Genomic DNA, 72,089 nt, shown 5'->3' with positions numbered 1-72,089 from the left:
CATCTCGAATACGACCTCCTTATTTTTCCTAAGAGGAAATTATCTCATTAAAATCACCTATAATCATCCACAATAAACTTTAATCCTACCCTAGTTATTGAAGGAAATCCCAAGATTCAGCTCTTTGTTTTCCTTCGGGTACTCATAAAAGCCTGTAAATCTCTAGTTAATACTATAAGATATAAGATATAAGATATAAGATATGGGGTTGATAATTCTTTTCTTTTTTGAATTGACATTTCTTTTCTCATTTAATTGTTATATTGTATTTATTTATTTTTAACTATATCAATGTTCAATTATTTGTCTAATTTAATAAATGTAATTCATATAAGGTAGTTATTTGAAAAAAAAATCAGATAACTATTTAATAATAAAATCACATTAGTTTGTTTAAATTTAATGTAACACCCCAAACCCGTGATCGTCACCGGATTTGACCACGAGGTGTTACCGGGCTTACTTCCCTTATTTCTCTCTTGGAAATTATGAATTTCTGTTCCAGGCAGGCTAGCTAACTGCGTCACTGTTACCTTAAAAATCATATCTCGAGTTCCCGAACTCGAAAACCAGTTCCGTAAATTTTCCCTGAAACTAGACTCATAATTCCATCTACACATTTTTTTCTAGAATTTTTGGTTGGGCCAATTGGTACAGTTTATTAGTTAAGGTCACCCCTGTTTCAGGGTTCGACTACACTGACCTTTGCGCATTACGACCTGGATATCATCTCGTACAGAGCTCCAATGCTCATACCGTTTATTTCTAATGAAACTAGACTCAAAGGGGAATCTATGCATATAAGGCATGACTTCTAATTGTTTCTGGATAATTTATGGTAAATTTTCAAAGTCGGAGCAGGGGATCCAGAAACTGTTCTGGCCCTGTTTCACGAAAACTTGAATATCTCTTAAAATCTGACTCATATGACCGTTTCGTTTCTTCCATATGAAAGTAGATTCATCAAGGTTCAATTTCATAATTTATTCACTATTTAATTCTACTTCTACTATTTTTAGTGATTTTTCAATCTCACCTCACTGCTGCTGGCAGCATCTGTTACTAAAGCAAACAATGACTATTTCATAATTCTTCCATGGCCAACTATAATTCATCATACATAATACAAGCTATGGCCACCTTATCAAAATTAAGGTTTCTAAGACTTGTGACTATAGGTTTTAGAATCACACTCAACCGACCACATAGGCCATTTTCGCATGGCTTAAAGTTTACAACCCAAAATTCAACAAAACAAAATAGCCTATACATGCCAAATGTTCTCCTAGATCGACTAAGGAGACAATACCAAAAGATTGTTCACGGTGTGATGACTTCAACGACGGTTCCGAGTACACAAGAGACGAGTCCAAGAGACCTAAAATGGGTGACAAGAAAACACCAAGTGAGTTTATAACTCAGTAAGCCATAAGCATTCCACAACCATCCATTAACAAAATTATTACAACATGAAATAATGAACGAGGCTAAGTACTCCATCCATATCGAACTATATCATAGTTCCTTGGACCTTTCGGTTCAATCTCATACCAAGTCATACATCCACATTTCATATTCTATACAATAAGATATTTGAGGCATTTTACACACCAACTCATTTTCACCACAATCATACAATTGCAATCATCACATAGATTTAAAGCTTACCAAGCTCAACCCGAAAGCATGAACATATTGCCTATTCGTCATGAGCTCAAGGTACTTACCCGATCCGCTGTCCGGATTAACTCGATAATGTCGCACACTCAGTGCCAATTGTAATGCAAGAGCATATAGTGAATCCGCACACTTAGTGCTATATATTCAGCTTGCACACTTAGTGCTATATAATCAAACTCGCACACTTAGTCTTTGTACAATTTTAAACCCGCACACTTAGTACCAATCTTGTCACCGTGTCCATTTATACCCGCACACTTAGTGCCGAGACCAATACCTTATGCATTTTGCTGCCTTTATACATTCAACAATGGCATCATTCCATACACATACATTTCCATTTACACATCAACTCATTTAAATCAACACCAAATATATGCTTAATGACTTACCTTGTGTTGGGCAAATAATTCTAAGTCGGCTACTCGTTGACCTTCGATTTCCCTTGTTGGGCGCCTCTCCTTTAGGATCTTGAGCTTAAACAAACAAATTAACTCATTCAATCGCTTTGGTACATATGTTGGTATCCACATTCTAATGATCATATAACATACGAACGACATGGTAAAATTTTTATCTTGCTACCTTATGTTCTTGGCTATTCTACCAATAGCCTTATGCAATTTACTATTCTATCAATAATCCAATCACACATACACATATACATATTCGTATATTAAATAGCCACCCTCACTAACCACCCATTTTAGTTGATTTTATACAATCAAAGGCAATATCATGATTGGGTATACCTAAATAGCCGAATGTGCTAAAATTGATCTAACATCACCTATACCCTTGATTGAATGGCCGAATACTTATACTATCAATTATAGTATCGATTTTATTCTTTCAAACACATAGTCCCCATTCGGCCCTAACCATTTATTTAACGTATGTGTACAAATTCCATCTCAAAATTAGGAGTTGCAACTACAACTAGGTTACCACAATGCTCATCAATGACCGAATGCCTAAGCACAACTCTACTAAAAATTTATCCAACATCATTAACTTTGCCCTTCACTATTTTTCTTTTCTAAACATCATATACAAAGTAACTTACATGTATATATAAAACCAACCTTGCTAGCACAATATCCCTTAACCGAATATCATAAACCCAAGCCACATATATAGTTTATCAAGGCCTTTCATTGGCCACATTCGCACCCTCCCTTATGAACAAACCAATTTCAACTTTCATGAAAAATATATGTACCAAGAGCTTCAACTACTTGGCCAAATACCAAACCTCCAAACAACCAAATTTAATCCATGGAATGAATAGAACTTGAACTAATCATCTCATTTACATCTAAATTTCCAAGGGTTTCAAAGTGCTTACCTCTTCCTAAGCATCAACCAAGCCAAATCATGCACAAAAGAATTCCTTCTTCTTCCTCCTTCAAGCCACGGCAATGGAGAATAGAATGAGCATTTTCCTTCTTTTTTTTTTGTTTTTTCTCTCTAGTTACGGCACAATGGGGGCATCCATGCTCATTTTTTGTTCATTTCTTTAATGCTAGCTATTATTTTATGGCTTCCTACATACACCACTAGCATAACATGTTGGAAACATGTTCCTTGCCCATAATTTTGTCATGGCGGCCACTAACCTTGTCAAATGGGTTATTTGACATGCAACTCCATTTATTTTACTTCATTCCTTTATTAACCTCTTAGAATTAGCCACATATAATTAAATCCTTCCACATGAGTCCTTTTTCTTTCAATTCACCTTCAAATTAACTAAATCAAAGAATTAAAAAAATTCACACATGCATTTTCACATATTTAGACAGTAACTATCATACTCAAATAATTTAGTGACTCGGTTTAGCGGTCCCAAAACCGCTTTCCGACTAGGGTCACTTTAGGGATGTCACAACTCTCCCCCACTTAAGAAATTTTCGTCCCCGTAAATCTTACCGGTAAATAGGTGTGGGTATCGCTCTTTCATAGAGTTTTCGGGTTCCCAAGTGGCTTCTTCAATTTCGTGTTTATGCCACAACACCTTCACTAGTGGGATTTTCTTATTTCGCAACTCTTTTACTTCATGTATCAGAATGCGAACTGGCTCCTCTTCATAGCTCAAATTAGGCTGAATCTCAATCTCAGATGGAGCGACTACGTGCGACGGGTCGGATCTATATCATCGAAGCATCGAGACATGGAAAACGTTGTGAATCTTTTCGAGCTCGAGGCGGATTAATCGGTATCGACTGGTCCGACTCGTTCGGATACTTCATACTACCGATGAACCTTGGACCCAATTTGCCCTTACGACCAAATCTAAACACCTTCTTCCAGGGTGAGACTTTGAGAAATACCTTGTCTCCCACCTAATATTCAATGTCTTTTCTTCTCAAATCCGCATACGACTTTTGGCGATCCGAAGTAGCTTTCAAACTTTCACAGATTACTCGAACTTTCTGCTCGGCATCCTTAATCAAATCAACCCCGAAGATTTTACTTTCACTAAGTTCATTCCAAAATAATGGGGTACGGCATTTACGACAGTATAAAGCCTCGTAAGGCGCCATCTTAATGCTTGATTGAAAACTATTATTGTAGGCGAATTCAATCAAGGGTAAATACTGTTCCCATGACCCACTAAACACAAGGATGCAACATCTCAACATATCCTCGAGTATTTGAATTATCCGTTCGGATTGACCATCGGTTTGGGGATGAAAAGCAGTGCTAAAATGCAGTTTGGTACCTAAAGCCTCTTGCAATTTCTTCCAAAATCGAGATGTAAATCTTGGGTCTCTATCCGACACGATAGAAATAGGTACCCCATGCAATCGAACAATTTGGGAGACGTATAATTCGCCAATTTGTCAGCGAAAAATCCGTGCGGACGAGGATAAAATGAGCAGACTTGGTCGATCTATCAACAATGACCCATCGACCGAGTCTTTCTTATTCTGAGTCAATGGTAACCCAGATACAAAGTCCACTGTTACTCGATCCCATTTCCATTCGGGTATCATGATTGGCTGAAGTAATCCCAATGGCACTTGATGTTGCGCTTTCACTTGTTGACATATTAACCATTTTGAAACAAATTCTGAAATGTCTCGTTTCATACCGGGCCACCAAAATTGGCGTTTCAGATCATTGTACATTTTAGTACTACCCGGGTGGACTGACATTCGACTACTGTGAGCCTCGTTCAAAATCATTGAAACAAGTCCCGAATTCCTTGGAATACATAATCGAACCTTAAACGTCAAGCAATCATGGTCGTCAATCTGAAATTCCGATTCCTCATTCGAAACACATTCGGCTCGCTTAGCGACCAATTCGGCGTCGACCTTCTGAGATTCAAGTACTTGATGAATCAATAACGGTTTGGCCTCTAATTCGACTACTAGCACATCATCGGGTGAAATGGATAGGTGAGCATCCATCACTCTCAAAGCAAACAGTGCTTTACGACTTAAAGCATCGGCCACCACGTTGGCCTTTCCCGGGTGATAGTCAATGATGAGTTCATAGTCTTTCAACAACTCAAGCCAACGTCTTTGTCGCAGGTTTAAATCTCTCTGAGTCATCAAATATTTTAGACTCTTGTGGTCCGAATAAATATGACACCTTTCTCCAAACAAGTAATGTCGCCATATCTTCAAGGCGAACACTATGGCTGCTAGTTCAAGGTCATGGGTCGGATAGTTTCTCTCATGCGGCTTTAGTTGTCTCGACGCGTAAGCCACAACTCGACCTTCTTGCATCAACACACAACCTAACCCAAGCAAGGATGCGTCACTATAAATGACAAACTCTTTTGGGACTCAATTGTACTAGCTTTGGGGCCTCGGTTAAATAGGTTTTTTGTCGATCGAAACTTTCTTGACACGTTCGACCACTCGAACTTAACATCTTTTTAGAGTAGTTTCGTCATCGGTGCAACTATCATCGAAAAACCTTTCACAAATCGTCGATAGTATCCGCAAGCCCCAAAAAGCTCCTAACCCGGTAACATTCCTTGAGGTTTCCAATCGACTATGGTCGAAATTTTGTTCGGGTCCACCCGACACCGATCACGGACACCACGTGCCCCAAAAGCTAACCTCTCTCAACCAAAATTCACATTTCTTGAACTTTGCATATAACTGCTTATCTCGTAAGATTTGCAACACTAGCCTCAACTACTCCTTTCCGTCTCTTTACTTTCAAGCACACGCGCAAGGTATGTTTCACACCCCTTTTTCACATATCTCCGAGCGGTCATAGAAGATATTATCGCCGGCACTCCTTTTAAATCGAGAGACTCGACTCGGACTACCTCGTTATTTGCACTCCTCAAATCAATGGTTTTCCTTTTGTAGTCCACCAACTTGCATCATGTACGGTCACCAATCCATACCAAGAATAACATTGAATTCATCAAATGGTAGAAGCATCGGATCGGTAGGAAAGCAGATTCTCGAATTATTAGGGGCATCTCTTGCACACTTTATCAACGAGCACGTATTGACCCAAACGGTTTGACACTCGAATTACGAACTCGAGAGACTCAACGGTAGAGTCTTCTTGGATGCTAAGGTTTCACATACATATGAATGAGTAGAGCGGGGTCAATCAATGCAATCACACTAGTATCAAAAGAGTAAAAGTACCGGTGATAACGTCAGGGGAGGATGCCTCCTCTCGTGCGCGGATGGCATATGCTCTAGCAGGAGCACGGGTCTCGGATCGAACAGCCGTATCAGAGGCTCCTCTCTAATTACCACCCCTACCTCCAGAAATTCTCGGGGGCCTACCTCTAGCCGTCGTTCCACTAGGTCTTGCACCTTGCATCTTATTCTTCTCATCTAGCTCCGTGCAATCTCTAATGAAGTGGTCCTTGAACCGCATTCATATGAGCCCTATTAATGACTTACCCCAACATTCACCTAGGTGTCATCTTCCACATTGGGGGCATTCGGGTTTCTCTTGACGATTATTGCCCACACTAGTTACGAAGTAGCTCGAGTCCGTCAATAGTCGGGCTCGATGGAAATTCCATGATCACCCTCGACTTATTAGTGTCCTCCCGAACTTCTTTACACCGAGAACGGAGCTTTACTCACGATCTTTTACGATAATCTCTTGCTTCAAATTCAGCCTTCTTCTTCTCCTTTCCAAGTTTTTCCGCCTTGCAGGCTCGTTCGACCAGTGTTACGAACTCTTTTATCTCAAAAATACCCACTAGTAGCTTTAAATCTTCATTCAATCCTTCTTCAAATCTTTTGCACATAGCAACCTCATCAGCCACACACTCCCGAGCATACCGACTAAGTCTTACGAACTCATGTTCATATTCAGATACTGTCATACGGCCTTGCTTGAGCTCCAAGAATTCCTTACGCTTTTGATCGATGAACCGTTGACTAATATATTTCTTCTGAAATTCCGTTTGGAAGAAATCCTAAGTAACTTGTTCCTTTGGGACTATGGAAATTAAGGTCCTCCACCAATAGTAGGCTGAGTCTCGCAACAAGGATATAGCACACTTAAGACATTCATCGGGTGTGCATGACAGTTCATCAAACACTCTAATGGTGTTATCAAGCCAGAACTCGGCCTTTTCGGCATCATCAGTAACTATGGCCTTGAACTCCTCAGCCCCGCGCTTCCTAATCAGGTCTACAGGTGGTTTGCTTAGCCTCACAAGATCAGTAACTGGAGGCATTGTGGGCTCTTGGGGCAGAGTATTTAAATTCGGGAATGGTTGGACAGCCGGATTGGTTCGGGCATATTGCGCGACCCACTCATTCATCATGGTGAAGAAGGCTTGTTTCGCCCCTCCATTTTGATTATTCGTGGATGACTGAGGCTCAACAGGCGGTGTCCCTTGCGCGGGAGCAGCCGCTACACTTTCAACGTCATCCGCGAAGGGTCTCTCTACCCCAGGTTCCATTTGCTAATCAAAACAAAAATTTCGACCGTCAGAAGTCATCACATTTTTTTAGCACTAACAATTTGGCATGTATAGCTAAACTTACACGCGCTATGATAGTCCTAGAACCGACTAAACCATAGCTCTGATACCAATAAAATGTAACACCCCAAACCCGTGACCGTCACCGGATTTGACCACGAGGTGTTACCGAGCTTACTTCCCTTATTTCTCTCTTGGAAATTATGAATTTACATTCGAGCAGGCTAGCTAACTGCGTCACTGTTACCTTAAAAATCATATCTTGAGTTCCCGAACTCGAAAACCAGTTCTGTAAATTTTCCCTGAAACTAGACTCATAATTCCATCTACACATTTTTTTCTAGAATTTTTGGTTGGGCCAATTGGTACAGTTTATTAGTTAAGGTCACCCCTGTTTCAGGGTTCGACTACACTGACCTTTACGCATTACAACCTAGATATCATCTCGTACAGAGCTCCAATGCTCATACCGTTTGTTTCTAATGAAACTAGACTCAAAGGGGAATCTATGCATATAAGGCATGACTTCTAATTGTTTCTGGATAATTTATGGTAAATTTTCAAAGTCGGAGCAAGGGATCCAGAAACCGTTCTGGCCCTGTTTCACGAAAACCTGAATATCTCTTAAAATATGACTCATATGACCGTTTCGTTTCTTCCATATGAAAGTAGATTCATCAAGGTTCAATTTCATAATTTATTCACTATTTAATTCTACTTATACTATTTTTAGTGATTTTTCAATCTCACCTCACTGCTGCTGGCAGCATCTGTTACTAAAGCAAACAATGACTATTTCATAATTCTTCCATGGCCAACTATAATTCATCATACATAATACAAGCTATGGCCACCTTATCAAAATTAAGGTTTCTAAGACTTGTGACTATAGGTTTTAGAATTACACTCAACCGACCACATAGGCCATTTTCGCATGGCTTAAAGTTTACAACCCAAAATTCAACAAAACAAAATAGCCTACACATGCCAAATGTTCTCTTAGATCGACTAAGGAGACAATACCAAAAGATTGTTCGCCGGTGTGATGACTTCGACGACGGTTCCGAGTACACAAGAGACGAGTCCAAGAGACCTAAAATGGGTGACAAGAAAACACCAAGTGAGTTTATAACTCAGTAAGCCATAAGCATTCCACAACCATCTATTAACAAAATTATTACAACATGAAATAATGAACGAGGCTAAGTACTCCATCCATATCGAACTATATCATAGTTCCTTGGACCTTTCGGTTCAATCTCATACCAAGTCATACATCCACATTTCATATTCTATACAATAAGATATTTGAGGCATTTTTACACACCAACTCATTTTCACCACAATCATACAATTGCAATCATCACATAGATTTAAAGCTTACCAAGCTCAACCCCGAGCATGAACATATTGCCTATTCGTCATGAGCTCAAGGTACTTACCCGATCCGCTGTCCGGGATTAACTCGATAATGTCGCACACTCAGTGGCAATTGTAATGCAAGAGCATATAGTGAATCCGCACACTTAGTGCTATATATATTCAGCTCGCACACTTAGTGCTATATAATCAAACTCGCACACTTAGTCTTTGTACAATTTTAAACCCGCACACTTAGTGCCAATCTTGTCACCGTGTCCATTTATACCCGCACACTTAGTGCCGAGACCAATACCTTATGCATTTTGCTGCCTTTATACATTCAACAATGGCATCATTCCATACACATACATTTCCATTTACACATCAACTCATTTAAATCAACACCAAATATATGCTTAATGACTTACCTTGTGTTGGGCAAATAATTCTAAATCGGCTACTCGTTGACCTTGATTTCCCTTGTTGGACGCCTCACCTTTAGGATCTTGAGCTTAAACAAACAAATTAACTCATTCAATCACTTTGGTACATATGTTGGTATCCACATTCTAATGATCATATAACATACTGAACGACATGGTAAAATTTTTATCTTGCTACCTTATGTTCTTGGCTATTCTACCAATAGCCTTATGCAATTTACTATTCTATCAATAATCCAATCACACATACACATATACATATTCGTATATTAAATAGCCACCCTCACTAACCACCCATTTTAGTTGATTTTATACAATCAAAGGCAATATCATGATTGGGTATACCTAAATAGCGAATGTGCTAAAATTGATCTAACATCACCTATACCCTTGATTGAATGGCGAATACTTATACTATCAATTATAGTATCGATTTTATTCTTTCAAACACATAGTCCCCATTCGCCCTAACCATTTACTTAACGTATGTGTACAAATTCCATCTCAAAATTAGGAGTTGCAACTACAACTAGGTTACCACAATGCTCATCAATGACCGAATGCCTAAGCACAACTCTACTAAAAATTTATCCAACATCATTAACTTTGCCCTTCACTATTTTTTTTCTAAACATCATATACAAAGTAACTTACATGTATATATAAAACCAACCTTGCTAGCACAATATCCCTTAACCGAATATCATAAACCCAAGCCACATATATAGTTCATCAAGGCCTTTCATTGGCCACATTCGACACCCTCCCTTATGAACAAACCAATTTCAACTTTCATGAAAATATATGTACCAAGAGCTTCAACTACTTGGCCAAATACCAAACCTCCAAACAGCCAAATTTAATCCATGGAATGAATAGAACTTGAACTAATCACCTCATTTACATCTAAATTTCCAAGGGTTTCAAAGTGCTTACCTCTTCTTAAGCATCAACCAAGCCAAATCATGCACAAAAGAATTCCTTCTTCTTCCTCCTTCAAGCCACGGCAATGGAGAATAGAATGAGCATTTTCCTTCTTTTTTTTTGTTTTTTCTCTCTAGTTACGGCACAATGGGGGCATCCATGCTCTTTTTTGTTCATTTCTTTAATGCTAGCTATTATTTTATGGCTTCCTACATACACCACTAGTATAACATGTTGGAAACATGTTCCCTTATAATTTTGTCATGGTAGGCCACTAACCTTGTCAAATGGGTTATTTGACATGCAACTCCATTTATTTTACTTCATTCCTTTATTAACCTCTTAAAATTAGCCACATATAATTAAATCCTTTCACATGAGTCCTTTTCTTTCAATTCACCTTCAAATTAACTAAATCAAAGAATTAAAAAATTCACACATGCATTTTCACATATTTAGACAATAACTATCATACTCAAATAATTTAGTGATTTCGGTTTAGCGGTCCCGAAACCGCTTTCCGACTAGGGTCACTTTAGGGATGTCACATTTAATATATACTATTAATAAAATATCTTATTGAGTTGGTATTACGGTCAACTCGACACTAACTTGGTTGAAAAATTACAAAATGACCATCCATATTTAAAGTAAGTTATATTATTCGAGGGCACTTTAATCTTTTTAATTTTAAAAAATACATAAAGTGGGATTTAAATCCATACTAATTACATTAAAAACTTTAAATTGACCACTCAAACAAAACTTTAATTTTGATTTATTTATACATTTTAATTTTATTATACACACCTTATTACCTCAATGAATTGTATATATATATATATATATATATACTTACTTCTATACTATTTATTAAATGTTTTCCTAAGTTGGTGTCACCTTCAACTGAGTCATCAACTCAGTTAGAGAAATTACAAAAATACTCTTTCATAGTTAAAATAAGTCATATTATTCAAGTGTTTTAAAAACCAATAAAAATATGAATATGATGAGATTTGAATTTGAACCAATTGCATTAGTAAAATCTTTAACTTACCACTTAGCTAAAACTTTATTTTGATATTTTTATTTTAATTTTTATCATGCACACTTTATTACATATATCAATTGTGTATCTATGTTAATGTATTTCATTAAATTGGTGTAACAAGTTAACTCGACACTCAAGATTGATGACAACACCATAATGAACAATTTTAATCTAAAATATTTTCATTTTAACATCATACATATTTAATGTGTTATTATTAAGGGTAAACTACCAAAATAATCACTTTTGTTTGCCTTATGTTACATTTTAGTTACTTATGTTTGAAATGTTATGTTTTAGTCACTTACGTTATCGCATTGTAACATTTTAGTCACTGAGCCGTTAACGGTGTAACGACAAGCTAACATGACGCGTTAAATTATCATATGAAACAAAAATTTTAGGTTAAATTCTACAATTGGTCCATATATTGTTTTCATTTTGAGCAATTTAATTTTTTCTTTCATGTTCTTTTAACTTTTTTTTTGTTCTCTTCTGCTTCTCCCTCTGTTTTCCTCCCTTCTCCATTTCTTTTAATGTAATTTTTCTATGTTTTTCATTTGTTAAAACTAGTCCACAATCTCACCTCACTTGAAAAAATTAAATTGTTTAAAAAAATAAAAGTATAAAGACTAATTTTAATAAATGAAAAACATAGACAAACTAGTTAAAAGAAATAGATAAGGAAGGGAAATAGAGGGAAAATCAGAAAGGAATGGAAAATAAAGAAAATAAAAAGTTAAAAGAATATAAAAGAAAAAATTTGCTCAAAACTAAAAAATATGGGACCGATCGTATAAATTAACCTAAAAATTTTGTTTGAACTAATGATTTAATATGTCATGTCAGTTTATCGTTACACCGTTAATGATAATGGTTAAGTAACTAAAATATTATAACGCGATAACGTAAGTGACTAAAATATAATATTTCAAATATAAATAACTAAAATGTAATATAAAATAAATAAAAGTGATTATTATAATAATTTATCTTATTATTAATTAGTTTCTAACTCGTATATTTTATTATCTATTAGTACTTTCTATTTGTATATCGATGTGATTTAGGAATAGAATACACTAACTCGATCCTACCTTGTGGTAAGATATGGAAAAAATTAAATTTTTTATTTTCTGGCAGGAGGCAGGTACGCATCACTTGGAAATGGATAAAATATTAAAGGACCAAAAAAAAGGACGGTGCCTGTACGCTTGCTCCTCTTTCCTTTTTCACATAATTTTCTAACTTCAGCATTTATTATTTTGTCACATTTTCTTTTTCCTATTTTGTCCATCGCATACCATTTCTATTTCCCTAATTCTTTCATATTTTCATGAAAATAGTTCAAACAGAAACAGTTACACCGAAAAAGGAGTAAATGGCTCCACTACTCCTTACTTCCTCTCCAATCCACTCCTTTCCGGCCACTCCTAAACTTAGCTTCCGTTCAAAACCACGCCCCATCATACGCGCCGCTGCGGGACTTGAAGTTGATTCTTTCACGAAGAAGTCAGGTTACCTTTTCCAGCTCAGTGCCTTTGAGGCTGAGTCCTTACTCGATTACAGCCCTTCACGAATCGCCGCTATTTATAGAAGAAAACCCCTGATTTTGTTGCGTCGGCTTATTCAAATCAGTACTACTTTTGGAAAATGGTTCGGAATTCGATATATTGATAATCTCATGGAACGATCCGATCAAATGTTCAAGGTTTAATTTTAATTACTCCTTACGTTTAAAGTAGACTCACTTTCTGAGAAAATTGATGCTGACGTCGAATTTATTTGATTCCGTTTTCTAAATTTTTACGCCGGTAGAATTATGTGTTGTTACTCCCAAAAGTTAAAAATTCAATTTTTTATTATTCCAAAATTTTAATTTCAGCCGAAGGAAGCCTTACATATTTTGAAGTTTTCTTGGAATTTTGATTTTTCCTCTTGCTGATTTGCAGGTTCGAGCTGCCGAGCTTCGAAAAATTCTGGTGGAACTTGGGCCGGTATATTATTTCAGTATTGTGCATAAGATTCAGTTATAAAGCGTTTGTCTTGCATGTTAAGCTCGGGGAGATTTAAATTTCTGTTAGTTCATCTATTAACTGATTCCTTTTATAATCTAACCGGTCATCATTTGGCTGATATCTTTACATTTTCACCTGTCCCCTATTTAAATTTTACTGTTAAATTATGAATTTTTTCTACCGAACATTACGCTTTTTTGTACCTTTGTTTTTCTCAAAATTCAGTTCATCAGTACTTAAAAAAGTTAAATGGTACAGAAAATTCAGTCAATGTTTAAAATATTTGTGGAAAATAGTGGAAAAAGGTTCACAATGTTTTAGAGAATGCAAAGTGCAGCTGAACAAATGATTCGATCATCATAGAGATAAAGGGAAAAAGGGGGCAGGGGCAGCAGGAAGTAAAAGCTTGTTCACTTTAAATGTCACCTAAAAATTCTAGAAAATCATGATATAGATATTAATGTGATGTTTACTTTATCATTCATGTTTTAGCCACAAGAGCGGTTTATGCTGTCATTTCATTTTTCTGCAGAGCAGCTATACTTCGCATTATTCCATTAAGATACACTGTTACTCAAATTCAAATTCTTTCTGGGTCTGTCTTAAATGTATCTTTGAAAAGTTGTCTGAAAAAAATTGTTAAAGAGAATTTCTTCTATGGAGTTTTCTGCCATATAAACTTTTCTTTTGGCCAGAAGGTATACTGTCTCTTAATGTTTAGCTTCTTTTTACTAACACACAAACAATTTTATACTATTGTGCTTGAATTTAGATTGCTAATAACTTGGAATCACCTTTGATTTGATTTCATTTTTAAAGAAATTTAGTTTTCTTTCTTCTTTGTAGGCATACATTAAAATTGCTCAAGCTGTTTCATCACGACCTGTAAGTTCTTATAGCATCTAGGATAAGTTTCATGTGCTTCACAAATTTACGTGCTTTCTAATTTTCCTTTAAACTTGTGATGCATGTTGGGTCCTTTGTCTGCTTTGGTTTGTTGAACTTGGTTTTTACAATGGGTCTTCTTGTTATATGCATTCAAATTATAGGAAAGGGCTTTTCTACTATAATGAAAAGCTACATTTTTTTATTATTGATAAACTCATCCTTTTGGCTTTTGAAGTTCATATGAATATTACAGGAACTAATCTCTTGTATTGTCCGAGTTCTTTTTCCTTTCTTTTTTATGGGTTGGAGATACACTTTTTTTTAAACAAAGTGGAGACAAAAAATGACAGCTGAAACTAGATTTTTATTTCTATTGAAACTGCCTTGGTTAATGAAATTTCTACATTCCTGTTTGGTTCCTTTAGGGGCAAAGTTGCATGGTCTCAGAATTTAGGAACAGCTAATAGTTCTATTTGGTTAGTTCAGGATCCATGTTTCGAAGGAATCTGTGCACTATGTTAAAGACATAGTTTAATGTGCTAATATAGATTTCGAACAAGAAGTTTCCATGTATGTGTGTGTATATATATATATATATGAAAGATAGTTGATTGGATCCTAACCACATATCATTGTACTTGAAGGTTGTCTCTGCAATCTTTCAAACTTGATTAATTTCATCCCAGAAGTTATTTGTTGAGAACAAGTCACTGGAAAGCAAATCACAAAAAGAAAATTTTGATGAATGGTTATTTGGAACTGTATTTTCATCTCCTCAATCACTTTAAATATCACTTAGCATGATGATGGATATGTCATTAACTGCACCCTTGGTTCTTCAAATGTAGTTTTACCTATAAAGCTCACATTTACTTTCCTCGAACATCAGTTTAGCTTTAAGTTTGGCCTCCTATAAAACAACTAGCAGTACATGTAATGTAAATTGATGGGTTGGTATTTTAACATGGAGGCTGATTTATTGACTTATTTTCTTGTTGCAATATGTTTTACTGCCATTCTGTACTCTCTAACTCTGGTTTTCCTTGATCTTCTTTTTATTTGTGTCACTATCAATTTAGGTATGTCTAGGATAGGGTAATGGAAGGCATTCCCAAAGTTTGTGGCCTTGGCCATTCCAAACAAAGATCATTCTACACAAACATCAAGTTTCAGAATCAGTATTGCTGGTATCTGGCTTAGACATTGTGCTTGAAAATTAGATCACACATTCCTGTAGCTCTACGTGTAGGATTTGATGTTGATGGGTCGGTAATCACTTACGATCTGTTTTAAGCCTTTGCAGCAACATTCTGAAGTCAACTGTGTGCTTCATATAGGGCTTCCTTAATGCTCATACTGCTCTGCATCATATAATACATAATGTGCTGTATTCATTTCCAATATAAGAACCTTTCAAGATGCTTTTATGTAGGATCTGATACCACCATCATATTTAGATGAACTCTCATTGTTGCAAGATCGAATAACTCCATTTTCTACTGAAGTTGCACTTGATACTATAGAAAAAGAACTTGGTTTACAAATAGATGAGCTTTTCTCTGAGATTTCGCCAGAGCCAGTTGCTGCTGCATCCCTTGGACAGGTTGTATCCAGTTATATTCTCAGCTTACCTATCCATGAGTGCTTTCTTTCCTAGTGTTTTTGGAATTTTCTTAGAAAACTAAACCCAACATTCAGTACTCTCTCTCAAGTAGGTATATCAAGCTAGGCTTCGCCGTAGTGGACAGGTTGTTGCTGTCAAAGTTCAGAGGCCTGGTGTTCAAGCTGCAATTTCCTTGGACATATTAATCCTGCGCTTTCTAGCTGGGGTGGTTAAGAAAGCTGGTAAATTTAATACTGATCTTCAGGTAATTTTGGGTTTGCATTGCTCTTCACTTGAGTAGAGTTTATTTCCCTGCAAATATGTTTCTGGATCTAGCCCATCTAGTTTAACTATATATTTCTGCTTATTATTCATTGACTGGTATTAACCAAGAAATATGCCCCATATTTAGGCAGTCATTGATGAGTGGGCTTCGAGTCTTTTTCGGGTATGTACTCATTTCCTTCTCCCCTTACGTGCTTTAACTCTATCTATTAAAATGCGGAAACAGCTTCTAAACTTCTTTTATGTAGTTGCAAACGATGTCTATTGATGTCTTCTAATGCAAGGGCATCTTGCTTTGAATAGGGACCTGTTAAAACGTTATAGACCATTAGATGTTTAAGTTTAGCCTAGGTGTTAATGCTTTAAGGCCTGAGCTTGCTCGAATGATTGAAATCAAAGCTGTTTCAAAGGGTAAGATCAAGTGATTTTCAACTATGCTTTTTGAATTTGCTCTCAATTTATTAATCCATCCGAGAGGAACGCATACAAAGATTTTAGGAAAAATTATCAAGGACTTGATCACTCTAGAATTATTTGAGTTTCTCAGTTTACAAGTAAGTGGATGAATAGATGTTTAATTTGTCTAATTTTCATCTTTGAATATTCCATGTTATAACATGATTTTCCTTCTTGATGAATTTGAATGTTTCCTTTTAACTTATCAAAAAGCTATGATAAATATACTAGAAAAAATTGATTTATCTTACATCAGGTTTTTGGATTCAAAGTAGGTCTTTTCTCCTTTTACACTGTTACCATTTGTTTTAGGTTGGAGGCCCTGACATGTTATCTTATTGGCGCCAACATTGTTCATCAATCGTTTTTTTTTTTTTTTTGTGTGTGTGTGTCCATTTCTGTTAGTTGTTCATTTGAGGAGGGTTGTTAAGTTGTGTTATCATCCGACAATTTTAATTTGAGGGTATATTTTGGGCTTATGCATATGGTGTGCCTTTCCACCTATTTTGAGTTGGTTTTAACTTGGATGAATTGATAAAGAGAAGCTAAAAGAGTTCTACAGTTCTTTAACCAGTGCATCTTGGATTGTGAAAATATGTCTTACTAATCGTCATTCTTCAGAGGCTTAATGATAGTAGAACCTGATATAAAAATATTATGCAAGTGCATGAAATGGAAGTCTTTGGTGAAAACAGTTAATTGTGATGATAAATTCTCATCTTTATAACTGTACAATGGAATATTTGTATCTCAACCCATGAAATCTTTTCAAAATTGATCTTAAGTAGCTAGCTCAAAATCTTTCTTACGTCTTTTTCTTCGTGAGCATTCTTTTATCTTCCTTTATCATGTTCATTATAATAGATTGCCCTTTTATTTATAAAACGTATAGTAAAATATCTTTTGTGGTAGACAAAAATTTTAAATTGTTATAAAATTTGTCTATCTAAGTCTTTATCCCAAACTATCTGAAATGTTATTTTGCTTCTTCCAGAATATGCTTAGAACTTCATATTGAATACGGGCGAATCACATTGTATGCAGGAGATGGACTATAGGAAAGAGGCTGACAATGGACTCAAGTTTAGGTAAGAGCGTTGTAAAAGGTGTGCCTTATCTCATGACCTGGAAATTTTGACTGGCTAAATGTATGACAATTGAGCTCTCATTATGCTATGTTTTCTGCATTCTTAGTTGAGCGTGTCATATTATATCCATTGAACTTTGTTGGCTGTAATGATCTATATAATTATATATATTATATAATTACATTAGTCACATGGTTATGGTTCATCCGCTTTATTAACCTTTACATCAGTAAATGCAGATCAAAAGTCATTTTTGTTTAGTCAACTGCCCTTTCTTCCCTTTTCCTATATTTATTTGGGGACTAAAACTTAATTGACTAGAAGGACTGCAAGAACTTAACAGGACAGGAAAAATCTTTAGCCCAAAACCTTGCCTATTGATAAAAAATGCATGTTTTTGCTTATGCCCTCTGTCCTTGTGGTACATAAATCTTTACTTTATTTCAGATGGATGATCGAAATATGTAAGATGGTGGTTCATAAGCATGATCAATGATACAGCATGTACCTTTATTTCTGGAGCTTAATTCCTTGATATGATGCTTTCCAATTTTTTTCTTCTTTGATGCCATCTCTCCCTCCCTCCCTGCCTCCCTCCTCGTGGTACATGATCTACATAAATCATTACTTTATTCCAGCTGGACGATCCAAATATAAAAAAAGGTGGTATGCATGATCAATGATACATCATTTACCTTTATTTCTGGAGCTTAATTCCTTGATCTGATGCTTTTTCTAGAGATAAGAAGAAATCTTATGTAATCTTTGACCTTATGTAATCAATATCCCTTGAGATTAGGATCCCTTTAATTTAGGAGACAAACCCCTTAAGTTTAATATTTAGTTTCTATTCTTTTGTATAATCTTTTCTATAAGTACTATGTGCAACATACTGCTGGATATATAGAAAATAATTTCTTCCACTCAATTCTTCATGGCATTAGAGCTGGAATAAGATTCCCCACTGTTTATGGTTGAATCAGTCATTTTTGGAAGTAGCAGACCAACAGCAACAACAGAGAGCACTGTGAGTCTTGGTGGAGATTTGTTTCATGATTCATTGCAGCTGACCCCTCATAAGCTAAAAGGAAAAAAAAAGTACTTGGAGCGGGCGCAATTTGTGAAGTTGGCCATTGATGGAAGGGGTAAGCTTGGGTGTCTGACAGGGGATATGAAGAAACCAGAAGAAGATGACAAACGGCTAGGCATATGGTAGTTCGAGAATTTTATGATCATTGCTGGCTTATTGAACTCTATCGAACCTTCAATTGGTAAACCTTATCTTTTTCTTCCTATTACAAAAGATGTATGGGAAGCTGAGAGAGAAACCTATTCAGATGTTGACAATTTTTCTCAAATATATGAATTAAAAACCAAGTTATGGAGGGCTAGATGAGGAGACAGAGAAGTTACAGAATATTTCAATGAAATGGTGTCACTATGGCAAGAGCTAGACCATTATTATAATGATGAATAACATTGTTCTTCAGATAGTGTAAGATTCATGAAAGAAGAAGAAATGATAGAGTGTATCGTTTTTTAGCTGGGTTAAATCGAGATTTTGATGAAGTGAGAGCTAGAATCCTTGGAAAAAAGCTGTTACCTTCTATTAGAGAAGCCTTGTCTGAAATTAGAAGAGAAGAATTTAGGAGAAAAGTCATGTTAAAACTTGACCCTGATCGCAAATCTGCCATTGAAAATTCTGCACTGGCTACAATGAGAAATGACTTTGAAAATGATAGGAAAAAATGGCCATTGTGTGACCATTGTAAAGAACCATGGCATACATGTGAAACCTGCTGGAACATGCTGAAGACGGATCTGCTCCAGGCATTGACAGTTGAGCCTTCCGAGCAGCAGGTGCAGAACAGGAGCAACAATCTACTCAGGAGGCACCTCCCTTTACAAAGGAGAGTTAGAACACCTGTATAGACTTCTCCAATCTCCGCAATTTCAAGTTGTGAATCTCCAAAACAAACCAACTTTCTCTGGCTCTTTTGCTCAATTAGGTAACGTTGCTTCGGTTTTCCTCAGCGAATATAAGCCTGATTGCTCTTGGATCATCAATTCTGGTGCAACTGATCACATGACAAGTTGCTCCCAATTTTTTTCAACTTACACACCTTGTGCAAGAACCAGAAAGATCCGTATTGCTGATGGTTCATTCTCGACAGTTCCTGGAATAGGAACCATTAAACTCTCCCCTTCCTTCATTTTATGTGATGTTCGTATTGTTCCCAAATGTTCTTGTAATCTTTTTTCTATCAGCAAGATCATAAGCACCTTACATCGTCGTGTTATATTTAACTTGTCTTATTGTAAGTTTCAGGAAATAGTCTCTGGGAAGATGATTCTCATTGCTAGAGAAAGCGAAGGTCTTTATTTCCTAGAAGATGGAACCAAATCTGAACAACTAGTTTCAAGTGTTTGTTTGAACACTAGTTTGATTTTCAATAATGTTATGATATTGCACTATAGGTTAGGACATCTAAGTTTTTATTATTTAAAACATTTGGTTCCAAGTTTATTTTTGAATAAAATTACATCTTCTTTCAAGTGTGAATTTTGTGAATTAGCTAAGCACCATCTCTCTTCTTTTCCATCTAGGCCTTACCAAGCATCAAAACCTTTTTTAATGATTCATAGCGATATTTGGGGACCATATAGCACATCAGCCTTGTTTGGAAATGGTTTGAGAGTTTTATTGATGATCACACACGGGTTAGTTGGGTTTATCTATTAAGGGAAAAATTTGAGGTGGAGGAAGTGTTTAGAACCTTTTATGAAATGGTTGAGACACAATTTTAAGGAAAAAAAATCAGATTTTTCGAAGTGATAATGGTAGAGAGTATTTCGATGAAATACTAGGAGATATTTTCAATGAAAAAGGTATCATCCACTAAAGCACATGTCCCAACACTCCTCAGCAAAATGAGATAGCTGAGAGAAAAAAAGTAAACATATTTTAGAGGTTACTAGGGCATTACTTGTTACTTCTAATGCACCAAAATACCTCTGGGGAGAGGCTCTTTTGACAGAAACTTACCTTATCATACCCTATGTTTAGGATAAAAAGTGGTTTACCTTTGAGGGTGTGTAGTGCCTTTGTTCATATTCGTGATCAAAACTATGTGAAGCTAGACCTTGGGGCTCAAAAATATGTTTTTGTATATGATCCACAAACAAAAAGAATGCTTGTTTAACGGATGTTACCTTCTTTGAATCCCAACTTTTTTTTAGATCTCATCTTCAAGGGGGGACTTATAATGAAGATTCAAAATTCTTGGTGGAAGATTCTAATTCTCTTGAAAAGCTTATTGAGACAAAAATTCAAATAAATATGTGATCAAATGATTTAAATGGTTCAAGCTTAGATAAAGATCTTTTAGATACATCTCATAACATTAATAAGAATGAGAGCAATGTTCAAACAAACACCAAGGAATTACTTGTTTATTCATGGAGGAATCGAAGTCAAAGAAATGAGACTGACCTTACTCAACACTGCCAAGACTCTACATCCCAGATTATTCATAATCAAGTGTCAGATAATTCTTATAATGACCCACTAGTTACTGTGTCAAATATTCCTGAATCTAATTTTGAATCTGATCTTGATTTCCTTATTTCCAAAAGGAAAGGAGTGAGGAGTTGTGTTAAATATCCTTCGTCTAATTTTGTTTCTTACAAAAATTTGTCACCTGTTTTTCTGCTTTTATCTCACAATTAACTATTGTTGAGATCTTGATTTCCTTATTTCCAAAAGGAAAGGAGTGAGGAGTTGTGTTAAATATCCTTCGTCTAATTTTGTTTCTTACAAAAATTTGTCACCTGTTTTTTTGCTTTTATCTCACAATTAACTATTGTTGAGATCTCTAAGGATATACAAGATGCTCCAAAGGTTCCGGAATGGAGAGAGGCTATTCGAGAAGAGATTAAAGCTCGTGTAAATTATAACACATGGAAAATTGTAGAGTTATCAAAGGGGAAAAAGATGGTTGGATGCAAATGGGTATTTACAATCAAGTTCAAATCAGATGGGTCGATTGAAAGATACAAAGCGAGGTTGGTCACTAAAGGTTTGACACAAACCTTTGGGATTGACTACCAAGAGGCTTTTGTACCAGTAGCCAAGTTGAATACTGTCAGAGTTCTTTCAATTGCAGTGAATCTTAACTGGCCTCTTCAGCAGCTAGACTTGAAAAATGCATTCCTTAATGGGGTTCTAAATGAGGAAGTTTATATGGATTCATCGTCAGGGTTTGAAAAAGAATTCTGAGCAAAGGTGTGCAAATTAAAGGGGTCTTTGTATGGTTTAAAATAGTCACCTAGAGCATGGTTCAAGAGATTTTCCCTGCTCATTAGAAAACAGGGGTATTCTCAAGGGCAAGCTGATCATACTATGTTTATAAAGCACTCGAGTGAGGAGAAGATTGCTATTCTGATTGTATATGTTGATGATATCATCCTCACACGAGATGACGAAGCATAATTGAAACTGTTGAAGCAAAAAATTGGCATCTGAATTTGAGATTAAGGACTTAGGAAACTTGAGATATTTTTTTGGGCATGAAGATAGCTCGTTCAAAAAGAGGTTTGATGGTTTCATAGAAAAAATATGTGGATGACATGCTTAAAGAAACTGGAATGAGTCAATGCAAACCAGCATAACACCAATCGATGGTAATCTAAAGTTTGGAATATCAATTATTAGTAGGAAAACTCATTTACTTATCTCATACTTGGCCAGACATTGCATTCACTGTAAGTTTAGTGAGTCAATTAATGCACTCACCACACGAAGAGCCCCTTGAGGCAGTTTATCGTATATTGAGATATCTAAAAAGTTCTCTTGGAAAAGGGTTATTTTTTTGGGAAAAATGAGCAGCGAGGCATTGAATTTTACACAGACGCAGACTGGGTAGGTTCAATTTCAGATAGAAGGTCCACCTCAGGCTACTGTACATTTTGTTTGGGGAATTTTAGTGACTTGTAGAAGCAAAAAACAAAATTTTGTAGCTCGTAGTAGTGTTGAAGCAGAATATTGATCTATGGCTCATGGTATTTGTGAAATAATGTGGCTAAAGAAGATATTGGAAGAATTGAAGAAATATACAGCCATGCCTATAAAGCTCTATTGTGATAACAAGGCTGCGATTAGTATTGCCCATAATCTAGTTCAACATGACAGAACAAAGCATGTTGAGATTGACTAACACTTTATCCAAGAAAAGATTGAAGCTGGGATGATTTGCTTACCTTTTTATTCCAACTTGACAAGAAGTTGTGGATATCCTTACCAAAGGATTATTGAAGCCTTCTTTTGAGTCTTTAATTAGCAAGTTAAGCATGATAGATATCTATGCTCCAACTTGAGAGGAAGGGTAGAGATTAGAAGAGATCTTTTATAATCTATAATCGTAGGTAATTAATATCACTTGAGATTAGGATCCCTTTAATTTAGGAGATAAACCCCTTAAGTTTAGGTTTTAGTTTCTAGTCTTTTGTATAATCTTTTCTTACAAGTATTATGGTGTAACACACTGCTGGATATATAGAAAATAGAAAGAAAAAAGAGAAGAAAAAATTTCTTCCACTCAATTCTTCACTTTCTATTTTTTTTCTTCTTTGATGTCATCTCTCTCTCCCTCCTTCCCTTTCTCTCAGCAATCCGCAACCTTTGTTCATGTTTGCTGGTTCAACAATGTCTTCAATACTTAAGCATGCAATCTAGTGGCTTCTTACTGCTCTCACCTTGGTAAACTTTTATTGGAAAACTATCATTTTGGTCAACTCAGGTGTTTCTTTTACATATGGGTTTGCTTCATTATGTTAGTACTTTCTTTCCACTAGGCACACCTGTCATCTACTGTAGTGAGCTTCATGTACTTGTGGTTCTCTTGAAGCTGATAGGCAGTGGGTGAGTTCATAATGTCCTTAAACAAACAATACTGATACGTTAGAGTTTTAAAAGACTCATTATTATATATTTTTCATGACTTGTCATTTGGTTTCACTGTATCTTTCAATTGGGAGTTCTTACTGTATGTCTTTTATCTCGTTAAGAATGTTAATCTTCAATCTATTTCTTCGTCATTACTTTATTGAACTAATTTTTCCTTTTTTATTTTTTTAAAGGTTACTTAATGCTCTAAGCTGCTAACCACTATTGTGTTTTTCTTAAGCAGACATCTATATGGTGGTATAAAAGATGTTTTTGTTCCAAACATAAACATGGAGCACACAACTCGCAGAGTCCTTGTTATGGAATGGGTGGAGGTATTGTCTGTATAGTCTGTTTTTGAACTAAAGAAGTGAGAATCACAAATTTATTACTGAAAAATGAAAAGAATGCTTTGAATTATTCTTTTGCTGCATGAATAGTAGTATCTTATGTTTTGTATATGATAAACAAAAGTTATTTGCAATGTTAGTAAACAACTTTTTCGCCTATTTCTTCCTCCTCAACATGAAAAAGGACATGGACATGCCACCCATTTTAAGTGTTCTATATTGTTTTTGGTCACCTTTTATGGAGAATCTAGAGCAGGATTCTATTAAGCCTTGCATCTTGTTTGAGATATTTCTTCCACATTAATCAATTAATAAATGCATATTCATTCTGCTTATACTTTATTGAAATGAGCCTAAATCTCCCTCCCTGTCTCTTATTCTTTCTATTTGGATTGGCAAAATTAGTGTTCCTTGAATAAGAAAAGTTTCATTGTGCATGACTCCCATTCTTTTCTTTGTCCAACTATGAGTAACTACATCATATTTCAGGCATACTTTTTTCTGGATTCATAGAATAACATGCTCTACCTCATTAAAGTGACCATTATATCTCTTAGAAGTGCGATAACACTTCTTGTGTATTTACTTGATGTTGTGCTGACTGTCTTTTATTTTAATTTTAGGGGCAAAAGTTGTCTGAAGTAAAGGATCTATACCTAGTTGAGGTCATTTTTAAAGCTATTTGCTATTGTTTTATTATTTAGCAATTAATGTCAATAATTCTGTTGTTTGTGTTGTGGCTTAATGACTTTTGAATATCTTTTCCGTGATGCTGCTTAGGTAGGAGTTTACTGCTCATTCAATCAACTTTTAGAGAATGGGTTCTATCATGCTGATCCTCACCCAGGAAACCTTTTTCGTACATATGATGGGAAATTGGCATATATTGGTATTCCTCTTGAATATGGATAAATTTTTGGTTAATTATAGTCAGTTTAAGGATTCTGTTTTTAGTTTTAATTACTTTTGCTTCACATTTAGATTAACATTCTTTTTGTTATCTTTTAAAATTTTCCTAATTTTAAAGTTAGGATGATTTCATTATATATTGATCATGTTGTCGTTTTATAAATGCTTTTCACTCTCTATGTAGAAATAGAGATGGGTAACTTTTGAAGGTTGATAGTTTGTTGGGATGGCTGTCCATTAAATTAGTTATTTAAAATTTGTTTATTCCATATATTCTAAACAAATTTTCTAATAATATGGGAATGATTTTTTAATTGATGTTAGCAATCACCTTGCTACATTTAAATATCCAATATATTAGTTTTCTTCTTTTCTACTTCTCTCTCTCTCTTTGGGTGTGGGGATGGGGGATTTGCCTATTAGCTATACTCTTTTACCCCATATAAATAACATCTGAACCATTATCATCTATCAATAATTGCTAAAGGTCCAGAATTAACCTTTAATATCTTTAATGACCAGATTTTGGTATGATGGGTGAATTTAAACAAGAGTTCAGAGAAGGATTTATTGAAGCTTGTCTCCATCTTGTAAACCGTGATTTTGATGCACTGTCTAAGGACTTTGTCACTCTCGGGTACTGCAATTTTCACGTTTTCCAATTATATCTGAAAATATATTATTATATTGATTCAACATGTCGAAGCCTGGATTAATTATTAACTAACAGTACGTACTGGGAATCTTATTTGTTTTGGTTAAATTACAGGCTTCTTCCACCAACTGCGGAAAAGGAGGCTGTTACAAAAGCTTTAACAGGTTTCCTTTCTATTTCTAGATGAGACTGAGCTCCAAAGATCTGTATTTTTAGAAATTGATTGCCTCTCTGAACTAATTAGTAATAATCGCCTCTCCTTGATCATCTGTCTTTAGGTGTCTTCCAAGATGCAGTAGCCAAAGGAGTCCAAAATATAAGCTTCGGAGACCTTTTAGGAAATTTGGGAACTACCATGTAAGGAGTTCTGTTTTATTTTTATCATATGCATTGAAATTATGTTCATGTGCTATTCTCCAATGCTTGTCCTTGTTATGTAGGTAATTTGTATGTCTATAAGTGTGTAGATCTTCTCTCTAGCATGTGCAAGTCACGTATGAACAAAGATTGATTACTTGAAGCAAATAATAATATATTGAAAGCACTGAAAATAGAAACCAGGGACATTTCTTGAAATACGGAAAATTAAATAGACAGGAAAGTGAGGGAACCCACAAAAGAGATGCTCCAATGGTGAAGAGAGCTAACTTGTGAACAATGCCATGCTACCTGGAAAATTTAAGATGGTTAGTTCTGAGTTAAAACTGATGTACAGTTAAGATGAAATTTTTATTCATTAATTCAGGAAGCATTTACTTTTGCCAGTATAAGAATTGAAAGCACATCTGTAGGTATAATACAGCTTGTTAAGTGATAGGAGCTGCAGAAAAAGAATAAAAGGAAAAGTATTTTATTTGCAAACATGAGTGCAAGAATCTTAAACGCCCAAACACTGTTTGTGTGGAGTGGACAAATCTCCAATACAATGAACAAAATGACTTGTGCTGAAATTGAACCGGTTAAACAGCTTATTTATTCTAGTAAAGCCTTAAGACATTTCCTCAAACTCAACAGAATAACATAACAAAAGAAAGTGGCTGTGCAGAATTTGCAAGTAGTTGCAGATTCTCCTTGATATTAGGAAGTTTGAATCTGCAAGTAGTTGCAGATTTCCCTTGATATGAGGAAGTTATGTAGACTTTGCAAGTTGTTGAAGATTCCCCTTGATTTTTGTGAGACCCTATAATAGCTAACTTCTTCCATATTCATGTGATGCTCATGTGGTAATTTATATTTTTCCTCCTAGGGTAAGTTTTTAAGGGAGATGTCGTATCACTAAACTTTCTTAAAGAATTCTAGCCACTAAAAACTGTGCTCGTATTTGTTGTGTAATAAAGATTTGAAGGCTCAAGGAAATTCCACTTATCCATCTGGCACGTGCCCTGTCTTTTGGAAAGCATAGACTTGCATGAAAAAAACAAAACATTGAACGAATTATCTCTCCAATAGATTTTCCTTATTACTACCTGCATCAGCAGATAATTATTTGTTGAAAATCAGAAACGAAATTAGAAGAAAGAAATGAAGAATTTGTGTTTATTGAGAATGAGAATACATGGGTATTTATACAACATATGTAGGCCTATCTAAGGAAATATTATAGCTATAAATCAGTAATCAATCCCTAAATATCAGTAATCTAACTTAATCTTGATTTGGTCAGCTTGATTTGATCACCTGTCGACACTCCCCTCAAGTTGGTGCATAGACATCACACATGCCCAACTCACTAACTAAATTGTGATAGGTCTTGTTGCTCAATCCTTCTTTAAACACGTTAGCTAACTTCTTGTCAGATGTCACATGAATTAAGTTTAAGACATGCACTTGTAGTCAATTTTTCTTTGATAACGTGATGGTCGATCTCTAAGTGTTTTGTTCGATAATGTTAAACTGGATTTTGAGCTATGCTTACAGCAACTTTGTTGTCTCTGTATAAGGATAATTTTTCTTCTCGTGGAAAGTTCAAATCCTCCAACACTTTCCGTAACTACAAGAGCTCACAAACTCCTTGAACTGTAGCTTTGTATTCTGCCTTAGCACTTGGTTGAGCATCTACAGTTTGCTTCTTGCTTCTCCGAGTGACTAGGTTGCCTCCCTCAAATGTGCAATACCCAGATGTAGACCTCCTATCATTTAGAGTTCCAACCCAATCTGTAACTGTGTATGCTTCTATTTGGAGATGACCATCTTTAGAGAAAAGAAGACCTTTTGCTGGAACATGAATCATGTACTTTCTGTCTGAATATGAATCATGCATGAACTAGCTTATTATATTGATTCCATGTACTTTGTCTGTAAGAGATAAATCAGTCTTCCAACCAATCTTTGATATATCTTCTTCTCCATTGACTCTCCAATCCTTGGTTGCAACTTATGATTATTCTCCATAGGTCATTCAGCGGGCTTGCAACCCATCATACCAGTTTTTTTTCAAGAAATCTAGGATATGTTTTCTCTGTGAGATGAAGATTTTTTTTTTTATTTGGCAATGTCAGATTTCAGAATATTTGAGTATATCAAATATGATTCTAAAAATATTCTATCCTTAACTTTAAGGCTGTACGGTATCCCTGCAATTATTCTGTTTTCCTAACATAAAGTTACCTTAGTTAGGCTAACTATGTGTATAAATATGTATGTAATCTCTTGTGGAAAATATAATAGAAAATATCCTTTTTCACATGGTATCGAGCTTGTTATTTAGCCCGATTTAGGATTTTTTAGTTGGTTTCTTTAGCTTTTTTTTTTTTTTCGACCGCCAACCAGTCCTCAAGTCTATAGAACTTGTTCAGACACAACATGATTTGAAACTGTCAAGACCAAGACAGTTAGATGACTAGATGAAAAAACAATTCTCAAGAATTACCTATTGAATTCAATAAAGAAGAAATTGAGAAGTTAAAAATTTCTTTGGGATCATTGGAAAAACTTCTTCAACAGTACTTGTTGTTTGGCCTTTTCGGTATATCCTCTCCTCAAAGTTCTAAAGTCTCAAATCAGATACCAAAAGTTCTGGGTCATTGACTCAGAGCTCTGAATCACATGACCCACTCCTCACAAAAATTTGTTTCATATACACCTTGTTCTAGTAGTAGAAAAATAACGATGGTGATGGTTCTGTGATCACAAGTGGCAGTCAAGGTGATATTGTTATAAACAAAAACCTTACACTTAAAAATGTCCTTCATGTTCCAAAATTATTTACCAATCTTTTATCCATTAAAAAAATTACCAAAGACTCTAAATGTAAAGTAGTTTTCTATCACAATCGGTGTCTTTTTCAAGAACAGAATACGAGGAGGATGATTGGACATGCTAAGGAAATAAATGGCCTATACTATCTTGAAGAATCCAGTGAAGAAGTTAGTGTTCTGAATTCCTCACCTTTATCTCTCATATTCGAGTCTATTAAAACCAATAAAGACCAAATTTGGCTCTATCACCTTCGCCTTTGTCACCCATCGTTTAGAGTCCTTAAAATTATGTTTCCTTCACTATTCAAAGGATTAACTGTTGAAAAATTTCATTGTGATATCTGTGAACTTGCAAAACATAAATGTACCTCTTTTCCAGTAAGCAATAAAAGAACATCCACTCCTTTTACTCTTGTTCATAGTGATGTTTGGGGGCCATCTAATATTTCAAATATTTCTGGAGCTCGGTGGTTTGTATCCTTTATTGATGATTGTACTCGTGTGTCTTGGATTTTTCTTTTAAAACAAAAATTTGATGTTAGGTCTGTCTTTCCAATTTTTTACAACATGATCAAAACACAATTTGGGGTCGAAATAAAAAGGTTTAGGTCAGACAATGCCAAGGATTATTTCAATCAATTCCTCTCAACATGTTTTCAAGAAAGAGGCATTATACATGAGTCATCTTGTGTTAGTACACCCGAACAAAATGGTGTAGCCGAAAGAAAGATTGGTCACATTTTAGCCATTACAAGAGCTCTATTGTTCCAAAAAAACGTCCCTAAACAATACTGGGGGGAGGCTGTTCTAACTGCTACTCATTTGTTAAATAGATTGCCTACAAAGGTCCTTGAATCTCAAAGTCCTATGCAAGTTCTAGCCAATTTTTTTTCCTGATTTCAATACCTCCAGTAATCTTACTCCCAAAGTATTTGGTTGTGTCGCCTTTGTCCATGTTCATTCTCAAAATAGAGGGAAATTTGATCCACGAGCTGTCAAGTGTGTCTTTCTTGGATATTCTTCCACTCAAAAGGGGTACAAGTGCTATTATCCAGCCACAAAAATTTTTTTTGTAACGGTGATGCTACTTTTTTGAACAAGAAAATTTCTTCACTCGTCTTTATCTTCGGGGAGATCTTATTCACAGAAGATAAGGACAAAGAATTCTTTCTTCTTGTCATTCCAGCTCCTGTCCAGCAACCACACACTTCAATTCCAGCTCCTGTCCAGCAACCACACACTTCAATTCCAGCTCCTGTCCAGCAACCAAACACTCCTATTCCAGCTCTGTCCAACAATCAAACACTCTCACTCGGACCTTGCACGCTACCCAACCTCGCCCAACTTGAAACAATGATCCCTATACAACTGAACCGAGCCTAGTACACCCAAATCACCAAGAGGAATTCAGGACACTACTAAATGCATTCTTGGTTTACTCAAGGAAGAAGCCACCAGTGCAAGTTCAATCATCTCCTTCTCCTATACGACACGAGGTAGCTCTTGAACCTACTTTGAATTCTAATACTACTGATTTAGATGATTTTCCCATTACTATTAGAAAGGGACTAGAGCTTGTACAAAACATCCTTGCACCTATTCATGTCTTACAAAAACTTGTCCCATAACCACAAAGCCTTTCTTACTAGCCTAAATTCTATTTTCATTCCTAAAAGCGTATTTGAGGCATTAGAAGATGAGAATTGGAGAAATGCCATGAAGGTTGAAATGGAAGCTCTTGAAAAAATAAGACATGGGACTTAGTGAAATTAGGAAGGAAAGAAACCGTGGGATGTCATTGGGTGTACACAGTGAAATATAAGTCGATGGTTCTTTGGAGAGGTACAAAGCAAGGTTGGTTGCTAAAGGGTACACTCAAATGTATGGGATAGACTATCTTGAGACATTTGCCCTGTTGCAAAGATGAACACTTTGTAAGAGTGTTCTTGTCACTAGTCGCTAACCGAGGCTGGAAATTACAACAATTTGACATCAAAATGCCTTTTTACACGGTGACCTTGAGGAGGAAGTCTATATGGATGTTCCTTGAGATTCGGTCCAAATACTGAGATGAGCGGTTTGCAGACTAAAAAGGCTTTATATGGACTAAAACAGTCCCCGAGGGCTTGGTTTGGAAGATTTACCAAAGTGATGCTCAAGTTGGGGTATAAACAGAGTCAAGGAGATCATACTTTGTTCGTAAAACATTCATCTTCAGGGGGAGTGACTGCTTTAATAGTCTATGTTGATGATATTATTGTGACTGGTGATGATCTAGAAGGAATGGAGAAGTTAAAAAAATGCCTAGTAAAAGAATTCGAAGTCAAAGAGCTAGGTAAGTTAAAATATTTCCTTGGTATTGAAGTGGCACACTCTCGGGAAGGAATATTCATATCTTAGCAAAAATACATAGTTGATTTGTTGATGAAACAGCAAGTTGGGTGTAAACCAGCAGAGAGACCCATAGAGGTGAACCACAGACTCGGAGATGTATTAGAAGATATAGCATTGATGGAAGGTCATATCAAAAACTTGTGGGAAGCTTATTTACTTGTCCCATACCGGACGGATATTGCCTATGCAAGAGGTGTTGTAAGTCGGTTTATGCACAATCCTAAGGAATCACATCTTAGTCTGTATATCGATTCTACAAGATTTTAAAAAGTACGCTGAGCAAAGGAATCTTATTTAAAAAGGAGAAAATTTAACCCTTGAAGCCTATACCGATGCAGATTATGCGGGATCTATGGTTGATAGAAGATCAACCTCTGTTCTTGCACTTTCCTAGGAGGCAACCTTGTGACTTGGAGGAGTAAAAACAAAATGTTGTGGCTAGATCTAGTGCGAAGCTGAATTTAGGGCAATGGCTCTTGGAGTTTGTAAGTTGTTATGGCTAAAGATTATATTGGAAGACTTGAAGATCAAGCGGGAAGGTCCAATGAAGTTGTATTGCGATAATAAGTCTGCTATCAATATCGCACATAATCCAGTTCAACATGATCGAACGAAGCACGTTGAGGTGGACAGACATTTCATAAAGGAAAAAGCGGACGGTGGCTTAATTTGCACTACATTTGTGTCCACCGATGAACAACTAGCGATATACTTACCAAAGGATTGTGCAGGAAGTTGTTTGAGAATTAGTAAGCAAGTCGAGAATGGATGATATCCACTTCCCACTTGAGGGGAGTGTCGATTTCGAATATTTGAGTATATCAAATATGATTCTAAAATATTCTATCCCTAACTTTAAGGCATGCAAGTATCCCTGCAATTATTCATTTTCCTAACATAAAGTTACCTTAGTTAGGCTAACTATGTGTATAAATATGTGTGTAATCTCTTGTGGAAAATATAATAGAAAATATCCTGTTTTTTCACAGGCAACTTCAGTCCCTAGGAAATATTCTAGCCTCCCTCGCTCTTTTATTTCAAATTCCTGAGCCAACCACCCTGTTAGCTTAGTCATCTCTTCTTTTTCATTTACTGTCATTACTATGTTATCAATATATACTATAAGAAGAGTGATCTTACCCTTGTAATGTCTTATGGAGAGGGTATGATTATCATTGATTTGCTGATAACCAAACGAGATCATGATTTTGTTGAACCTGTTAAACCATGCTTTTGGAGATGTTAAATCAGTTTGGTTAAATTGGTTAAGACTGTGAAGGTTGGTCAGTTTGATTATAGTAGGAGGGTCTTTGGTTAATTCGGTTATGTTTAAAAAATGATCAAATCAATTGATTTAATCGCTTGCTTGCCCTTATTGATACCTAAACTTTGCCACTTGATCTAGGTTGGTACATAAAAGTTTTTTGGACTAATTTGGTAGTTCTACCATTACACGCTTTGCCCCTAAAAGTTAGCACTACTAATTGTTTGCCAATTTAGCATCTTCAACCACTTAGGAAACATGTTGATTAAAAAAATTTAAACAATGTTAGCTTTTTGTTATATATCTCTTTGCAGACGTGTAATATACATATGAATAATTTTTAATTTCTTTCAGTTTTCAATAAATTAAATACATTTAATAAATAAAACACTTTAAATTTTTTACTTTCTCATCCTTTAAAACCCTCCCAAAAAGATGTAATCTCCTTTCATCTCTATCTCAATTTTTGATGCAAGCTTCTTTTCGTTCCCTTTGATCCATTCCAACCCTCTTAATCCTTGCCCAAACAAAAGCTGTGCCCTAGACCCCACAATTTAAGCTTTCCTTGCCTTATTCAGCACCATTAAAAATGACTTGAATCTGTATGGCTGGTGAGTCAAATTCGTGGGTTTTAGCTTTGTTCCGGAGTTGTAAGCATAATAAAAGAAGATTCCTTACAAGAATTGGTGGTGGGGGATGAAACTTCGACAACGTCAGTTACGTCAGTTTGAGACAACAAGAAGCTCAAAGGGAAAAAAAAGGAGTCAAAGTTTGAAGACGCAGTGCAAATTGTATTTCATCTTCAAATCCATTAATTTGTATTTGCCAAGTTTTTGGTTTATAAAAGAAAGTGAGAATTTGTAGCTGAAAGAAACTTATATAATTTTTTATATGATCTATATTAATTTATAATTTATCTATAATTTCTTTAATTTCATTACTTTTTCATAATCTATATATTTGAGGTTTTTTAAATAATTTATTTATATTTTTTAGATTTGCAAAATTATATTTTCTTTTTGAATTTTTATTGTATTTATATGCTTTTGAAAAATTGATTTTTTAATATTTATAGTTTTTTATTTTTATTTTTGAAACTTTTAAACTAAAGTTGGCAATGTTTTGACATTATTAATAAGACAATGAGAAGGGATTGTATGAACCTGTGATTTTACGTCATGTATATCTCTTTACAATATGAGAATGATAAATCAGATTTTTCCTCTTGATTTTTAGCATTTTCAGTTGGATTTGAATTTTTTCAGGAGAAAAAAAAGCTGAAAATCAGAAGGAAAAATTTGATTTGTCATTCCCCAATTGGAAAGGGATATAGATGATGTGGAATCACAATTTCATACAATCCTTTCTCATAAGACAATAGGATGATGTGGATTAATTTAGGGTGATGTGAATTCAACATGACACGCTTTGATTAGGTAATGGTTGCTAAATAAAAGTCTTCGTCAAGCAAAACTTTACCAACCTAGACCAATGGTCCATTTCAGGTGCAAAATATGCATTAACCCAATTATTTACATTGACAAACTGCTTTTTGGTGGAGATGGAATTTTTGGATGATCGAGCGGAAAGAATGGCTTTGTTCTATTGGGCAAAGAAAAATAGCTTTCTTTGGTAGGGGAGTAAGAAGGAACTATTGTTGTGGGTGAGCAGATTAGTCATCTCAATAAGTTTATTGACTAGTATTGTGTTATATGATCTTCAAGAGGTGGCACTTAAATTGTTCTCAAAGATGTTCCCAATATTCATGATTTCATTTTCAATTTTTGGCAGGTACAAGTTCAAATTTCAAATACCTTCATATTTTTCTCTGGTTATTCGTAGGTAATGGTTTTCCTCAGAGATTTGATGCGTCTTCCATACAACTTCATGCTGTTTGTTCAGAACTTTAGAATCTTTTATGTAGCCATGTTTATGCCTATTAATTGATTTACTTATCCTTCTCTAGTCTAGCTGTATTGGAGGGAATTGCAATAAGTTCTGACCCAAATTACAAAGTTTTGGGTAGTACATATCCATGGATTGCAAAAAAAGTATTGACTGACAGTTCACCTCAACTGAAGTCTTCTTTGCAGGCTCTTCTTTATAAGGTACATGTATACTGGTTCTTCTTTATTGAAATGTTATTGTTTACTATTTTGTACTTTACACCATGGACATAGCTTACCAACATTCTAATTAGGTTTGTAATCTGTTAGGATGGTGCTTTCAGAATTGATCGTCTTGAATCCCTATTGACAGAGGTGAGATTTTCCAATCTTTTTGCTTACTCACCATACTCCCCCTTTGTTTCTTCTCTCTCCTTTTACCACACAGATTACAACATATGGCATCCTGTTGTATATGTGAGAAGCAAAACTCTTGATAAATTTCCTATTTATCTTTGGTCCAGTTTTGCCTTTTTGTCTTATTCCTGCAAAACAACCGCCACTGGAGTTCTGAGTTTTAAACAGTCCCAAGTATTGAAGGAACTATTTCTGCTCATCAGTCAAAAAGTTAGTAGTATATTTGTCGTATCTGCATTCTTCAAACAATTAGGTCATCTTCAAACTATTTCTTCTCACCAGTCTAAAAACTTAGATCAGATGTGTATTGATTAGGAGCTTCTTTCAAACAATTAGGTCATTTTGTGCAGCTTATACTCATGGACATTTTCTTCTATAATAATTTCTAATCTTTCCCTTTCCTATTTCTTTACCTTCGATGAATATTCCCACACCTTCCTCAGTTTATTCAAGTCCTAAAATGATTCATATGGCAGTCCCTTCGTGCTCGAACTGAGAAGGCCTTGGTTAAGATACAAAGAGAAGAAGCAAATTCCAGGATGGTTTTTAAGGAAATCCTTTCTTTTACATTAACAGAAAAGGTATCCGGAAAATTGCATCTCTATATTATATGTATACTTTTAATGGCCCGATTGAAGTTGATATTTTTCCTTTCCTTTTTGGCAGGGCAGCTTTGTGAGGGAAATACTTATTGAAGAGTTCGCTAAGGTATGGTTTGGGGCATAGATCTCATACATGCACCCTAAAATTACTAATAGTAGTAGTAAAAAATTAGATGTCTATTATGTTAAAGGTTATGTTAAAGGTGATCTGCCCAAATTTTAGAAAATTCTGTTGAAAATTCTGTTGATATATCTGTTCTAAAACTAAAATCAGAAATAGAAGGAATTTATGCAAATGAAAATAGAGAATAGAAGGAATTTTTGTAAATGAGAATAGAAAGAAATTCATTGTTATTTTTCATTGAGGGATTCTAATCTAGGCTATTTAGAATTTGTAAATTACTAAAAATTAGGTAGCAAGAAACTAGGAAATGATACTGAGTAATTAAGAAAAATAGAAATAAAATAATATCCCTCTGCTAAATCCTAGAAATCTAGCAATTAATAAATTGATGAACTATCAGTACTCCCCCTCAAGCTGGTGAAAGATGCTCATCATTCCTGACTTGTCTGGTAGCACTTCAAAACTTGGCTTAGGTAGCCCCTTTTGTAAGGACATCTGTTGTCTGTTGGTTGCTCGGCACAAGGATCAAGGAAATTACCCATCCTCTTTTTTCTTTGATAAAATTTTGATCTATGTCAACATACTTTGTTCGGTCATGATGAACTGGATTATGTGCAATACTTTGGCTGCCATATTGTCATAACATAGCTTCATAGATCCGATATCATGAACTTTAAGTTCTTCCATTAACCTTTTTAACCAAATCAGCTCACTAGTTCCTTATGCAAGGGCTGTAAATTCAGCTCTGTGCTACTGCAAGCTACAACTGGTTGCTTCTTGCTTCTCTAACAGAACGTTTGGTTCACTGGAATGGAATAGGGCTGTAACATGAACTTTAAGTTCTTCCATTAACCTTTTTAACCAAATCAGCTCACTAGTTCATTATGCAAGGGCTGTAAATTCAGCTCTGTGCTACTGCAAGCTACAACTGGTTGCTTCTTGCTTCGCTAACAGAATGTTTGGTTCACTGGAATGGAATAGGGCTGTAACGGAATTGAATATGCAGAACAGTGGTTTGGTTGGATGGAATGGAATGGAATGAGTATTGTAATGATATTCATACGTTTGGCTGAGAGGAATAGATATGGAATAGATCACAAATAACAATTTTACCCTTAGACTGAGATCACACCAAATTGGCGCTGAAAACAAAATCAGCAGAGGAAAAAGGGACAAACCCCTCAAATAGCCATACAAAAATGTAGACTGAGATCACAAAAGGAAGACCCAACAACTTCAAGAAACCCTAACTCATGGACGAGTTTAGAGAAAAAAACACTTTCTAGAGCAGTTTAATTCTCCTATTTAGTTGAAGCTATTATCAAATCCATTTACATCACTGTCAACTGTCATTGGAAGTTCATGACAGATTTCTTATAACATCAACTTTCTGAATTTTGGCTTGATTTTTTTTCTGAAAGCTTACCAATAAGCCTAGATCTATAGAAAAAATGGTTGACTTTCAATGAATTTTCATGGTCCACCTCTCTACCTGCCCCCTCAAATTTTTTATTTATCGCCGTCTTCTATTTCAAAATTTCGAGCTCAACGCCCTTTATTTTTAACCAAAAACCTCTTATTTCTAACTTTAAAAAGAAACCCAGAAAGTGTCTTTCCTTTTTTATTTGTTTTATATCTGGTAATCCATTTGCAGATGAGGTTGAAGAATACCAATTAAAAGCTCAATTAGGTTTTCTCTTGTTTTGGCTTGAAATAATGTAGGGTAAAATTGGAAAAGAAAATTTGCATCTATTCATTGTTGTGCAGAATTGCTATCTTTGGTATAGTTAAAGAATAGCTATTACGGGAGCATTCATAATCAGACTGTAATGCATATTCAACCGAATAGGTAATTCAGTGAACCAAATGACTGAATAACTATTCCCTTAAGTATAGACCTGGAGTTGAGATGCTATTCATCCCAACCAAATGAGCTGTAAGTAACCAAATCCCCCACAATAACATGATGTGGACCTCCTATCTTCAACTGAAACTGCCCAATTTGCATCAGTAAATGCCTCCACACTTCTTTGCTTATTTTTCTTGAAAAACAAGTGTTGACATCTTACTGCTGTCAGTGTTGACAGCTTAGGCAATAATTTCTAACAGCCTATGCTTGACTAAATGCATGATCTTAGGTTACTGATTATTAGGGATTAAATTACAGATTATTAGGGTTTTCTTGGATTATGCACAACTTACTAATTTCCTTAGATGCCTATATTGCTTGTATAAATACCTATGTATTCTTTCATTTGAATTCATAAGAGAAAATCAGTTTTATCTCTAAATTACTTTCTAATTTTGAAATTTCCTTTGAAAATACTTTGATTTCTTCATGGTATTAGAGTTATAATTCCATATTTAAAGGACCAATTTTGAAATTCTTAGATTCTCTTAAACCCTAGAATTATGAACTTGGTATGTACCCCCTTAGCCCCATTTTTACTTCTCATCGTCATTCTTAGGAGATCCACAGCCTCATTTTCAGCAAAACCCTGAAATCTGATAGCATCTCTTGCTATTATTGGGTCCACTAGTGCTGGTTTGAGTTTTTTCATTGGAGTTATATTTGGGTAGAAGAATATTTTTTTGGTGGTTGACTATTCTTTCTCTTTTTCCCTATTATTAGTGTAACAGCTTTCACTCGTCCTGACATACGGTACGAATGAGAGGTGTTACCGGAATGCAAACGTAATGGAAATTTTGAATCCCTTAAAATTTCAAACCTTAAAACATTTTATTAAATCATAAAATAATGATTAGGATCATTTGAGGGTTTTAGAAATATTTTAAAACCATTAACAAAAGGTTTGGGAGTGATTAGAGGTGTCCAAGACCTAAAACAAGCCACCAAAAGTCCGAACGGGCCAAAATAGTGTAGTGGGAGACTGTGGTGTATGATTTGTGACATCGCATAATGTCGCGACATAGTATTACTTGGCGTTGCGGCGCCACTCTATGTATGATCAATGTCACAACATTGCGAAGGACGATCTTGCGACATTTGTATGATCAATGTCGTGACATTGCGAGGAATGATGTTGCGATTGTAGCAAAGTAGCTCAAAAACATTTTAAATTATACCGAAACACCATCAAATCACACCAAATTGTTTTAATTCATTTCAAAACAATAAAAATGCTTTGAACTTAACTTCATCTTAAAAACATGATCAAATCAAATTAACACAACTTATCTTATAAGTGTTAAAAACATTTATACACATCACGAAGTTGACAAATATAACATGAAATCCACTTGGTCTATATACATGTCATTTCAAACTCTTTTAATACAAGGAGAAAAAAACTAAGTTATCTAAGTCCTTCAAACCTCGCAGAATTCATTTAATACAACATTGAAAAGCTTTTCTTATTATGGGACTTATGAATATATCATTTAAGTTTATTTCACTTGTTAATTACACGAGACTTTAATTAAATTCTTGTTTCATTAATTCATTTACTATTGGGATCAATAGTCTCTCTTAGGATCTTCTTTAATTATTCTATCACTTCTTGATAGTTTACACCATATGTCTGAGTGAAACCCTTAGCTACCCATATGGCTTCGAACCTCTCAATTGAACCATCCGCCTTATATTTTATTGTGAACACCCATTTGCATCCAACCAGTTTCTTTCTCTATGGAGGAGTAACTAGTTCTCAAGTTTCATTGTTTTCTAAAACCTTCGTCTCTTCAGTCATGGCTTCTTTCCACCTTAGATTGTTGAAAGCTTCTCGCTAATCTTGTGGAATAAACATACAGGACAAGACAAAGGCTCTATAGGAAGGATACAATGATTCATCAAAAACAAAGTTAGATATCAGATGTTTGGTTTAAAAACTAACACCTTTTCTTTGAGCTATAGGTAACTCTAAATCATTAGTGGAATTAGGGATTATGGATGACTCACTGATAGGTAGATGCTTGGCATTTAGTAGGGTGCATGATAGCTTCTACCTTATTCCTCCATAAGTCCTCAAATTTGGCCTATCTAGATGTCCAATAATCTCTCCCTGAATAGATTCTTTCCTCCGGATACTATCTTTTGTTTGACATGGAGAGTGGTTAAAAAGATTTTTAGAAGATCCTGTCGTGTCTACTCACTTCAAAATTAATAATCCATGACTTAATGTGGATGCAGGCATTAAAAGGCATTACCTAATTTCACAAAATTAAATGTTGCATTAGAGGAAGAGCTAAGTTGGGCCAGAAGACACTTTAGATGTTGAATTTCATCTGAAGAAAATGTCTCGATGGAAGTCTATTCAGATGACTTTGTGGTTTTAGATAGGTTGGCTTGACTACGAGTCAAATTATCTCGTTTTACTCCCCTTCCTTTGGTGGGTTAACTATGTAATTTGCAACAAGTTTCCTTGGTGGAACTCAACTTCCTACAATACTCACAGTGGAAGTGATCTTTATCTGAACTCCTGGCCTTAGAATGCCCTTTTGAACCACTAGCAACCATTCCAACATTTTCAGTAGGTGTCCTGTAGAGCATAGCAGTCCTACAGTTCTCTTCCTAATGAACATGAGAAAAAGTCTCTTCAATTGAGGGAAATAGTATCTTGCCAAGCACTTGGACCTTCATTTGGTTTGTACAAATTATTTAACCTAGCGAGGAGATCATAGACTTTCTTTTTTGCAATCAACTTTTTAGATTTGCTGCTTCTTTAGGTATAATTTGCATGAAAATCTTGATAATATCCCAGTTCTTGCTGCCACAATTCACTCAATTCTAGAAAGTATTGTGAAATTGTCAGGTCACCTTGCTTGGTATTATGAACTTTATTTTGGATTTCAAAGATTTGGGCATCATTCTCAACTTTCGAGTACGTAAGAGTTGTTGGCTCCCATATCTTTGTTATTCTATCTAGCAACAAATAGGTATTTGAGATATGAGGCTCCATTGCATTGATAAGCCAAGACCACACAGGTAATTTTCCAATTCCCACTTAGAAAACGTAGGATCCCCTTTTGTGAGTTTTTCAGTAATTCTAGTAATGTATCCCTACAAGCCTCCAACTTTGATAAAGGCCAAACATAAGTGCGGCCATGGGAGATAATATTTCCCATCAAGCCTCACAAGACTAATTTGCAAAGAGACCTTTTTGTCTCCTTTTTTTTTAAATAAAAATAAAAACCGATGAAACTAGAACCAACCCCAAAAAAGGCTTTAATACTTGGTTTCCATGCAACACACTCCACACCAGCACCAAAATATCAAAACCAACAAGGGAAGGTTGAAAAAGCACCAATGAGGCCAATGAAGACTACCAAAACAACCACCTCTTAGAGGGTGAGCTCCATAAGCCAACGCATGAGTGGAATCACAGAGGAGTAGGGTAGTGCGAGACGCGTACAGGGAGGTGGGTCACCAGAACTTGGGGTTTTGTCGGCGGTGATGTCTTGAAGCTTCTTAGGGTTGCGATGAGAGAAGAGAAGGCTAGGGTGGAAAGTATCACATTTGGGTTTCTAGTGTTCTAAAAAAAGAAAGAAAAAATAAGTTCTCAAATTTGGATTTTTAGCTTTGATACCATGAAAAAAATGACGAAAGTTTTGAGGGTACTGTGAATGATTACTTGTATTTCAACTCAAAAATACAAAGGTATATATATAAATTATGTAGGTCTAAATGAGGAAATAAAAATCTATACAGTAAGTAAAATCTCTAATAGCCAGCAAAATAAATCCCTAAAACACAGCCTATTAAGGCTATCAATAGTCAACAAGGACTAAAAGAATGTGGCATCCATGGTTATTGAAAAGAAAATTTTTTGAGGACCAAAGCATCAATACCCATTTTTGTTGGTGCCTAACCAAGAAAACACATTTTAAAGCTCGTTGGTCTAACTTTTGATGGCATTCTATTTATTAGGTAAGTAGCAGTAAGAATGCCTTCCTCTCATAAGTATGTAGGCTTTTTAGTTATAACATTTAAAGACCCAAGCACTTCTAAGAGATGCTTATTTTCCTCTTTGCCACTCTACTATTTTGTGGTGTATCAGTATAAGAGCTTTAATAAATGATTCCTTTTTCCAACTAGCAGGCTCCCGAAGTAGGTTAAAGTACTCTCTCCCATTGTCGCTTTGAAAATTTTTCATTTTTTCTTGAATTTGAGTCCGAACCATGTTATATACTTTTTCCCTAATTTTTCTTTTAATAAATAAGCACAATAGAAACTTGTCTAATCATCAATAGATATGAAAATTGCAAATGGACCATAAACTGGTTGATAAATAAACCCATGTACTTCAAAATTTGAAAGTTACGGTGGCCTAACCTATAATGCCATAAATCATATCATTACTGAAAACTCACCATGAACTGGTTACTTAAGCTTGTCGACATGTAGAACTTCCATCTTCAAAATAAATAGAGTCCACTTTCCCTAGCATTGCCAATCGTCTTCCCCGAATCCATTTCCTGAAATTCACAGTGATTAGGAAAGTATTTAGCACAACTACCTAGATAATGAGTTAGCTTACTAATAGATAACAAATTGTAGGAGAGATTTGGAACATGAAGTACGTTATAAAGTACAAGAGATTTTGAGATGGCTACAAGTCCTTTTCCAGCAGTTGGGTGACTAAAGTTAATAGACACATAGATTTCCTGCACATGGACTATAAGAAGAAAATAATTTAGAACATTCTGTCATGTGACCATTTGAGTGACTAAAGTTAACAGACACATTGATGCCTCGTTTCGTTACTAGTGTAATAATATGAGGAAAAAACTTATTTATTTCATATGTATTACAATAGTTAGACATAAAGCAAAGAATAGTTAGTACAATTTTAAACTTGAAATTAGAAATATGAGTAAAAGCTCTTGCAAAAAATAAGATCTCTTCAAAATCAGCGAAAAATAAGTCATGAAAGTGGCCAAATATTATCAATTGAATTAGTTTATTACTAACTCATATACTAAAACATGCGTAAAAAATAATACTTCTACCAAACGTACCATTAATGCTATGGCTTGAAGATAATTACCATTTTGTGCTATGGAACAAGTGGAAGTTGAAACAATTTACACAGTAGATATTGTTCCTTAGCGAAAGGAGATGTCTCAGTAGTTCCTTCTAAACTATGCAAAACATTTTCCAAAGTACCATTGGTATTTACATCCGAAGATGTTGAAACCCACTCTCTAGCCATGGCTGTTTTAACTGTTAGGATCTCTTACAAATTGGCTTTGATACCATGAACAAAATGGTCAAAGAACAGAAAAATAATGTACGAAATCATTTTCACTCTATTCAGAACTAGATTTACATGGGGAAATTCAAACCTTAAGAATATACATAAATCTCAAGAAATCTCCATAAATCAAGGACCTATCTCAACTACATGATTCTGGATCAGATATTAGTATCAAATCCAGATTTACTGGACTAAAAATCCCTAAGAATCTTGCCTAAGAATTTGGAATTTTCTACATCAACTAATAGTGCTTGTATTTGGTATCAAATTGCTTTCTGAAAATTGGTACAGGGTTTGGATGCACTTGGATTAGCAACACTTGATTCATTGACTTCTGCAGCTACAACAAGAATACCCTTTACTGGATCCTCAGTCTCTTTTATGTCCAAGGAAGACATGATCAACTTGAGAACATTTCACCGCCTCATGTTTTTGTTGGCAGGTCTTGAAAGCAATAAAAAATCCTTTGAGGTGAGAATTTAAGTATTTGGTATATCATTTTAGAATGTACTGAACAGTTGACAAATGAAGGGGAAAAAGGCAAGTTTACTTATCTTTGATACAAGTCCACTTGTTTAAACGAAGATGTTGGGGCCTTGTGGACTTTCTAAATTGTTAGAAGGTGATGGACCTATAGGGGTAGACAATTAAATATTACCGTGAACATGGAATTTTGATGGAACTCTCAGATTATATTTAAAACACTTCTAACAAATGAATATGTTTGCAAGGATGACCACATTAAAAATGCCGCACTCAGATAAGTAAATATAATCTTGGATGGTAAATCATATTCCACTTTTTTACACTATTCAAAACCCTATAATTATGCTCAGTGCAATGATGTATAATATTCTTGTATAGTTTCAATACTTTCTTAATGTTGGCGTTCCTCTCTTTCTGTTGACATGTAAATCCTCCACAACGGCAAAAGTTTTCACCTCTATGTAACTACTGCTAGGAGATCAGTGTTAAATCAAAGCTCATTGAATCTTAAACCCCAGTTCTACTTTCTGCAATAGCCATAGTTGTAGAACTGAATTTTCTCCTAACTCGGACCACCTCATAGACTAGAAAAAGGATTACTCAAATGTGTGACACATCAGTCATTGTTCTACCGAGGCTTGTTATATTAAGTTAAGCTTATTAAAAATAGATGACTTTCATAATTAATATTCTGTTATAATTGGTTGTGAATTTGAATATCTAGAAGTGAAACTTTGATCTGTCAGGAATGTAAGTAGATCTGTACTTCTGTAATAATTTTAGAGCTTTGTTCATAACTCTAATTAGGTTCATACAATTTATAGATGTACTATTATCAAGCAATCTGATCCTACATACTACCTGGAATGTTGATCAGCTAACATTGTGAAGAACGCATTTGATATCTCATAAAACGTGAAATGGTCATTGCATTTCTTATGCTGCCTATAATCTATTGAGGCTAGTACTTTAAATTTTTTACCGTCTTGGAGGATAGACTAACTTCAAATTCTTATGCTTTAGGAAGTTAATGGAGTTGGCAACCCCAACAATAATCAAAGCGCATACCTGGAGGAATCATCACTGCTTTCCTATCAACCCGCATTAGTTTCAGAAATACTGGCCATGCTTTCTATTATTCCCGAGGTAATCATTAAGAGGAGACGTGTTTTATAGGATCCTTACACCAATTAATTCATTTTTTCTTTTTTATAACCTCAACGTTTGCTTGAAACCATTTGCCTCTGTTCCATTGAGCTGTATGCTTTCAGCCCAAATTTTTGTGCAGCTGGGGTTTTTCTTGGCTTTGGTTCCTGGCCATTTCTCTCCTGCTTTTAACTTTTACAAGCTGTTTGATATCATTTATTTCTATTTTCTGCTGTAGTGATTTAGTTTATTCTTCCAATACCTCGTCCAGATTGCTGCTTACAATTTTAATAGAATTAGCTTTATTATAATGATAAAAATTCTTTAAGTAGATCCACACTGCCTTGAACTGTAAAACTACATTCATATGCTTGAGCATCTTTTGTATGTATGGAAATCTGCACCCTATTTAGCTATTACTCTAAATGCATGTGGCAGCTGCCGCCTGAATTGCAACAGCAGCTTCTTCGCTTACCAGCTGATCTGGCTAGAAGGCTGATTTCCCGTGCTTCTGCTCGGACTATCCAGAGAATCTTTTTATGATTCTTAGTTACAGCTTTTCATGATTGTCTCAACTGGATGGAAACTTCAAGCAACCGCATAAGGGAGGGTTTTGATTGAAGCAACATTGACTTGCAAATTAAGATGTCAACAAAAAAGTTGTTCAAGACGAGAGCTTTCAGTTGGAATGACATGTATGTGTCTTGTAATTTAGTTTCTTTTCCCAATCATCTCTAAATATGAAAGTTAAAGCTTATTACAAAGTCCCAGCTGAGCATGAGCAGAGCATTGCAGGAGAATGTTCATGTGAGATCTGAAACCAATAAACAGTGGAAATTTTTTGTAAAATTACTGGCAATTCAACAACGGTTAGTCTTAACTTTGATTATTTTGGAAGTCCTGAAAATTTTGCCTCTCTGGTTCATACTGTTTTTTTTTTTTTTTTTTCTGTTTGCAAGTTATTTCATAAGAATTTTAAGAGTTGAAATCCATTGCCGTGGTCTGGGTCTACTTGTGGGAAAACTGTGTAACTAGTTAGCTATTCTAGGAAATTCCTAGATAAAAGACTGATGGATTGTATCCTTAGAATTAAGCCTATGTTGATTTTTTTTTCCTAATTTATTAAGGTATAGTGTGATCTGATGTAGTAATTTATGTTTTGGATGGTAAGGGTATATATTCAACAGTAATATTCAGATTAAAGTGTAGAATTCTTATTTTCAATTTCCAACACTTTTCTTTTCCAATTAAACATAGCACTTTTCAATTTTCAGCATGATATTAGTTTTAGGGTTCTTTCCTGGGGTTCATTGTTTTAGCCTTAATTGCCGTACACCTTGTCAAACTTAGTGACCACCTTTGCCTTGTTTCCCCTTTGCCTAACCTTGTTTAATCGAGTATTTAAAAACTAATGTCGGCCTTCACTGTAATTTTTTTTCTTCCCTTCTCTCTTACTAGGGATGGTAAAACTCAAATCACTTCATGAATTTCAAACTAATTCACTTTAGATAGAGTGGATTTTTTATTTTTTATTTTTTGTTTGAAAAGCGGATGCAGGATGAGATGATTTTTTTCTTTTAGAAAGTGAGAAGGAAGCAGTTATGGTAATTATTTGTCCGACCCACTTTACTATATAAAAATATCATTTTATCCTTATATATATAAATTATTAAAAAAGATAAAATATAATAGCGTAATATAAGAAAAAAATTCATATATTATATGTTTAAATATTTTTGAAGAATTATGTTTAAATATGTATTAACTTTAAAAAAAATAAAAATATTAAAAATAAGTAGCAATAATTAAATTGAAGTGGAGCAGGGTAGGGCGAAAATGAATGCATTCAACATTCAAGAAAATGAAAGAGGTTTTCAAGATTATACATTCAGAGTAGAGCAGAACAGGTGGTGGAGCAGAGCGTGCTAATTGTGGAGCAGTAGTGAATCTAGCAATATTTGTTCTCGCCCTGTTTCGCTTCATTGTCATCTCTATCTCTTGCATCACGACACTTATCTCAATTGACATCTTTATTGATTTAAAAAATGTGGAGTAAAACTTGCTAATTGTGAAGCGGTAATGAATTTAAAAATATCTATTCTCGTCCTGTTTCACTTCATTGTCATCTCTATATCTTATATTATAATACTGACATCCTTACCAATTTAAAAAATCGAGACTTCTAATAGGAGAAAGAATCAAACTCCAATAAACAAACCTCACGAAATTTTACATTTTCAGTGGTGATGTAAATTTACATAATTATATTACATTTTCATATCTGGAATTGGAAGATTACCTTGAATCAATAAAATCTTAATCATGCCAAGATATCACCTTTTAGGTCTCCATGGTAATATTAATATTATGAGCATTTTATCATCATATTTATTCAACTTTTTATTCTATCATTTATGATAATTTAACAATTTTTAGATTATACGAAACAAATGAACTAATTAAATTAAATTGATTTATTTTAATTTTAACAGCTATAGTGAAAGTTTAAAAAATTTCAAAATTAAATCACTTTTTTGTATTTATAGCAATAAACAATTAACGAAAAGTACACATGTTTTGTGCGAGACAGATTCGAGTCGATTTTGATTTTCAAAACGACATTCTCTACTATCCTCGTACCCCTAACAGTGTTGAGTGTGGGCTTGAGGAACACAAACCAAACACAGAAAAAGAAACGATGTAACTACTTTTAATAGAAAGTAAATTTTCTCACTAGAAACTGATAAATAAAATAACTCTTAGAATATAATTTATTATTAGTTATTAAAGTTTCACTATTTTTTGATAAAATAATGATGTACGAAACTTATGTTTTTAGGCCAATCAGTGCCATCTATTTATAGAGCGAAATACAAGAATTCTGGTTGAACAAGTTTGATAAAATAATGTTATTTAAATAAAAATTACTCCTATTCTAACTAGAGGGTGGGTAGCACACCCTAGTAAATATTACTAGGGTAGTCACCCTTCTCATTTTTTACGAGAATTAGACTCTCATATATTGTATTCAATTGTACACTCTTCTTAAATTTTTGACCCAACACTTTATATTTTAATCTAATTGAACATTTATATTCTATTTTAAAATTAATTAATTAAATTAACTAAATTAATTTTTCAGTTAAATATTTTTTCAACCCGAGAAAATGTATTTAATTTTCTTATTCAAAGGATTTACAATGACTAATTAATTTAATTCTATTTTTGAACTTCAATTATTTAGTTATAATTAATTAAAATAATTTAAAAATTTTAAATTAATTCTCAAGTCATTTCTATACCTAGCAAGAAATGATACTTATTTGTGAATGCAACCTTTTTCTCTTACTTTATTATTTTCATTCATTTCTATCCATTTGATTATACATGCAATTCATTTCTAGTTTTAATGAGCTAGCGGAGGGATTAATTGGATATATATAATTAGAGCTTAAATAAATTATATTTAGGTTTTGACTTTTCACCTATTAATTATAAGCTTATTTAGTCATTAAGTCATTTCACTAAAGTATCCTGATAGAGCTCTTCCTAATTATATACTATTATGAAAGCCACTTAATAAGTGCTCTTCCAAGTGGCATTGCCATAAGTATGTTACTTTTATAAGATACCTTTAATCTTTGTGAGATAAATTCGCTCTCTCAATATTATCCTATTTGATCTCTTGGTAACCGTTACATTTTTTTTCTTGAAAATTCAATTACTATTAAATAGTAATCAAGTCATTTATCACAAAGACAAATGACATGCGGTCTACTTTTCATTTTTCATGTAATGCCAATGAGAGAATATCATTTATCCTTTACTTGAATTATGGATTTCAATATCGTGAATGATGCTGCATATTTCAGAAGTCATATACCAACTTACTAGCTTTCAGTTAGTTATCTATTTGAGCTTAGGCTTTTATTTACATCAAAGTATACAAGTTACACACACATAGTCTATCATCTACTTAGGATTAAGTTATGTCACACTATGAACCCGCAAATGAATAAATCCATAAACGAAACAAGAATGTATTCAACTTAGGTCATGTTCAATGTACTGTCAGTTTAGTCAGTCACATTTATGTCTTTATGTTTTGGTCATCCACTCCAATGTTCAAGACAAAACATATGTCTAATTGGACTTGATAGACGAAATATTAGTGTGGAAAAAATCTAATCTAATAAACGATTTTTTGTCACAGTAAAAAATTAAAAGTTTGAAAATTGAGTCGGTTTGTGATATTTATAACAACATTTTTTTCCAAAAAGTACATGTGCTTTGTGCAAGATAGATCATTGACGTTCTCAGCTTTCAACTAAATGGTCTTCGCTATTCTCGTACCATGAATCATTTTAAGTGTGGGTCGAACAATTACAAATCAAATATAGAACCAAAAACAATTTTATTACTTTCAATAAGAGGTAAATCTCTTTTTATAGAAATTGGTAGAATTGTTATTCCCTAAAAATAAAATTTATACTTAGAAAATAAAATCTCAATATTTTTTACAAAGTAACAATATTCCAAAGTTGTGTACAACTTTTGTATATGTTTAGCTCTATCAATGTCATCTACTTATAGAGGAGATAGAAGAATCTTGCTTGAATTAGTATAATACAAATAATACTTATTTGATGGAAAAACTAATCCCCTAGTTCAACTAGGAGAGAAGGGTGACAAACCCTAGCTAAATAAACCAGGGTTGTCACCCCTCATATGAATTATAAGAGGTTTTGGACCTCTCTTGTATTGAGTCCAATTATATATGCTTCCTGGCTTTTAACACAATGCTTTATAATTTAATTCAACTCATTACATGTTATTCTATTTTCCAAAATAAATATTATTTATTAAATTAAAGTAATTTTTCAAATAAATAATATTCTCAACCAAATTGTAATTTCGTTAAAGTCATGACAACTTTATTGTAAAAGAATCTATAAGAAAATATATTTGATTTTCATATCCAATGGATTCATAATGACTAATTAATTTAATTCTATTTTTAACTTCAATTATTTACTTAAATAATAATTCAAAAATTAAAGTTAATTATCGTGTCATTTCCATAGTGAGAAATCACATTCATTTTAGGTCATTCGTAGATGAGTGTAGATGGGTATGTTGTAAAGAACATTTTCTACTAGTTAATCATTCGTATAATTAGAGATTTCATATGATATGTATTTATAGAAATATTTTATTAGTTAATTAATTGGTTTATATTTGTATATGAACTTAGCATTAAGTTTGGCGAATAATAAAATAAATTAGAAGAACAAAATTAAGTAACCCAAGATAATTGTAACATTCGATACCCAAACTTGGTGATTGGGTCAGGTATAGGGTGTTATAAGAACTTTTATCATGCATTCTCTTTCTTTTATTATTTTAGGACAATCCTCTAAAGAAAGATGAAAGCTCGATATAGAAGGTTGAGTTCCCTTTTTTGAATTAACATTTCAACATCTTGTCTATGCATAAAGCTTGTGATAAAGTTATGACTTTGTTCTTTCGATTCCTTAAGATTCAATTACCTAGAACAAAATTAGCTTCTCCGAAGTCCTTTATGCTGAACTATTAAGTTAACCATAGTTTAATCGATGACAATGTCCCTATATCATTTCTAATGAGTGGAATGTCGTTGACATATATAACGAGAAATACCACATTTCCATCCCCAATACTTTTGTCAGATCTTATAATCGAGAGCTGTCGAAATGGACAACAATATGCGGATCGACATGAATATGAGAATTGGAGAAAAGGTTTCTTCATAATCGATACATGAGGGATACATACATTAGTGTGCACAAGTTCTAAGGGTTTAACAATTGTAACATCTACATTATTCCTCGGAATTGGGGACAGTGCTATGTCTGGTTAGAATTTTTTAATGTTAATTTAGAAAAAGTAATTAGAGGTGATAAGAAATTAGAAAATTCTCTTTAGATGAGAAAACTTAGTTTAGGATATTGACTTAATTGTAGAAGAATAAAAGTGTTCGGGCAAGGTAGGAAAATTGAAAGTTATAAAAGAATTCATGGAAAATGAGGAAGGACTAGAGATGAAATTTTACCAAAATAAAATTATGATTCATACATGGTATTATAGAATAGATGAAGGATAAAATAATAATTAGTTGAATAAGATAATTATGGAGATATAGTGATTAAAGGATGAAATTGTGTCAAATTATCTGTACCTAACAAAGAAGAGTTGAAGCAAGGCATTCTTTATGAAGCTTGCAGTGGTTCTTTTACTGTACATCCGGGAAGTAACTGGATGTATCATGATTTGAAGCCGTTCTACTAGTGGAAAAGAATGAAAAGTGATATAGTTGCTTATGTCTACAAATTTCTAACTTGCCAACAAGTAAAATCCAAGCATCAAGTTCCATCAGTGTTATTACAACCAATAGTAATATCAAAAATGGAAATGAGGAAAAATTACTATGGATTTTGTGATTGGGTTTGTAACATCTCGCCCTGTGAAGTCTTAACTATTTAAGTATTGTTCATAAAAGTAAGGCTTAAGGGTAAGTTTCAAGTGCTCAACGTTATGACTCGATTAAGTGTAAGGACCTTTTGAGTGCACCAATGATGCCCTAGACTGGGAGATTCTGAATGAAAGGAAATGAACCCATGGTGAACTCTGGTATGTACAACATATAAGATACTCTAAAAGAACAAAGCTTAAGGCTAACTCTAAAGAAAGACAAGTATGACGAATCAAGGAGTACTGGTAAGAATATATATATGGTGCATAGAATAAAAAAGTACTATTGGCAAAGTAGTGTTTGCCCAAGAGCCCTTTTCGATGTATAGAACAAACTCTGACATGCAAATAAATAGACAGGGACTTCAATATGAGAATAAAGTAAGGTTTCAAGTCCGATTACTATGAGTGGTGAAATAAGACTTATAGTTGTGTAAAATGACCTTTAGGATGTGAGTTCATGTCAATGGCGTAGTACACCTGTAACAGCCCGATTTTAAGTGGTGACAGGATAGTGGTTTCAAGACCATAAATTTTTATCGTGTCGACTCGTAAATATTATTTTTAAAATATTTTATAGAGTCACTAAAGTTGTATTAAAATTTGGTGCAGAAATATTAATATTTAGTTAGTCTATTACGGGAAAAGGACTAAATTGAAAAAGATGAAAAAATTGTTAATTAATACATTTAGGTGATTAAATGGATTATTTATTACTTGAAGAAGGATATATATGGTAATTATGCCTTAATTAATGAGGTGGGACGACAGTAATAAGGAAAAAGATAAAAATATTAAGTAATTAATGGCAAAATGGTAAATAACTTGAAATTAGTTAAAAACAAATTGAAAAAGAAAACAATTCCTATTCATTTTCTTCATCTTGGCCAAATTCAGCATTTGGGGGAGAGCTTCACATTTTTATTATTTTATCTTCATGCATGTAAGTGATTTCTAAGTCGTCTCTTGTAATTTTTATATTTTTAAGATCGTTGCAACTAGGTTCAGCTAAGCCCATACCTCTATTTTTGATTCTGTTAATAATTTTGGAAATTTTCATTTATGAATATTAAATTTTTTTATGAATACCATATATTTAGAGCTTTGATTATGCTATTTGATGAATTTGTAAAGTGATTTTTGTTAGATTTTGATTTTAGGATTAAATTGTGAAAATGTCAAAATATTAGGGTTGGATAGTGAATTTGATGTTTATTAGAGGTTGTTTGAGGGCCTAGTATATTTGGATAAAATATTGACTTGAGAAAATTAGTTAATTTGATGAAATTCGAGTTAAAGGACTAAATTGAAAAAATGGTAAAAGTTTGGGGCAATTATGTAATTTTAGAGAAAATAAAAGGGTATTAATTGTAAAATAGTTTGGAAATGAAATATATGCTAATAAATGAAGATTTTTACATTTTAGATCGAGATCCAGTAGATACTCGTGGAAAATAAAAAATCGTGGATTAGTCTCTGAACTTCTACAATTAATACAATTCAGTTCAGGTAAGTTCGTACGGTTCAAAAACTTAATATCTATATGAATTGTTAAATTGTATATCATGACATAATAGGTAAATATATTTGTTGATACTGAATGATTATTTGAGTAATGTAATTGAAATTGATGTTCAGATTGGCTTGAACGCAAGATAGAGTACTGTCATGATTTGGTGTGTTAAAGGGGATTGGAATGTAGATGGTTGTGGAGTGACGTACATTCATGTTACCCGAGTAAACTGAGGTTCAGCATTTGTTTCGAACTCTCGTGTTATACTCTCTGTTTGGTGTGTTGGTTGGACTAGCTCTTATGAGCACTAGTGTGTTGGTTGGATTAGCTCTTCTGAGCATTGGTGTGCTGGAGGGATTGGCTCGTGTGAGTTTTTGATATGTTTTGGATGGATTGACAACGTACTTCTATCTGTAAGTTGTTCTTCGAGTTGAAAATATCGATAAGGTAATTTGTTTAATGATTTTGATGGATTTACTATACAATTGAGAATTAAATTGATAGTATGTCATTAATTGGATAAGATTGTTGATGACAGGGAACCTTTGTGGTTGAATTGTTACTGTTTGATTTTTTGTATTTAATTCGGTATGATTTATCATCTTAATACGTCGAACTTACTAAGCTTTATTGAGCTTATTCGTGTTAAACTTTATTCTTGTAGATACTAGGAAGGTTAAACAATCGGATCAGCACTCAAGTCACACTATCCAACTAAATTCAATAGTTTTTGGAATGTTTATTTTAGATTATAGGGCATGTTGTAGGTTTGAATAAGGTTACTAATGTTTTGGATTTGTAAATAGTTAATTATGAACTTAGTTGTATAAATTATTTTGGTTGATCTCCTTTTTGGTACTTTTAGTGCCTTATTAATATGTGTTAACATGGCTAAATGATAATTGTTGGAATGGTTAAAAGAGTATGTGAAAAATAGGTTATTATGTGGTAAGATATAATATGTTTGAGATGGTTTTAATAGGCAATAGATTGATTGAGTTGATAGGTTAAATTGATGCTATGTTTTGACATTAAATTGTATATACTTGTGGTACCAATAAGGGTACATTAGTTTGGCACATAATAGGTTGTTTTGGCATGTTTTAGGCTTTATTAAAGTCACTTTGAATTGGTGTTTTGGTTGGTAAATGGTTTGCTTAGGTCCCAAGCAAGCTTAAAATGGTAAACTTGTGTTTTAATGTTCATTTTGGGGCCACACAACCTGAGACACTGGTTAGGGGTGTTACAACACCTTATAGTCATTATGGTCACATGCCAGCTAACTTGTAAGGAAAGTCGGTTCGAAATTAACCGAACGTGAACTAAGAGGGTTAAATGCTAAAGGAGTAATCGAGTAAGTCCTTAACGGTGACAAACTTTGATAAGGCCGCTCAATCTTGATGTGACATTTTCCAAGTTCCTATAGAGACTTGGGTTTAAAAGGACACTCCGGTTGCATTAAGAAAAAGGTTATCTTTTTTCCCATTTTTCTCTAAAAAATAAAAAAAGGATTTAAGGCTAAAGAGAGATATAAACATTTCTCTGAGCTGAGTTCAGAATCCTAGATATTTCTAGTGATTTTCTTCACTACAAAGCAAATAAGGTTGTAACAGCTGGTTGAATGATGGATCTGCTGCCCAAACTGTTGATTTCACAAGGAAAGGATAGATCTGAAGTTTAGATTGCCTTTGAGATCATGAGGTGAGTTCCTAAACTTGTAATGCCCCAAAAATTTAAATTTTTGTTTTTATGAATGTGTGACACAATTGTGTATCTGCTTCAGTGGTTAAGTGTTCTAGGTATGTGTGTGAGGTCCCAAGTTCAAGCCTTGCATTTGGCAAAATTTTGGCTTTTTAATGAATAAAGCCTTACTCTTGTTCAGTAGGCTTATATTTGATGGTGTGTAAAATTCTAGCAAAATGGGCATGCAGGTCTGGTGGTTAAGTGAAGGGTGAAAATGTTGGAGGTCTTGCGTTCGAATCTCCACAGTGGCAAGGGTTTTATTTTTTCCTACAAATTTCTACAAGATTTTGAGTTTCACTGAAAATCTGAGTAGTGGGTTTGTGGTGAGAGTTATGAGGAGAGTTTGGGGGAAGGTGATCAGAATTTTTGCCAGAACGGATTTCTTGTGTCAAGTTTTAGTTTTTCACCCTTTTTCTCAAGCTTTGCTGCCGTTTTTCCTCTCCCCAAACTCCCTTTGCTGTTAATTTTGTTCTTCCTTTTTCCTACGTGAAATCGTTCCCTTCCTACTGCTAAGGTTTTGCAATCCATTATTTCTGTTCTCTCTTTGCGTTTGGTAAGTGCAATTAGCGTTTCTTTGCGTTTGGTAAGTGCAATTAGCGTTTTATTGCTTTTGATTAATGAATTGTTGTTAACCAGGTCAATTGGTGTTTAAGAGAAATCAAAGGGCTGGAGATCTCTGATTGATGTGTGAAGTGTATGAAACCTCGATTGTGTGACTGAAGGTAACGGTTTGTGAGTTTAGTGTTTGGTTTTTATCGTGCATTTTTGTTTGAGTAAAGCTTTAAGTGACAAATTTGGCGTTATATTAGTTAAAAGAAGATTCTGGAGTGCTCGTAGTCGTCTTAGCTTCAAATCAATACCAGGTGTGTACTCAATTACACAGAAAATAAGAATTGGCGAAAGCCGAAAAATGAATTTGTCGACACCACACAGGCATGTGGTAGGCCGTGTGGCAGTACACAGGCATGTGATCAACGAGCCAGGCCGTGCGCGAAGGACACAGGCACATGACACGGCGGTGTGATGGCCGAGTAGGGCCGTGTGTGACACACGAGCTTGAACTTTAGGGCTGTGTGGGCCACACGGGCTTGTGGGTCCACACGGGTGGACCACATCGGCGTGTGGAATTCTGGGCTAGGCCGTGTGATCCACAAGCCCAAGGCCAATTTGGGCCGTGTGCGCCAAACAGACGTGTGGGCCCATACGAGTAGGCCACATAGGCGTATAAGCCCATTTTTCTGAAATGATTTGTAAGGTTGCACGGGTCGCCCAATTAGAATATGGATCTACTTAGGGTCGGTAAGTGTTACTTAGACCCCTAATCGAGTATTCTGACTATCTGATTTCTGTACTGAGCATGAACTGTGGTATCTGAATTGATGGTATGATCTGATATAATGCATATTAGTATGTCATATTTGTATGTTGCATTGCATCGAGGTTGGGTTGATGTTTTAAAGGAAGTATTCTGAAAGGCTCTTAAGCCTGATATCTGGCAGCTCAGTTGCAATTATCTGATTATGTGCCGCATTTCGGTACAGCATGGTGTGTAGGGATGGGTGAGTCAATTTTATCCCCACATGGTGCGTAGGGTTGGATAGAGTTGGTGAGTAGAGGCTGGTGGGTAGGACTTTGTTTAATCTGTTCTGTTCTGCATACTGTATCTAATTGGGCTAAGGCCCTAGTACATCTCTGCTTCTGCATCTGAGTGGGCTAAAGCCCAAACTGAATCTGCAATAGGCTATATTTGACTGTATTCTGAGGTCTTTGTTTATTCTTGTTTTTTGTGGGGATTACACCTTGTGTTTCCGAAAACTCACTCTTTCTGTTTAATATGTATAGGTATTCCCCAAACTTAACGGATCAGAGCAACGGAGGACTCAGCTGTGGCCATACGTATTTAAACTATTTTTCTCTCGTTTATGGATTTATTTATTTTTGGGGAAATGTTTATGTAATTGGACTTTATGGACTATTTACTTAAGCTTTGGAAAGATTTAAATGTTTTTACGGGTTTTAACTTCAAACTTAACAAAATATGAATTTTCCAAGCAATCAAGGCTTTCCATAAAATGAACTAGTTTTGCTTAAAACAAATGATTGCTAAAGCTTCCACATCGAAATTATGCTTTTAAACAATCGATTAATTAGGTAAATGAATTTGGAGATAATAAAAGTCAACACATGAAAATGGTTTTACCACAACAACTCAGTTTTCAACCCGCTATCATGTGACATCACCAGATTCGGCCATAACATCCAGGCCAGGTTTGGGGTGTTACATTTTGTGGTATCAAAGCCCGATTCAAAACTCGGCTGTGAATTTTGGGTTCCAAAATTGGTTTTTAAAGAAAATATTTGCCAATGTTGTCAAAATATTCTGGTAAGTGTGTGGTTCGCAGAGTCTCCGACACTGATCTTTTAAGTATTCTAAAAACTCTGAAAAGTTTATCTGAAAATACTACTAGTATGTTTGAATCAACTATAGTTAGTATACTGTACTGAAAACACTCTAGTTAGTGTATATTGAAATTGTAGTGAGACTGTGACTTACGGAAACAAACTCTGAACTTCTGATACTGTATTGCATAAAACATCAATGAATAAATACTGAAACTATAACTGATCCATAAAATTTGTAATGCAGATAAATTTGATTAGACAATGAGCATATGAGGTATCCGTGGACGTGGTACTAGAGGCCGAGGTAGAGGCCGTAGAGGTGCTCGAACTAAGTCCTCTTTTATGGATAATATATCGAATTTGGACACGAGTGAGACGCCAGTGTCGCCTACTACTGAGATTGGGTCTCGTGAACACATGGCTGGGGACGACACATTGTCCCAGGCTATGCTCAGGATCTTGGAGAGGGTCGCTGGGCCCAATACTGGTTTTGGGGTTCGATGGTCAGTTATGGAACAACTCCAGTCCAATGAGGCTGAGTTATTCAGGGGTGTCGCTGGAGTCGCCCCTAACGTGGATGAATACTGGATGGAGGCCACAAAGAGAATTATGGATGACCTACATTTTACTACTGAACAGAAGCTTAAGGGGGCTGTTTTTGTTGCGTGATAAGGCATACCAGTGGTGGCTCACGGTTAAAGAGGGCACTCAGCCCAACCGATTGACTTGGGATTATTTTAAGACTACGTTCCAGGATAAGTATGTACGGGCCAGTTACATTGATGCCAGGAGACATGAGTTTCTTAATCTCACCTAGGGAGACCGTTTAGTGGCCGAGTATGAGGCTGAATTTTTGAGACTGAGCCGTTATGTGTGAGGCATGGTGGCGACTGAATTTTTAAGATGTGTCTGTTTTGAGGACGGTCTAAGGGATAACCTGAGGGTGTTGATAGCTCCGCAGAGGGAGCGTGAGTTTGCTATTTTGGTCGAGAAGGCCAAGATTACTGAGGATGTTAAGCAGATGGAGCACTAAAATAGAGATCGTGAGAGGGTTAAGAACAAAAGGGATTCGGAGTCCTCGAGTTCTAGGATGAGGCCTAAGAAAAAAGGCTAGATCTGATGGGACAATAAGAGTTAGGCCTCCTGTTGTACCTACTGGAGTGGTGCTGTGTGGGCACTATGGTAGACGCTATCTGGGTGAGTGTTGCAGGACTACTGGGGTGTGCTTGAGATGTGGGTCGACTAAGTATCATGTTTGGGATTGGTCGTTGAGAACTGATTAGGTGCAAGCTCTAGGTTCTGGTACTGTACAACCGCCGAGAGTAGTTCAGCAACCATCTAGGGGCCGAGGCCAGGCCAAGGGTGGTAATGGCATAGGCCTAGGATAGAGAGCACCGGGCAGAGGTGCTAGACCGTCTGAGGCGAGGCTGTAACACTCCTAACCCGTATCCGTTGCCGGAATAAGGTTATGAGGTATTACTTGACTGAACAAAACTTCTATAAGGTCAAAGATACTCACTATCAAAACATAACCGAATATCTAATAACAAATTAACTACTGTCAAATTATAACTAAAACATTTCACCACATTAGTTCAATTATGAGGCTTCTCTAAACAAAATGAGCAAGCCATCTTCGCATGGCTATAATGTATACAAAGTCTAAATATCATTCTACCTATAGTCTATCCTATACATGCCTTAAACCATGATGATATACAATATTCTCAACTCACATAATGACTTGATAGTGTGGTGATATCTCTGGCCCTTCCAACTCGAGCTAAAGAATAAACCTATAAGAAATGGAAAAGAGAACACGGAGTAAGCTTCAATGCTTAGTAAGTTTTAAGCAATGCAAACAATTAATTTACTTATAGATCGATTATTTCAAAATTTCAAGAAATCATTCCTAGATAATTGCCATTTTGGCCAAGTATCCATGAACATAATGCATATTTAGAAAATTCACCTCACTTGAATCTGAACTCAATTAAAACCAAATATTGAAATCACAAATAAGATCATAAGAACTCGAAAAGCATCTCATTAACAAGTTTTAACCATGTTTGCAACAAAATCACAAATTTACTACAAGCTGTCTTCCTGAGCAACATTTACTAAATTATTTATAACCGGAGATAATAAACTCCAAATAAATTTCCTTTAATTTTCCCTGAAATTAGACTCATATATATTCCATCCATAAAATTTTCAGAATTTTTGGTTTGACCAATCAATACCAGATTTTTATTGAAGTTTCCCATGTTTCACTGTTTGACTATTCTGACCACTCTTCACTACGAATCAATTTTCTCATTATACAGGATTCAAAATATGTTATTGTTTATTTCATTTGAAACTAGACTCATTAAGGAGTCTAATGATATAAATTTTATCTTATAACCAACCATTTATGATGATTTTCTGAAAACAGAACAGGGGACCTCGAAGTCATTTTGACTCTATTCCATGCCACTTCAAATATCTCATTATTGGCAATTCTTTTGCTCACACGGTTTCTTTTATAAGAAACTAGACTCATTAATATTTCATGACATAATTTAGTCAGCTTCTAACTCAACTCCCACAGTTTATGGTGATTTTCCGAAATCACGTTATCATCGTCATTGTCCCCAAGCGATTTATTACCCATTCTTGCATTCATATTATTTAACATGTATATCACCAAATCAATCTCATATAACCTTTCACCATAACCGAATACACACATACACATATGAGATTTTCACATATACTTCTCATTTCTCAATCATGATTCAATTCCGATCAATCTAACATATAAAAGTATATAATACATACCTGATCAACTTAATGTATTTGACATTTTCAATGGTAGTTTACTACGAACATTCGAAATCATAATCTTACTCCAATCATCGACATTAAGTCTGCTAGGTTTAAAACCCAAATCCAATCATCACCACAAAGCATGCGGGACTTTAAGCCCGAATATAATACCAGCACAAAGCCTACGGGACTTTAGCCCGGAGAGAACACCAGCACGAATGCCTTCGGGGCTTAGCCCGGATATAACACCAGCACGAATGCCTTCGGGACTTAGCCCAGATATAACACTAGCACGAATGCCTTCGAGACTTAGCCCGGATATAATTCTCCATTATCATGCACATATATATATATATATCATAACACATTAGCATTTTATTTGCATTACTTGAACACAAGCACAACGTGCTTATCAACCAGTCCACTTTCGGCTCAATAGCCACATACAAAGAACACGATTTCGTTTCGCTATCCAACATGATTTCTATAACCATTCGGCTACAAGTCATATACACAAATTATTTATCCCACTACGTAATTCAAGTAGAACCAATAGGTCACAATTTATTTATTATGCTTATATACCATGATTTTATCAAATCATAAGCTAAGTTTCATTACTCAAAGACTTACCTTGAGTATATTTGAACAGTTACGGATAGGCTACTCGATTGCTTTCTCCTTTCCCTTATCTGATTTCGATCCTCTTAGCTCTTGAGCTTAATTTAAACAAATAAATTTATTTAATTATTTATCAATTGAGCAATTCAATTTAATGCATGTATATCGTACAATTAAAGTACAATTGACCTTATTAACTACTATTTTAACATCATGCATATGCTCCACTCATTACAACCGAACATATTACTAGCTAATCACGTTGAAATTTCGAGTTTCATAAACATCACTTAATTTCATATAATAATACATATCATCCAAGGTCGACACACAAGTCAAATGCATCACTCAAAATGCTAAAGTCCAATTAAGTCTACTATTATATCATTATCAAATTTGTATACTTGGTAAGTCACAATCGAATACATTCGGCAATATGTATCGGTTCAAATATTTCTTTTAACATTAAACTCGGCTTATAACCTTCCCCGTTTTAGAAACATTCTCCACTGACTAGACATGTTTACAAGCCTAAGCCGAATATCATTTAGACATTTGAGAAATCATTTCTCAACTCAACTTAATTGTATATACCTCTCTCAAAACATTCTCACCAATTTTATTATATAATTTAAAACCTTTGTTCAAAATAATATTCACTATAATATTAGGGCCGAAATCTTCAATTAGCTAACATAGCCTCTTAAATTCAATATAATCACATATATACATATATATATATATATATATAACCTAAATCCCTCTCTTAACACATAATTCACTAACTTGGAATTCATTTCCTAATTAATTTTTAATTTTTTTTTACTCCAAAGCAGAATGCCACTCAAGCCTTAAGCTCATGATCTTTTCATTATTAAGCAAGTGTTATAACACAACTAACATCCATTTTCAATTTGAACATCAACATAAAAATATTAAACATGAAAATTCATAGCCGAAAGTTATTTAACTTAAGCTACCCTTATATTTTTACTTATCACTTCATACCATATTATCAAAATGACTAATTATACTTATATAATTACTATCAAAGCCAAAACCTGTACATAACATTATTCAAGATTTATACCCTTAAATTCATTTACAAAGCTGAACCTCTTGATATGAAAATCTCTAATTATTTCATACAATCACCCAACGGTATTTGTTCTCATTTAACACTAAGAAAAAAAAAACAAAAGGTTTATTCATGTAACTCAACAAGTCCAAATTCATCCCTTTCACATATAAAAGCTAACAATCAAGTATTAACTAGTTCAAATTCCATTAAACCATAAGAACAACAATCCATTCACTTCAATTTCTCCCATGGCCGAATGCTCAAAACACTACACAACTAAAAATTTTGTCATGGGCTAAGCAAGGAACTTAATACCTAACTTAAAATATGCTAAAAATCCAAGAGATAACATGAATTACTTACCTTATTTAAGGCTTAAAATCACCGAATGGTTTGCCCCCTTTTCTTCTTTAAAATCGGCTAAGAAGGAACAAGGATGAACACCTTGTTTTCTTCACCCTTTTTCCTATTTTTATTTCTTATTATTCTATAATATAAAGCCATTTAATTAAAATAATGCTAATATAAAATTCATATATTATATGTTAACTAATAACATGGCCGGCCACTATCTAAAATGGTTAATTTGACATGCAAAACCATTCCTTTCAATACATGCATTAATAGACCACTATAAAATTAGCCTATCACATTTCAAAAGTGTCTCACATAAGTCCTATTAAATAAATTCACATACAAATGACCAAATCAAACATGAAACTTTTACACATGCATTTACTCACACCAAAAACATAGAATATGACATTTAATTATTTTTATAACTCGATTTTGTGGTTTCGAAACCACTTCCCGACTAGGGTCAAATTAGGGCTATCACAGAGGCAGCTTGTTTTGGTTTATGCTACTCGTCGCCGTTAGAACCAAGATGCTTCAAACGTCATTACGGGTATGTTTTTAATATTTGATGTACCTTATATTGTATTGATAGACATAGGCTCTACACACTCATATGTAGCTAGTACTGTGTCTGAGACTTTGGGGATCCTAGTCGAGAGTACCGATAGTGAAGAAACTGTGTTAAGTTCGTTAGGGCAATCAATCTGGGTTAGTAACTTGTATATAGATGTTCTGTTAGAGGTCCAAGGGAAAGTGTTTCTAGCAGATTTGATGGAGCTTTCATTTAGGGAGTTCGATTTAATTTTGGATGGACTGGTTAGTCAAGCACCAAGTAAGTCTAGACTGTGCGACTAAAAGGGTTGTTCTGAGAACTGAGGAGGACATCGAGGTAGTTGTGATTGGAGAACGTCGAGATTTTCTGACTAATGTGATTTCTGCGTTGGTGGCAAAAAAGTTGGTCCAGAAAGAATGTGAGGCTTACCTGGCTTATGTGAGTGTTTCAGATTCTGGGGACTCTTCTATTAAGGATATCAGAACTGTAAGAGATTTTTCGGATGTCTTTCCTAAGGAGCTATCTAGGTTGCCTCCGAGCCGTGAGGTAGAGTTTGGGATTGAATTGATTCCTGGTGCAGGTCCGTTGTCTATCGCCCCTTACCAAATGGCATGAAAGAGCTGATAGAACTTAAGGCTCAGATTCAGAAGTTGTTGGATCATGGGTTCATTTGTCCCAGTGTGTCTCCGTAGGAAGCACCTGTTCTATTTGTAAATAAGAAATATGGGACAATGAGGATGTGCATTGATTATCGACAGCTGAACAAGCTAACGATCAAGAATAAGTACCCACTTCTGAGAATAGACAACTTATTCGCTCAACTCAGAGGGGCTTCTATGTTTTCTAAAATCAATTTATGGTCGGGATATCATCAGCTAAGAGTAAAGGAGGCTGACATGCATAAGACGACATTTAAGACTCGATATGGATATTACGAGTTTCTAGTTATGCCCTTTAGTTTGACGAATGCACCAGCAACATTTATGGACTTGATGAATCGAGTATTTCAGCTCTATCTGGATCATTTTATAATGTTGCTCATCGATGACATATTGGTTTATTCTAAGATCGAGGATCAGCACAATGAGCATCTCAGAGTGGTTCTACAGATTCTTCGTGAGAAACAGTTGTATGCGAAGTTCAGCAAGTGTGAGTTCTGGCTTCGGGAAGTGACATTTTTGGGACATGTAGTTTCTGCTGAGGTGGTACAAGTCAATCCTCGTAAGATTGAGGCTGTGTTGGATTGGAAACAGCTGAAGAATGTGTCTGAGATCCGCAGCTTTTTGGGGCTAGTAGGATATTACCGACGCTTCGTAGAAGGGTTCTCTTTGATCGCGGCTCTGATGGCCAAGCTAATGCGTAAAGGAGTTCCTTTCATTTGGACTGATGCACAGTAGGAGAGCTTTAATAAGCTAAAGATGGTTTTAACTCAGGCTCCTCTTCTGATACAGCTAAGCCCAGGATAGACTTCATGGTATACAGTGATGGGTCGCATGTGGGTTTGGGTTGTGTTCTGATGCAAGATGGAAAGGTAGTTGCGTATGCATCTTGGCAGCTCAAGACTCATGAGGCTAACTATCTAATGCTTGATCTAGAGTTGGAACGGTAGTCTTCACTCTGAAAATTTAGAGCCACTATCTGTATAGTGAGAAGTGTACTATTTACATTGATCATAAGAGCTTCAAATATCTCCTCACCCAGAAGAAGTTAAGTCTTAGGCAGCGTAGATGGGTTGAACTGGTTAAGGATTACAACTGCACTATCAAGTACTATCTTGGTAAGGGTAATGTGGTGGTCGATGCGTTAAGCCGTAGGGCTATGACCGATCTAAGAGCGATGTTCGCTTGACTAATTCTTTTTGATGATGGGAGTCTGCTATTTGAACTTCAAGTGAAACCGACATGGATTGATCAGATCAGAGATAAACAATTAGGAGACAAGTCTCTGGAGTTGCGTTTTCGTTAAGTGGAGAGTGGTGTTACTACGGATTTTGGGATTAACAAGGATGGGGTATTCTGTTTTTAGGGTCCAATTTGTGCACTGAATGATGAGGACTTGAGACAGTCGATTTTGAGGGAAGCACATAGTAGCCCTTACGCTATGCATCCCGGCGGGAACAAGATGTATCGAGACTTGCAAGAATTATACTAGTGGCTAGGGTTGAAGCGTGAGGTTACTGACTTCGTTGCTTGATGCTTGACTTGTCAGTAGGTTAAGGCTGAGCATCAGTTACCTTCGGGTTTGTTACAGCCGGTTAAGTTATTGTTATGGAAATAGGAGTGGGTAACGATGGATTTTGTTAGTGGGTTGCCTCTAACACCTACTATGAAGGATTCTGTCTGGGTCATTGTGGATCAATTGACCAAATTTGCTCACTTCATTCCGGTCAGGATGGACTTCTCTCTGCAAAAATTGGCTAAGCTCTACATTTTCGAAATAGTGAGACTTCACGGGGTACCTGTCTCGATCATCTCTGATAGGGATCCTCGTTTCACTTCTCGATTCTGAAAGAAGCTGGATGAGGCTTTGGGTTCGAGATTAGACTTCAGTACTTCTTTCCATCCTTAGACAGATGGTCAGTCGGAGAGGGTGATTCAGATACTGGAGGATATGTTGAGAAGCTGTGTTATTGATTTTCGAGGCAATTGGGAGGAATACTTTCCATTAGCAGAGTTTACCTATAATAACAGCTTCTAATCTAGCATCAAGATGACACCTTACGAGGTACTGTATGGTCGTAAGTGCTGTACTCCCTTATGTTGGACTGAGTTGGATGAGCGACGTCTTCTGGGTTCGGAATTGGTTTCTGAGACAGAGGACAAGGTCTATTTAATTTGAGATCAATTGGAAGCGGCTTTTGGCAGGCAGAAGTCTTATACGAAATTGAAGAGATGCGAGATAAATTATTCTGTGGGGGATTTCATCTTTCTCAAGATCTCACCATGGAAAAAGGCTCTGAGGTTCGATGGCAAGGGCGAGCTGAGCCCTCGGTTTATTGGGCCGTACCAGATTCTGAAATGAATGGGGCCAGTCGCGTATCAGTTGAAACTACCTCTGGAGTTAGATTGCATTCACGATGTATTCTACATCTCAATGTTGAGGCGTTACCGCTCTGATCCCACGTATATTGTTCCTGTTGAGGAAATTGAGGTTCGACCAGACCTAACCTTCGAGGAAGAGCCGATTTAGATTTTGGATCGGGATGTTAAAGTTCTGAGGAGGAAATCCATTCCTTTAGTCAATGTGCTGTGGTGGAATCATAGCACTGAGGAGGCTATGTGGGAGCCTGAGGATGCGATGTGTCAATAGTATCTTCATCTATTCTGATCAGGTAAATTTCGAGGCTGAAATTTTCTTTTAGGGGTAGAGTTGTAACGCCCCAAAATTTTAAATTTTTTTTTTACGAATGTGTGACACAATTGTGTATCTGCTTTAGTGGGTAACTGTTCTGGGTGTGTGTGAGAGGTCCCAAGTTCAAGCCTTACATTTGGCAAAATTTGGGTTTTTTAATGAATAAAGCCTTACTCTTTTTCAGTAGGCTTATATTTGATGGTGTGTAAAATTCTAGCAGAATGGGCCTATTGTTCTAATGGTTAAGTGAAGGCTGAAAATGTTGGACGTCTTGTGTTCGAATCTCCACAGTGGCAAGGGTTTAATTTTTGGTACAAATTTATGCTAGAGTTTGAGTTTCACTGAAAATCTGAGTAGTGGGTTTGTAGTGAGAGTTTTGAGGAGAGTTTGGGGGAATGTAACAGCCTAGTTTAGACCCTAGTAAGAACAGTGGTTTCGGGACCACGAATCCGAGTAAAAAAAATATTTTTTTATATTATTTTCCGTGTTTAAAGTATGTGAATTGATATGTGTGAAATTTTCATACGAAAATTTTATTGTTGTGTGCTTGATTTAATAAAAAGGACTTAATCGCATATATTAAAAACTTGATAGTTTAAAGCATGAGGGCCAAATTGTTAGTGGCTTTCTAAGTTGGGACATTTATGTTGTAAATATCCCATTAATAAGTAAGTGGGACGGCATAAAATATAAGTTACATGGTTTTTCTATTATATTAGTAAAGATATATAAGTAAATTAAATATTATATAATATATGTTATATTATAATATAAACATAAAATAAACAAAGCCATATTTGAGTGTTCATATGTTCTTGGTAGCCGAAACTAAACAAAATAAAAAGAAAAGAAAGCAAGCTAGGGTTCGGTCAATATTCAAGCCCATACAAGATTGGCAAAAGTGGAATTCGGATTTGGATTGGGGGGAAAATCAAAGTGGTCGATTAGTCGTCTCGTTCCGATTATCGTTGTCTGAGGTAAGCCCTTAAGTAATTAAATTTGATTTGTTGCGCGCTTAAGATTATATAATATGATATGTAATTATTTGACCTTTACAAGTTCGATTTGCAATAAGTATATTGAATTTAGGCTATAAAGCCGAATATGAAATGAATGATTTATGTATATAATGTGGCCGAATGACTATTAAGTGATGATGTGAAAGTGTGTAATATGTGTATACAATTTTATTGTACTTGTTTGTATAAAGTCGAATGTGAATTGAATGGTATATATGTAGTGACCGAATAGCTATTATGAAACAAAGTCAAAGAATGGGATATTGGTATAATAGAAGAATTGTGACTATTGTTCCTCTTTGGATCGAGGTTGTGTGTGAAATAATTTGTGAATATGGCATATAGCCGAATGGTTATTAAAAGTGAACGGGATAGTGAAAAGATTTTGTGTTCTTTGTGTATGATTATTGAACCGAAAGTTAAAGGGTAGGTGTACATTTTGTGCTTATATTGAATGAAGCAATTGAATTGCTAATGTGATATGTTATGTGAAATGTGTTAACATGTGAATAAATATGCAAGACACTCGGAAATGTATCCGGCTAAAGTCCCGCAGCTTCAGGTCTTTGGAAATGTATCCGGCTAAAGTCCCGCAGAGCTTCGTGGTCGAAATGTGTCCGCTAAAGACCCGCAGCTTCGTCTTTGGTGCTGGTAATATAATTTCAGGTTTTATACCTAGCAGGCCAAGTGCCGATGAATTTGATAAAAGTATACAACTACAAGATCCTACACTAAGTTGACAAATTGAAAGTGCATTACATATTAAGTTGGCTGTGCACGTATCATATACTCGTATGCGATTTGATTTGAATTAAATTATAAATATATAAAGTGATGCATCTGTGGATAAGTGTTATGACTATAAATGTGATCGTGATATATTCGTAAATGTGTGAAGTTATGTGAAGTGATTCTATGTTTATATTCAAATATAAACACTTGGTCCTTGTGGAAAGGTTTGTGGAAGTATATGATTTATTTTTAGGTGATTACGATCATGGAAAATTAAATGTGAATATGATATTGTATTTTATTCGTTTCAATTGAACTAAAGCTGTTAGTGAAGCATTTTAATGCCTATGTTATATGAGTTCGAACTTGAATGACATGATATACATGTTTAGATAATTTGAATGCAAGGAATGTGTGAAAGAGCAAATTTGTAATAAATCTGCTTGGGACAGCAACAGTAGCTTAATTTTGGAAAATCACCATAAATTGTAGAAATTGAATTAGAAGCTGAATAAATTATGTAATTAAAGATTAATGAGTCTAGTTTCTTATAAAAGAAACCTTGTAAGCAAAAAAATTTTAGGTAATGAGATATTTGAAGTGGTGTGAGATAGAGTCAAAATGACTTTGGAATCCCCTGTTCTGTTTTTAGAAAATCATTGTAAATTGTACAATGATGATTATAAGATAAAATTTATATACCTAGACTCCTTAATGAGTCTAGTTTCAAATGAAATAAACGATAACATATTTCAAATTCTGTATAATGAGAAAATTGATTCGTAGTGAAGAGTGGTCAGAATAGTCAAACAGTGAAACAGGGGAAATTTCAATAAAAATCTGGTATTGATTGGTCAAACCAAAAATTCTGAAATTTTATGGATGGAAGATATATGAGTCTATTTTTAGGAAAATTAACGGCACTTGAATTGGAGTTTCTTAGCTCCAGTTATAAATAATTTAGTGACTGTTGCTCGTGAAGACACTTGTAGTGAATTTGTGATTTTGTTGCAAACATGGTTAAAACTAGTTAATGAGATGCTTTTTGAGTTCTTATGATCTTATTTGTGATTTCAATATTTGGTTTTAATTGAGTTCAGATTCAAGTGAGGTGAATTTGCTAAATATGCATTATGTTCATGGATACTTGGCCAAAATGGCAATTATTTAGGAATGATTTCTTGAAAATTTGAAGTAATCGATCTATAAGTAAATTAATTGTTTGCATTGCTTAAATCTTACTAAGCATTGAAGCTTACTCCGAGTTCTCTTTTCTACTTCTTATAGGTTTATACTTTAGCTCGAGTTGAAAGAGCGGAGATATCATCACACTATCGAGTCATTAGGTGAGTTGAGAAGATTGTATATCATCATGGTTTAAGGCATGTATAGGATAGACTATAGGTAGAATGATATTTCGACTTTGTATACATTATAGCCATACGAAGATGGCTTGCTCATTTTGTTTAGGAAGCCTTATAATTGAACTAAAGTGTTGAAATTTTTTATTATAACTTGATAGTAGTTAATTTGTTATTAGATATTCGGTTATGTTTTGATAGTGAGTCATTTTAGAAATTTTATAAGAGCTCTTATGGAAAATCAATGAGACAGGTTTGCATTGTTGATAATTTATGTCTGGTAAGTATCTTTGAACTTATAGAAGTTTTGTTCAGTCAAGTAATACCTCATAACCTTATTTCGGCAACGGATACAGGTTAGGAGTGTTACATTTAGTGGTTTCAGAGCTATGGTTTAGTCGGTTCTCGGACTAACATACCAAGTGTAAGAGTCTAGCTATACATGCCGTATGTAAAGTGTGATAGTGTGAGGTCTCCCGGCTCTTATAAATTGTTTTGCTCAGGTAATAATGTGTTCCAATCGAGTTATTATTAATTGATCTGAAATTGATATTGAACTGATTGTAATATGTATGTGATATGATGGAATTGAAAAAGTATGAAAAGAATTTTATGATACGTGTGCATCAGTGTAAAAAGATGTATGAGATTGTATAAAGTAAATGGTAATGAAAGATCAAATTGGATAGAAAGCAGGGAATGAGTACGATCGTTCAATAATGAATTAACGGAAAAGACCATGGTTGGACCATGGCAATACATGAGACAGATGAGCTAGTGTAAGACCTAACGGAAATAGGCATCAACATGGGCAGAGAAAAGTTAGTATAAGACCATAGTTGGACTCTGGCATCAAGTAAGCGACGTACTCAAAACCGTAAGACGGTTTTCAATGGGATAAATATTGAAAAATGATCAAGACTAAATGTGGAAATTTGATAAGAAATTATTTGGTAATTTGAGTAATAGAAATTAAAATTTGAATCGTGATAAATTCACTTATGTTTTGTTAATACTCACATGAAATAAAGTTGCATGTGAAACTGAGATATGTGAAAATATGTTTGTAACAAGATGAAAAGTTGAAATGTTTGAATGAAGTGTTTGAATCAAGGTGTATAATACTATGATGATGAGTGATGAATTTATCTGTGTATTCGACTATGAAACTCTCTTTCGAGGCTTAACGACCTCACCCCCTTACCAGTGATATCATTATAAGGTTTCAATGAAACGAAATAGAACGAGTTTGGAAAGAAAGATTAAAGAGTTAAATAGTGAGATAATGATATTATCTGAGAAATGATTTTAGTTTCAAATGATCTGAATAAGAAACTTTGGTGTGCTCTACGAGCGATGAATACGTGATTGATCTTATCAATGGATGATTACATGTTAGCTGGATTAGAAATTAAATTAATGCATTAAGTGAATTCGTGAAGCTTAGAAAGGTGTTATCAAGGTATAAGTTAGAAAGGGGTTCAACTTAAATTGATTTTTGATTTAGAATTTTAAATGTGAAAGTGATGATTGCTTGTTGCTTTGAAATAGAGTGTATAAACCAAGAAGTCTGAGATTGTATAACCATTGTTCCAAAAGGCTCATAGTGTCAATTAGACTGTTTATACAGGAGTAATAAGAGGCACGATAATATGAGAAAGTGGTATTGATAATAGGTATAAAACGTAATATTTCTGACCTCGCATTTAAATGTCTGAGATTTCAATAGGTTAAAGTTAACTATTAAGCGTCTTCAGGACTACTTCAGCATGCTTTGACATTTGAATAATGGTGAAATAGAATTTTGATGAATTGTGTATTAGGATTATCTCTTATCATTGAAAAAAGATAGATGTCATTTGAATCATTGTTAACTGTCTGAATAAGTCTTTTCGTACATATAGATTTCTCTTTTGATAAATCAGGTGAGTTATTTGTTTCAGAGACTGTCAATTTGCACATGGTGCTAGTTATCATTGTTTTAGATTGAAATCTAAAATTTATATGGTAGTTCTGGGAGAAACTACAGTAAGCTATGAGAACGGGGTTGTTTTGAAAATTCTTGAAATATTTGTTTATTTTTATGTTTTAAAGTTTGAAAGTAACTAAGAAAAATTGTTGCTATTTGACAAATTATCAGGCGAGTATAAAAGTGATATTGTATGAGGTATTGTATGTGGTAGGTATCTAACTCCGTTGTTCAGGATCGAGCTTTGTAAATAATTGATTCATGAGATTAATATCATCAGCGAAATAAAGCGTAAAATGAAAGTAATTCAAAGATGATTATAAACAATTTTGGTTTAATATGATGTATAGCGGAAGACAGATTAAAATCTTAGTCGTGAGATTTAATAGATATGAAATGGGTAGCCCTGCGTGAATTTGAAATATACTATGTCGAAACAAATCTTTAATCTACTTTTCGGTAAGATTTTCGGGGACGAAAATCCCTAAAGGGGGAAAGTTTTAACAGCCTAGTTTAGACTCTAGTAAGAACAGTGGTTTCGGGACCACGAATCCGAGTAAAAAATATATATATATATTTTTATATTATTTTCCGTGTTTAAAGTATGTGAATTGATATGTGCGAAATTTTCGTACGAAAATTTTATTGTTGTGTGCTTGATTTAATAAAAAGGACTTAATCGTATAAATTAAAAACTTGATAGTTTAAAGCATGAGGGCCAAATTGTTAGTGGCTTTCTAAGTTGGGACATTTATGTTGTAAATATCCCATTAATAAGTAAGTGGGACGGCATAAAATATAAGTTACATGGTTTTTCTATTATATTAGTAAAGATATATAAGTAAATTAAATATTATATAATATATGTTATATTATAAAATAAACAAAGCCATATTTGAGTGTTCATGTGTTCTTGGTAGCCGAAACTAAACAAAATAAAAAGAAAAGAAAGCAAGCTAGGGTTCGGTCAATATTCAAGCCCATACAAGATTGGCAAAAGTGGAATTCAGATTTGGATCGGGGGGAAAATCAAAGTGGTCGATTAGTCGTCTCGTTCCGATTATCGTTGTCTGAGGTAAGTCCTTAAGTAATTAAATTAGATTTGTTGCGCTTAAGATTATATAATATGATATGTAATTATTTGACCTTTACAAGTTCGATTTGCAATAAGTATATTGAATTTAGGCTATAAAGCCGAATATGAAATGAATGATTTATGTATATAATGTGGCCGAATGACTATTAAGTGATGATGTGAAAGTGTGTAATATGTGTATACAATTTTATTGTACTTGTTTGTATAAAGTCGAATGTGAATTGAATGGTATATATGTGGTGACCGAATAGCTATTATGAAACAAAGTCAAAGAATGGGATATTGGTATAATAGAAGAATTGTGACTATTGTTCCTACTGGATCGAGGTTGTGTGTGAAATAATTTGTGAATATGGCATATAGCCGAATGGTTATTAAAAGTGAAACTGGGATAGTGAAAAGATTTTGTGTTCCTTGTGTATGATTATTGAACCGAAAGTTAAAGGGTAGGTGTACATTTTGTGCTTATATTCGAATGAAGCAATTGAATTGCTAATGTGATATGTTATGTGAAATGTGTTAACATGTGAATAAATATGCAAGACACTGGAAATGTATCCGGGCTAAAGTCCCGCAGGCTTCGTGCTGGAAATGTATCCGGGCTAAAGTCCCGCAGGCTTCGTGCTGGAAATGTGTCCGGGCTAAAGA

General features: G+C 34.7%; 1 protein-coding gene across 4 annotated transcripts; it reads left to right on the top strand.

Annotated features, from left to right (window-relative positions):
- Positions 1-12,530: 12,530 nt before the first annotated feature.
- On the top strand, positions 12,531-45,228 carry LOC108488951 (uncharacterized aarF domain-containing protein kinase At1g71810, chloroplastic). Of its 4 annotated transcripts, none has more exons than XM_017793208.2 (21): positions 12,531-13,103; positions 13,345-13,389; positions 14,257-14,295; positions 15,731-15,901; positions 16,014-16,166; positions 16,314-16,349; positions 17,687-17,730; positions 23,919-24,009; positions 24,648-24,689; positions 24,805-24,913; positions 25,456-25,570; positions 25,703-25,752; positions 25,867-25,945; positions 34,235-34,285; positions 34,410-34,551; positions 34,660-34,704; positions 35,223-35,327; positions 35,413-35,454; positions 42,981-43,160; positions 44,203-44,321; positions 44,760-45,228. In XM_017793208.2, exons 1-20 carry the CDS (start codon positions 12,774-12,776, stop codon positions 44,281-44,283), a joined length of 1,950 nt encoding a protein of 649 aa, XP_017648697.1. In that variant the 5' UTR covers positions 12,531-12,773; the 3' UTR covers positions 44,284-44,321; positions 44,760-45,228. The 4 variants fall into 4 exon arrangements, with proteins under 4 accessions (XP_017648697.1, XP_017648696.1, XP_017648695.1 ...); XM_017793206.2 differs by having other exon boundaries at positions 12,534-13,103; positions 44,199-44,321; XM_017793207.2 differs by lacking the exon at positions 14,257-14,295 and having other exon boundaries at positions 12,533-13,103; positions 44,199-44,321.
- The last annotated feature ends 26,861 nt before the right edge of the window (positions 45,229-72,089 follow it).

Source organism: Gossypium arboreum, chromosome 6 (assembly GCF_025698485.1).
Source record: "Gossypium arboreum isolate Shixiya-1 chromosome 6, ASM2569848v2, whole genome shotgun sequence".
In the NCBI taxonomy this organism is placed as follows: domain Eukaryota; kingdom Viridiplantae; phylum Streptophyta; class Magnoliopsida; order Malvales; family Malvaceae; genus Gossypium; species Gossypium arboreum.
The sequence above is the reverse complement of the archived record's forward strand: the minus strand, read 5'-3'. Positions and strand labels throughout refer to the sequence as shown.

Excerpts from the sequence above, each read along its gene's own strand:
- LOC108488951 (XM_017793206.2), top strand. The coding sequence starts at position 12,774 with ATGGCTCCACTACTCCTTACTTCCTCTCCAATCCACTCCTTTCCGGCC. Across the intron at positions 17,731-23,918 it reads GACAATGGACTCAAGTTTAG|ACATCTATATGGTGGTATAA; the intron begins GTAAGAGCGTTG and ends TTTCTTAAGCAG. Across the intron at positions 24,010-24,647 it reads TTGTTATGGAATGGGTGGAG|GGGCAAAAGTTGTCTGAAGT; the intron begins GTATTGTCTGTA and ends TTTTAATTTTAG.